The 72,089-nt window shown below is 38.5% G+C and overlaps 1 long non-coding RNA gene across 1 annotated transcript; it reads right to left on the reverse strand.

Annotated features, from left to right (window-relative positions):
• Positions 1-30,879: 30,879 nt before the first annotated feature.
• Positions 30,880-32,341, reverse strand: LOC135085763 (uncharacterized). Its single transcript, XR_010260210.1, has 3 exons — positions 31,439-32,341; positions 31,176-31,350; positions 30,880-31,095 (listed from the first exon to the last, which is right to left on the reverse strand). It is a non-coding gene; the product is annotated as an uncharacterized LOC135085763 (long non-coding RNA).
• Positions 32,342-72,089: the final 39,748 nt, after the last annotated feature.

The raw sequence follows: 72,089 nt of genomic DNA on the forward strand, positions 1-72,089 counted from the left end.
CTCGTCAGGAACAGAATGAACGAGATCGTCCATATAAAACTTAGTCTCAGCAATACTAGCTGCGACAGGATATTCTGCGCTCAAGTCAGACGCTAGCTGTCGCACAGTGCGCATAGCTAGGAACGGACTTGATTTAAGTCCAAATGGGACGCGGTTGAATTGAAATGTGCGGATAGGCTCATTGCCATGAAAGCGATACAATATCTTTGAATATTTGCGATGTTCATCAATAACACCAATCTGCAAATACATTTGTTTAATATCAGCCGTAATGGCTATCGGAAAAAGTCTAAAATCGAGTAATAAAAGAAACAGATCGGCCTGTAAATTAGGACCGACGTGAAGAATGTCATTCAAGGACACACCAGTGTGCGTCTTCGCGCTCGCATCTAGTACTATGCGCGGCATGGGTTTGTCAGGTCGCACGACGGCGTGGTGGGGAATATAGTATCCCTCATCAGCGTTATCAGAAGTAACCTCAGACAGGTAATCGTTATCAATATAATCTTGGATCACCTTATTATATTGCTCTTGCAACGAAGGATCCTGTATAAACATCCTCTCCAGGGCCATAAATCGTCGCTGGGCGGGAGTGCGAGAATTGCCTAAGTTACTAGGATCTTTGGAAAAAGGCAAAGATACGCAATATCTACCGGTGTCATCTCGCGAGACAGACGATGCGAATAAATTCTCGCAGATCGTATCTTCCTGGCTCAAATAACCTTTGACCGGTAACTCCTCTAATTGCCAAAACTTATGTACCATTTCATCTAGCGCCAATGCTGAGAATGAAGTTGCCATATTATTAACACCTTGACTACCTCCCATGAGCACGTAACCAAAAGCAGTAGATAAGGCTGGCGGAGCTTGTGAGCCAGAATCCACTCGATTTCCCAGATAAATATACGGAAATAGTTGCGCTCCTAGAACTAGGTCTATATTACCAGGCACATTCCAGGTAAGATCCGCTAACGGCAAATCATTCAAATACTCCATGTTACAATTCTCAATAAAGTGCGAAGGCAGTTGATCAGTTATAGAATCTACCACTAATGCCTGTATTCGGTATTTATTGTTTAAATCAATGCGCGACTGAATCTCCATGTCCACGTATCCACGTATTGGTCTCGATGATAAACCAACACCCTTTACGTATGAATTCGTAAGTGGGATGACAACTAAATTCAGAGATTTGCAACAATCGATTGTAATTAAATTATTCTGAGAGCCATTATCTATCAAACATCGGATAATGCGTTTATAATTGTTAGCATTAGGCTGCATGGCATATACTTGCGCGGTTGAAAGTAAAATTGTAGAATTAGGCTTTATTTTAACGCTAAAAGACAGCGAAGAACCGCCTTGCGGTGGCTTCTCATTCGAAGCTGCGCTCCCCGCAGTATGGGTAAGCTGCACGGGTTCGCGACTCACTGCGCGCAATTCCGGGTTTGAGTCCATTGCGGCGGAATGAACCGGTGCGGACGTGCTCATGTGCACAGCATGCGTATGCGTATTTTTGCGAACATCATCATTCCTAATCTCGAAATGCAAAAGTGTATTACCTATGCTTCCTGCCGCACTGCTTACAAACTGACGTAGATTTGCAATTAGTTAAAGTATGCAACGCGCTTAGACACTTAACACAACTATTTTTGGATTTAATAAAATCAAACCTAGCTTGCGGAGAACTTAAACCTTTGAATTGGTTGCAGTTGTAAATTCAATGGTTGCCATCGTTACAATATAAACAAGAGCTGTTACTATTATTTGCGTTTGATATAAAAGATTTATAAGAAGTCTCAGCTGGTTTGTTCGAGCTGCGTGCGTTCGACTGCGAATTCGAACTATTGAAGTTATTAGAAAGCGTCATAATCTTAGTTTGATCTTGCATGAATTTTATAAAATCATCTGAGGTGGGCAACTCCTTATCTCTTACTGAAAATTCAAAGGCGTGAGCTGTTTGCCCATCAACCTTGCGTAGAGCACAATGGAGCAATATAAAATCAGTCAAATCCTCTATACCCAACTGTTTTAAAGCTGCGACCGAAGAGGCATATCGTTGTATGAAATTATCCAAACTTCCCGCAGATGATGTACAAGTTTTGGAATCTAAGATGTTGTTTAAGTAATGGATGCCTAATCGACGCTTGTCCTGATATTTCTTTTCCAGACTGTCCCAAAGCACGCGATAGGTATCACCAGTCGGAATTATGCCTGCTGTAATTTTCAGGGCATTATGCGTAAGTTTCCCTACCAGATACTGCACACGCTGCGAGTCGGTCAGCTGGGGATTATTATGTATATTAGCCTTGAAGGATTCATAGAAAACCGGCCATTTTTCCATGCTACCATCAAATGATGGAATGTCAATCGGTGGTAATTTGATATGCATATGCGTTTCAACCGGTTTCGATGACGTGGCTGAAGAGGCACTCATCTTGTTCCTCATCCGTTTGATGCGCGTGTATAAATCCTCAAAAGCTATCATTGGGCTATAATCAGGCACAGCCGATGCGTTTTCTAACAGACTAAATTCGTTTATGCTGTCCACAATAGCCTCAAATTTGGAATGTAATGCGTCAATAGATTCGGACTCGATCATGAAGTGTTCGTTTGACCGAGTATCCACAAATGATGTCACTTTTAAAGAAAGCTCGTAAATGCTGTTCACTTTCTGAAAAATCGCGTCTTTTTTTGCGTGAAGAATCTTCAATTTACGTTGAAAATCCTCCATTTTGCGTATTTATTAATTATAAAAGTGCGTAACAAAAAATAAAAATATCAAAATTATTTACGAATATGCGGAAGGAGGCATATGCCTTTGTCCAGCAGTGGACGTCTTTCGGCTGAAACGAACGAACGAACGAACGAATGCGGAATTGCGAATATGCGAAATTGCGAACGTTCGGTCCAAAATTGTACCCAGAATAACCTCAGGTTCCTTAACCGTACCTATTGAAATTATAATGCGTAACAATAATGCAATGATCCCGAAAATTATTTGCGATAAAATAAAATTTTATAATCGTAATTTGAAAATTTTTCCAAAGATGTCAGACAGATGTCAAAATTTGGAATTTTCTAAAAGTTTACCAAAATTACGTGAATTATATGAAAAAATTATGCGAAAATTACTGATGCTATCCGGCTCGAAGGACCACAAAACTATGGTGTGGCGTGTAAATAGCCACACCAGGCGGGATCTTAATCGGAAGTCCAAATTACGTTTCCCAAATGATTTTGCCTGCAGAGGAGAAATAGTTGGTCCCACTAACCTCTGATCCAATCTCGGGTCCCCTTCCGTCAGCTCGACCACTGCTGGTACCGGGACACTCCGGGATGAAGATGGATCGGCTTCACTTCCCCTGCAGGGGTTCGGGTCACGAGCAATTTGAGCTTTGAATGCGTGGATGCGTTTGCTGCGAATGCGTTGTGCGTTATGATGCGATTTGCGGGAGATAAAAGTGCGGTTTTTTCACTCGCGAGACTGCGAAGATATGCGTTGCGTTTTAAGTTCTACGGTGAAGTGTGTCAAAGCTTGACGTTCAGAAACGCCAAGAATGACCACAGAGATGTGGAAACCAAACAGTTTTCTACCTGCAGACAAAACTATTTGGGAATTAAAAATAAAAATAAAACTGCGTACATCTGCGTAACCAGGGACTCTAAATGTATTTTTGTCCTATTATTCTATTCTATTCTATTCATCAACGTGTGTAGTTAAAATAGTCGTTACGTTTTCTGAAATTATTCAACTTTCTACGCAATTTCCTTTTACATATTCCTTCGAAATCTACTATTCAGAAACCTTAAAAAAGATGAATGAATTCGATGAAATCTTTGTTATGGGAAACAAGTTTTTTTTAATAATTATTACTTTAAAATTAAAAGTTTGTTTTTATTCACCTTCTAAATTTTGTAGAGTTGGTTTTTGTTTGTAGGAGTTGAGCATATTTTTAGGCGGAGTTGCACCTACCTTAACTAAAGTCAAAAATCTGTCAAACTCCATACAAAAAGCACCGGTTATTATTATAAGTAATTGGTGCAACCTAGCTTTAGTGTTATAAAACCTTTATTGAAGCTAAAAGTAGTAGTTTCTGGCTGTACAAGAGGTGTGATATTGTAAATGTTCTTCTACGAACCGGTATTCGAACGTAAATTACAATCGAAAGCAGTCACACATCCGCATTGCAGCAGAGCGAATAAACGGTGACACAATGGAACGAAACACAGAATCTTCGACTAAAAAGTTGTGTGATATAATTCATACAATAAAATTAATTAAGTTTTTGTAGGTTGGCTTCTAAAGCATTTTTCAAGTCAAGTTTTTTATATAGTAGGTACTAGGCCCTTTCCAGGGCGCTTATACACGTCCCAAGTATAGCTTGCCCTATCACCACTTCGGGACATGGGCTGGGGTCGAGAAAGTCACAAATTACAGATTAATTATTTGGTTGGTACTCTTGTTAGAGTTGATTCTACTACTCAAATACAACTATGTTCTTACAAGAGTTCACAAAATATTATTATCCAACATGAAATAATTATTCGCTAAAAAATGTGACCCTGAAATCCACTACAGCTAAGAGTAGGCGCACACCGTTGATTTTTAGTTGGCCGATAGTTGTGCCCGATTTTACTTTGTATGAAGAATCGACCAAATCGAATCGGCGTAGTGTGCGCACTCCCATACATGCCCATACTGATCAACTGCCCGACTAAACTATCGGCCGACGAAAAATCAACGGTGTGCGCCTACTCTAAATGAGACGTTCGTAAAATAAATCTAACATGAAAAACCGATTCGCTAAAAATGCGATTGTAAAATTCGCTGCAACAGAATAAATTCATCTAACAAATTCAATAAATGATTTAACATTCAAATTGTGTTATGCTGATGTAGTTTTTTAAGGAAAGGTATTTTTTGACGAAGAACGAATTATTATCCCTTCGTTTTCAACCAAAGTCCACAGCTGGACAAAGGCTGCCCCAAGGATTTCCACAACAACCGGTCCCAGGCACAATAAATACTAAAACACAATATTAATTAATGTATTTATTAAATATTGTTGTAGGAAATTATCCTATTACGATCAAAAACAATATTAAACCAAACACAATATTTGCGCTCCGCAATTATCTTTACCGGCTCAGTTTGTTTAGGAACATAATGCCGGAGTTAAATTGTTTTATCCTACAATAACATGGCTGTTGACCAGACAGTTAATTAAATAATTCCATCATCATCATCATTTTACATTTATCAACCCTACTTTGCCAACATTCTGGTTTCAGCAAGGTTCTGGAGTGGAGGCCGGGTACCGAAAAACGCAGCGTGGGACGTCCACCCACAAGGTGGACCGAAGACATCATAAAGGCAGTAGGAAGGCGCTACCAACGTAGGCCGCTACCAACCGGGCAACATGGAAAGCATTGGGGGAGGCCTATGTTCGGCAGTGGACGACCTATGGCTGAGATGATGATGATGATGATGATGATGATGATAACTTTGCCAACATTCCGCCAACTCGCACTAGCGGGACTATTCCCACCTGTGTTCACACCGCTGCAACTCCTGTGTAGCCAGGATCTACAGCTTGAACGCCAATAACCCAACCAGTGAAGGTCAAGATTGTCCCGGAAAAAGTTAAACTGTCATTGGATCCGCACCAAAATTAATCAAAAGAACATAGGAGGAGTTTGAAGTTAAGATTCGACTTCCTTCCAGTGCAAAGCGCATGACGCAGCTCGCACAGGCGTATTGCTATCTCATTTAAAATGCGTACAGCTAAGGACTTTCTTCTTCTTCTCTGAACTCTCCGGGCCTTTCTAAGGCGAGAGTGAATAGGCACTTACAAGGTATGTAGGTACCATCTAGACTGCATCTCACTTAACAGTGGGCTGAGTGTGAGTTTGTGAGCGCGTCTAAAAAATGTATGAAAATTTTAGACTTTGAACGTTTCCCGCTAGGGGCGCTGTACAATCCATCATACATTTAATGTCCTTTTTTGACGCGCTCACTAGTGATCGCGTTTGATGTAAACTCACACTAGGCCCACGGGTGCCATTGTAGTCAAAAATTACGATAACCATGAAAGCAAAGACTCGAACAGAAGCTAGTAATAAATATAGATTTTTGTTGTTTATTTAGTAAAGTGCTCTCGCAACGGTCAGCGTTAACCTATTAATAGCAAATGGGGTCTATCAGACCCATGTACGATTTTGACACATTTCAGCCGTATTTTTGCGAAAACCTCCAGAGGGTTTGATTGCGGACCTGTTACGTAATAAAAGGTAAATAACAATATTTGCGGTCGTCTGGCTTAGACATGACCGACGACCGTGACATTGAATCCTGTATTTTAGGGTATCTGTATTTAATATAACTTTAGCCCGGGGCTTTGCTCGCTTGAATTGCTGTCTGTCTCAAAAATAATAAAAACTCATTTTATTTTTGCGAGTAGGCTTTTAAAAATTACGTTCCAGTACTAACCCTACCACTCTGCTCCGGGACAGCAAATGGGCCAACGCTGAGAAAAAGCAGCGCAAGAAATTCAGTCACTATTTAATTGTCAGTCACACGTGTCTTTTTTTTTAATCCACAACGAGGAAGCTCTTGGCCTGTATTTCACCTGATGGTAAGTGATGATCAAGCCGAAGGTCTCTTTAAAAATTCGTGAGAATATCTGTCATAATAATTGATCCTTTCCCGAAACTGAAATTATCACTACCTATTTATCTTTCATTTCAGAAGTTTACGGGTTTCGGTTCGGCGGTTTACCGGGATAAAAACTACAATTTACTAAATGTTTTTCCCGGTGTCTCCAATTAATCATCACTGTACCAAATACGATTTATCATCTAAGTCGATTCAGTAAGTCAGTGGTACTTAGGCAAGGTAAGAGACACAGATATCACTTTGCATTTACAGTATTAGAAATTGTGATGAAAATGAGTAGGCAAAGTGTATGAATTGGTTTATTCTTAATGGCCATTTGGGTATCACTGGATTAGAGTTAACCTTAAAAGGGTTAGGATATCACGGACTAGACACTTTTTTGGATAAACTAAATATTTATTTTGCGATCTTTTTTTCCTTTTTGTTGTATTTAAGAGATGTTTGACAAAGATGTAAGTAAGTCATGAGGAACTGTAACATCGCAAACCATTTTTTTTCTTTAAATAATATGTTCTATTATCAAATCATTTTATGCTTTTCATTTAACACTGCTTACTTAATTAAATTAAACAGATTTTTTCAAAAATACATTTTTTTGCACAAAATTCCAAACCAGTAATAGGATTAAATCTTTCACAAATTCAATTTGATTCCACATTGTAACGTCCCCAATTTATGTCGTCACATAAACCTTTCGACTTAGAAGAAACTTTTGACCCAGGGTTTTAGCGGGGGTCTGTGAGACCCCAAATGAAAACGACAAATTTAAATTTAACGTTAATTAGCAAGTTTGAGGGTAATTACTCTTTTTAACAAGGCAAAGCCCTTGAACAAAGACTTCTATATGTATACTATTAGAGAGGGTACCTATTCAACACAAATTATTGCTTACAAATTTCACAAAATCAACAATAAACTGTTGAAAAGCTTCAACAATAGGCTAGTAAAAAAACTTTAAGTCCGTCAATTACATTATCAAAAAATATTGTTAGTACAAAATGATGCATTGAAGTTGACGTCACAAAGTGCCACACTTTTAAGCACGCATTGATTTAAGTTTGAACTTTGGCGCGCTTTATCTATTTGAATTTTACTAATACAACTACCATAAGGTGCTACGGTCTGCATAATGCATATAACACTGAAGCATTAACGTGAAGAAGCGACATCTACAAAGAATTAAAATTAACGGCACTCTCTAACAAGCTGAGGCTTACGTACAGTCACAGTGCTGGTAGAAGAGCCAGTACAATTGGGATGTTTCCTAGATAAAAAGCAAGATAAATTTTATTAGTCTACCGGTTTAAACTTTAAAATAGTCGACACGTATTTTTCTATTCTTAAAACTAATGAAAATTGAAAGATAAAGCTCGCTAAAGTTCAAAAGAAGAGGCCCGTGACGTCAAAGGCGTGCATAGAAGTGTAGCTCTTTTTGACGTCACGCAGAACTTCAACGCATCATAGCTTCGAAACTACTTATCTTGTTTGGATTGACAAATAAAAATATACGTGGCCAATATTTTTGATAATTTAATTGACGGACAAATTTTTATTATTCCTCAAAATCAATATTATATCATCATTTCAGCCACAGGATGTCCACGGCTGAACATAGGCCTTCCCCAATGACTTCCACATCGCCCGGTTGGCATCCAGCGCCTTTCTGCTACCTTTATGAGGACGTCGGTCCTGCGTTTTCGCTACAAGTAGTAGTAAGTACCAAATCAATATACATTAATAGATTAGGATGCTTAGATTTAAAACACAAAATGGTTTGAATTCGTTGAAATTTCCGTTGAAATTTCCTGCTATAGAGTCTAAAAAACAGCAGAAAATACCACATTTTTGCACAGTATGTAGAACTGTCTGTTACCCCTGCCCTGCACAGTGCACCGTGCAAATTTATCGCCGCCCATAAAACTTAGTAAAGACAATTTGCCGCACAGTGGGGCGGTGAGAAATAGTTAACATAATTTCGAGCTTTCGACGTGTTCTATGCGAGCTTACGAGCTTTAAGCTTAACACTAAAGAGGGAGCATTTTGAGTTTTTAGGAAAGAGCTTAGTAGATTTTGAGAGGTTAAAGTTTAGCGTGAATTATGCTTGCTTTGAGTAGTTTTTATAACACTTCTATACACGCCAGAGGTTGCGTATTTGATACCCACACACACAATACACTATGAACATTATCTCTCTTTGTTGTTTTATATACAAAATACGTATAATTTAGGAAAAATATACTTTTTTTTCTCTTACATCTGTAATTTATTATGTCTAACAGCTATAGTTTGGGACTAGATAGTGCTATGTAAAAATCAGCAAGAAAAATGTTTTTTTAATTTTATTTTTATATTATTTCATGATTTGTTTCAAGTCTGCATTTTCTAAATCTAATCCCCCACAGCAGTGGACGTCATTTGGCTGAAACGACGACAACGACGACAAATCCCCCACAGGCGAAAACTACCATCACATACCTCATCGTGCAAACTACCATACAATACTTCTTGCTAATGTGTCTAAAATATTACGTTACCCTTTCATTATCAGATCAAACTAGGAAGTTTCCTGATAGAACTTTGTTGTGTATATTAACAAAGGTTGGCATCATAGACCAATTCATTACTCGTATCTAGAAGCTTCAGGGCACTGTCTACCATGTTATGGCTTTTTGGGCTTCATTCCAATACCCCGTGGATTCAAGGGGCCCCCAGCTAAGTCAAGTCAATGTCAAAAGTAGACGATGATGCGAAAGAGTAGTAGGTGGACCCCTAAGTAGTATTCGCGTAGGGCCCTCTAAAATCACGGTCCGGTCCTGAGAAGCTTGATTCAAGGGTATAAAACCAAGGAGTTCGGGTGGTTTAGTCCCGCAGGGTAACCCCAAAAAACGTTATCAGAATATTATAAAGTCGCCATTCTTTTCGCGCAAAGCGAAAAGCCAGCATGCACGACGGTGAAAGATATTACCGAAACTTAGTAAACAGCATTTTGGATAGCCCTACATGAACTAATTGATCCAAGGTCAATGCTCAAAAAATGCTTTTCATTCTTCAATGTCAGTTCAACTTTCCCCGGGGACAAACTTGACCTTCACTGGTTAGGTTGGTTGGATTACAAGCTGTAGATCCTGGCTACACAGGAGTTGCAGCGGTGGGAACGAGAGGTGGGAATAGTCCCGTGTTTCCCTCTGCTGTAACAACGCGGTCGTTTCTTTTCACGAGGCGTCTTTAAGCTAAGTTGTCTAAAGTTTGTATTAGCAAAGGTTACCGTAAATCGGTTTCGCGCTAAGTTCAGACTATCTCGGATACAAAGTTAAGATTGGTTTGGGATTACATTGCGGTGATGGGCATCAAATTATTAACCTATTAGCCGCCAACCCATATCAAAAGCGGTGCCTCTCAGGCACCAAGCCATAGCGCCTTTTTTATGCAGAAAGAAGCAGGTATGTGACCGCAATTGCACCTGATGTTAAGTAGAATGCAATCTAGGATGGCACATAATTATCTGCCCTGTAAGCCTATTCACTCTCGCCTTGGAAAGGTCCGGATTATAGTATTCGTGCCTGGAAAATAATTATCTGTTTTGAATAAACAAAGGCTCCTACTAAAATATAAATGCATGTTGAGGGTTTTAGGCAATAGTAAAAATACGCACACAATAAAGAAAGAATTTGTTGATCCGGAGTCTAGTGCTCATCGTCTTCGTACAGAAACTTACTATTAGTCAAGCCTCTGATTGACTGCATTAGTGCCAATACTGGACAGCTGAAGCGAAAGCGCTCTAAAGTGGCCCCGAGACGATCAATGTAGTTTTATTAAAGAAATGTTGTGATCAGATATTGTCTTCTATAGAAGACGTGGCGTGGAAGTAACGGAAACGTTTGTTTATCTATACTAATATTATAAATGCGATAGTAACTCTGTCTGTCTGTCTGTCCGTCTGTCTGTCACGCTTTCACGCCTAAACCACTGAAGCAATTTTGATGAAATTTGGCATAGAGATAGTTTGAGTACCGCGAAAGGACATAGGATAGATTTTATCCCGGTTTTTAAACAGGGACGCGCGCGATAAGGTTTTTCTGTGACAGACAAAATTCCACGCGGGTGAAGCCGCGGGCAAAAGCTAGTATTTCATAAAAGCCCGTGGCGCTGAAAAGGTTAATAAGACTTGTTTTACGTAGATCTTAAATAACAATCCTCTTATAAAATAAGACGAAAACCTAAACATCTTGCTATTCCATGTAAATAATATAAAAACGCAAGAAATACTAAAGTGAGGTAAGTGATTGAAAATAGCTTATTGAAAGATTTCAAAGCTCTAAAAATAAGCATCATTTTTCATCACTTTGAAAGATTCTGAAGGAACGAAAATTGTGTGCGAATGAAAAGTAGTCCTTTGAACGAAAGGAATTGCTGGACAGCTGCTAGTGATGGGAATTAGTCGATAAGCCGTTTTCTTTATGATATCGGGTTTTTCACCAACCTATTTTTTTTATGTGTTTTTGTTAAAAATTTACGTGACGTACTACATTTATGTTAAAAGGCAATAAGTTTCGTTCTTCATTCTTTATTATTCCACTTTTTAATTATCATTTTGTTCCTGTTAAATAGTAGATAATATAACTATGTTACGAACGGCCTCTTTTGATAGTTTATGGTTTATACTTTTATATTTTGCTATCTTGTCTGTCTCTTCTATATCCTGTAACAATCCTGTATCTTTCTTTAATCCTTCAATTATATCGCTTTCCTTTCCCTGAGCCTGGGTATCAATTATATTCCTTTTCTATCCCAATTCCTAACAAACTACATAATTAAGAAGGATATTACTATACTACTGTTGTTAAGTCGTCATTTGTTAATTCAATTAATTAAACAATTTTACACTAGTTAATTTGTAATTCAACTACTAGTAAGCGAAGCTAGAGAATTACCATAACGACTAAAATGATTTTATTCCCAACCGATTAAAGCAAACTAACCAATAACACATCGATGTTTAACGATTATTACCACATCCCTAGCATCTATTATTTTTATTCCTTGTCCCATACGAAATAGAGTTCAAAACAGCGTGCACTTCATAAAATATGGCGGTACGAGTTAATATCGCTTGGTCATTTCTTCTAATGTTATAGCTACAGTTTATTTTCTTTGTAAGAAGTTGTGAGCAAATAACTGCCATATCTATTTGTACAAAGACTTTTCCTTTTTTATTCGCGTAAAGATGTTTACTTTCAGAGTTTTTGTACAGGTTGCTTTTTACACTTCTTTTAGTTATGCCATAATATTTTTGGTCCTTCAAGCCGGATATTTTTATGTAATTAAGAACTATGCGATTTAAAGATGGTGGCACGTTCACGTAAACACAGTGGCATCTTATTTTAAATAATAATAATAAATAATATTATCCTTGGACATTTTACATTACGCTCAAACTAAGCAAAGCTTGTACTATGGGTACTAGACAACGGATGATATAAACTTACTTAAATACTTTTAAAATTTAATTCAATTAACGTTGTAAAAGGTGCAACAAACTGATAATTAATATTGATAATTGAAAGTAAAAATATTTAGCAATTTTGAAGTACTTGATTAATGTCAAAGCTATAGTCTAGCGCATCTGAGTCAGTGCCTGGGGTATGGGAGCGGCACAGTGGGTCTAGACAAAGTGCAAATTATAATCGCAAACCAGTCGAAAAGTGGTCGAAAAGCCCCTTTTTTGTATGAAGTTTTGACGGATTAAGCGCTAGATCTATAGTACAGAAACAATTTATGATTAACTAGCTTTCCGCCCGCGGCTTCGCCCGCGTGGAATTTTGTCTGTCACAGAAAAACTTAATCACGTGCGTCCCTGTTTCAAAAATCGGGATAAAAAGCTATCCTATGTTCTTTCCCGGGACTCAAGCTATCTCTATGCCAAATTTTATCAAAATCGGTTCGGTGGTTTAGGCGTGAAAGCAAGACAGACAGACAGTTACTTTCAAATTTATAATATTAGTATAGAAGTATAGATAAGTAATTTCTTTATTAAAGTTAATTTTAATACAAAATATAAACATCTCCCATTTTTATGATGTTGTATTCCCAAAACCATTTTTAATAAAGCCTCCAGACACAGTTCTAAGACAATTTGCATTCATAAACTTGCTGCAGAGCCTTTGACATGTAAATCGCGTAGATTAACTGTGGAAGGATTATGTAAGAGTTAATAGAAGCTTACAATCTGGTAGGGTTAAGTATACATTATACGATAATATTATAAAGGTAAATTGTTTGTTTGCTTGAACGCGCTGATCTCAGGAACTACACTGGTCCGATTTGAAAAAAAAATGTGTTGGATAGCCCATTTATTAAGAAAGGCTTTAGGCTATTTATCATCACCCTACAACTAATAGGGGCGGAGCAGTAAAGAAAAAATTTGCAAAAACGGCAAATACTTAGTATTAATCACACTATTTTCACGCGTACGAAGTCGCGGACACATCTAACATAAAATCCATGCTTCACAAATATTTTGAATGCTAGTAATATTTTAACCGCTTCTGTAGTCTCGTACCACGTACCTACTAGTTTATTCATGATAGGACTAATGTGTGTACTCTGTGTCACTAATACACCACACAAACCTGTCAATTAAAGGAATTGAACACACATTTTAGGCGGTCTTATTGCTATCAAACGATTTCATCCAAACAACCCAAGGAGATAATATAATCGATAATCTTGATAAGGCACTTAGCAATTTTCAGTACATAGAGGTAGTTAGTCACGTCAATTAATTGCTACGTATCGCCTTTGAGATGCAAATGAAGTTGCTTGTGAGTTACAACTAAGTTAATACCAGTGGAGTGTTACAATTTAGTTAAACTCACGAGCTAGAGTTAGAGTCGAGAGTGAATTGGTTGAATTGGGTCTAAGTGTGTCTTAATTGTGTAACATGTTATAAAAATTTTGTTATAACATGTTACACATTGTCACATACACGTTGTCCATATTTATAAATGGATTTGTTAGATGCATTTTCCGATATTTTTATTTTCTTGTATAAAAAAATCCGATCGACTTTTTTCACTGTAGACAAATTTCCTGGTATAAATGGTTAATGCCAACGATTAAAATACAAAATTTTACCAATTCTTTATTTTTAATGTTCGTTGAAATACAAGGATGGTTTTTACGGCGACAAAAATTCGAATAATTTCCGGGAAAACCCTTAAAATAGCCCTTTTTTCACGCGGGCGAAGCCGCGTGTGGAAAGCTAGAACCGCGTCAGTCTGAACGCTACCTTGTTTAAACTAAAATCAAACAAGGTGAAAATATTGCTGTCTCAAATAAACTCGGGCACTTTTCAGCCTCTTTAATAAGAGGCACATATAAATGCGGTCTTGGCAGGGAAATTCCATTACTCAGTACAGTACACTTGACATTTAAAATTAATACTTACTTTAAAGTAACATAGCAGTGGTATTTTGAATATTTTTCTTATTTATAATGTAGATATTGTTAAGTTTAGGATTGTAGAATAAGGGTGTGTAGATTTAGAAGCTTAGCTCAACATGAGATCCGAAACTTTTTGACAATGCGAATGCGCTCTTATCTAAGCAACATTTTACACGAAAATATTTTCGGTAGGATCCTCTTTTGTTATTTAAAAATAATTGTGCTTTCTAAAGAAGCCCTCCGTCTTCAAAAAAGCTTCCATAAAAGCTTAATAACCTTATCTTTACGTCAGAACAGATACTTTGACATTAAGCTTGTCCGATGACGTGTCATCGCGACCTTTGTCAACCCATGTCATGTCACGACTCAGGGGAATTTAAATAATGTTTTTACAATGGCGGCCAGTCCACGGGGAGTTCACTTTGCGTGTACCTTTGTGGGGGTGTATTTTGGAAAGTCGTGCACGAAAGTTCGGGAAGGTTCTTTGAGGTTATCAACTTAAAAAATATTTTTTCGTCCTGCGCTGCCCGCATCCAGGTTTCTTCCGCGACCTTTACGAGATAGTCGATCCACCAAGTAGGAGGCCTGTCCACGCTACGTCTTCCAGCCCGTGGTTGCCACTCGAGAACTTTTCTGCCCCAACGGCAAATGTCTCTAAGAGCTATGTGCCCTGCACACTGTCAACTGAATGACCTCCTCCTTTTTTGAAGTCGGTTAACAAAATTAGTGTAACCATGTAACAAAAGCGTTATGTAACATAACAATACAGCTAAAATATTTCGTATGCGAATGTCGTAACATAACAAAAAGATTTGAAAGTCGAGTCCTGGCTGAAATTTTATTTTATTTCACGGATGTGATATCCGATTGGTTTTCAAATTTCCAGCGATCCGATTTGTAATTCCGATGCGTGTAAAGTTTATTTGGTTTGAAAGGAATAAACAATAAAAGCAAAATCGTAAATTCTTTTATCTACCTACATTCATATCGTAAAATCCTGTTTATGAATTCAAAAAAGCGTTATTTATGACTTGCTAGCTTTTGTCATATGCTTCACCCGCCTGTAAATGGGCTTTAGTTGTAATTCAGCCCATTAACAGGTTATTAAGTTTTAAGTTATTGATTAAGATCTAATAGTAAAACACTGTGCAATAAAGAGTTTGAATTTTAATATTGTCATTAATCACAGTCTAATGTAATGCATAAAAGGATAATTCACCTTTGTCTGAGTAGTGTAGTGTCGAAGTAAAGTCATGTCGATATTCAGAAGTGTCGGAGTAACGTAACGTCGAAGTAAAGTTTGTCTGAGTTCAATTTTTGAGCCTTCATCATCATCATCATTTCAGCCATAGGACGTTCAATGCTGAACGTAGGCCTCCCCCAATGATTTCCATATCGCCCGGTTGGTAACGGCCTGCATCCAGGTTCTTCCAGCGACCTTCACTAGATCGTCGGTTCACCTAGTAGGAGGCCTGCCCACGCTACGTCTTCCGGCCCGTCGTTGCCACGAGGGGCTATCGGGAATTTATTTATTTATTTATTTATTTAGGTACAGCAACAGAATACAAATTAGTTTTTACAAATAATTTAGACAATAAAAAGGTACATCAAATAAATTTGCACTCCAGTTATAGCTATACACGACATTTGCTTAGTACATGACACGACTGTTTAGCTTAATCTTATACAAAAATAGTTCCAAAACAAAAACTTCACAGATAAATGGCTCTATTATAACTTACACTTGCATATCTTTAAGTAAGATGAATAAGACTGCGAAAATAGGTCCACTTCCTTACTCAAGCCATTGTAGGCTCTGCACATTCGATAGACGGGGTCGTTGTACGTTACATTATTACTGCACGTTGGATGAGAAAAAAGCTTTCGTGCTCTTGTACTTCCCCCCGTTTTAAATGAAAAATGGCTTAACAAATCCCCTGTGTCCCACTCAGAGTTTATGATTTTGTAAAGTGTCGACAAACTAGCCACATCGCGTCTTGACTGAAGGGTGCTCACATTAAAATGCTCAAGTCTAGCCTCGTATGTTTTTAGTTTACGCCTCAGACCGAACTTGGCACTTAAATACCGAAGAAAACGTCTTTGAATGGCTTCTATTCTGTTTATATGGACACAGTAGAAAGGTGACCATATAATCGAGCAATATTCCAGTAAACTTCTAACCAGAGTAAAAAAGAGCGTCAATATGCTTAAAGGCTTACGAAAAGGTTTTATCGTTCGGAGTAGGAATCCCATCATTTTATTTGCTTTAGAGGCTATATAGTTATAATGATGAGCAAATGATAATTTACTGTCGATCATTACTCCAAGATCCTTTACCACCTCTTTCCGCGTTAGTGATACTCCGTTAATAGTGTAGACGCTATGTGTTGGCTGCTTGTTTTTAGTAAATGTTATGAGAAAGCATTTTGAGATATTTAATGACATATTATTCTTTAAACACCATTGGTACAATCTATTAATGTCGGTCTGTAACTTTGCGCAATCATCTATAGATTTTATTTCGGTGAAAATCTTTAAGTCGTCGGCGTAGGCGAGACAATCGCATGAGATCGAGTCAATCAAATCGTTAATGAACAAAGTGAACAGAAGGGGGCCCAAATTAGAGCCCTGTGGCACACCAGAATGAGGAACAAATGGTGCAGACTCGTATCCATATACTTTTACAATTTGTGTTCTGTTAGACAGGTAAGAAGTTAGCCAACGCAAAAGTGAGCCGTGAATGCCGACGTGATATGCTTTATCGATTAAGATGTTGTGATCGACTTTATCGAACGCCTTGGCAAAGTCTGTGTACAGGGAATCTACTTGTACACGCTTGTTGAGAGCGATATTCAGGTAGTGGACGTAGCATAATAAATTGGAAGAAGTGGAACGGCCTTTGACAAAACCATGTTGTCTGGGGCTTATTATGTGTTTTAGATGGAAGTTCATGTGCTTACATATGAGGCTTTCGAAAACTTTTGAAAAACAACATAATATGCTGATTGGCCTGTAATTTGTGACATCAGATTTTTTGCCCGACTTGTGAATTGGAACCACGACGGCCTTCCTCCATAGTATTGGAAAGTAGCCGGTGCTGAGGCTTTTGTTAAATAATATATGCAGTGGTTCAATCAAAACATCAGCGCATTTCCTCACAAATGCGGGAGGAATACCGCCCGGGCCAGGACCTTTAGACACATCTAATGATTTAAGAGCTAATTCAATTTCTTTATGAGTGATTACAATTGAGGAAATAGAGTGACACGCCTCAGGAAAGTCTGGTGTATACAGGTTTGTAGAAGGCTTACTGTAAACAGAGGCAAAATGATTAGCAAATAAATTGGCTATGTCGTTGCCACTATCGGCGTGATCACTGCCATAAAACATTTGGTAAGGTAGCTCGTTTGTGTTTCTTCTAGACTTCGTATAGTTCCAGAAGACCTTTATGTCACTCTTCAAGCTGTCCTCGACCATGCGAATATAAGATTTAAAATTAATATCATACATAGATTTAGCTCTTGCTCTCAGCATTGAATAGGTGTCGAAATCACGCGGGTTGCCGAATCTTTTGTACTTTCTGTGGTATTTGTCCTTTTCCATCAAAATTTTAATTAAAGAGCGAGAAAACCATCGTGGATAGCTTTTCTTAGTCATCGCTTTAGGAGTATGTTTATCTATGCAATCAGTTAAGTGGCTATAAAAAGTATGCAAAAAATCGTCACAGTTTAAATTTTCGTTTTGGCTCCAGTCAATTTGGGAAAGTTCTGCGATGCAGTTGGGGAAATCAGTTTTATTAAAACAGTATCTCTTAGCATCTTTTACCTTTAGTGTGGGCTTTCTGATTACCTTCATACTTATATCCAAGGGTGGATGATGACTGTCACGCCGACTAAGGCATTGAGACTCAATGACCTCGCAAAATGAGTCTGAGTGGCATAACACGAGATCTAAGATCCTGTTGTTATCGTTTTTGACAGAGCTATGTTGAATGAAATGGGTTCTCGTGAGAAAGTCTTGTAAAGAGGAAATCTTCGCATTTGTTGTGTTAACAGGGGAGGTGGAAGACCAGTCAATACCTGGGATATTGAAGTCGCCCACAATGAGTATTTCGCTGCCGGTAGTTGAAAGGATTATTTGTTCGCAATTGTCAATGAACTCTAGGTAATCATCGTTAGTGAGATATGAAGGTATGTAGACTGTGCAAAGGTTGAGTGTAAAACTTTTAAAGAGTATGCTTACCCATATGTCTTCGGCTGGTGATTGCCATTGAATCTTTTCTAAGCTCGATAAACATTTTTTTACAGCAATGAGCACCCCTCCACCGTGTGATTTTCTATATTTACTCATAAATTTACATGATCTATCCCTACGATAAACAATATATCTTTGGTCAAACAATTCTGATGAGGCCACAGAGTCATCAAGCCAAGTTTCACATAGACATATGATATCATAGTTGTTAACCAAAACACACTTGAGTATATCAAATGTTTTTGTTTTCAGCCCTCTTACATTTTGGAAATAGATAGACAATAAATCCATTAAAAATCATTAATGTACATAAGATTGTTCAACAATAAAAAAAAAAACAACGATTAGAAAGAAAAGGAAGGCCGGATCAGACTAATCCTTGTAAAACTTGTTCATTTCTGACATGAATAAATGGGGAAGTTTCGTTTTTGCGCATAAAGATCCGGCCACCTCTTACCCACACAAATTTGTAAGACAAATCCCTGGCTCTGGCCCTGGTGGCGGCATGGAGAGCCTTATTGGCCGGAGAGAGGTGTTCAGATACGTAGACTGGAGTGTTGTCGCCGGTTATTCCTAGTAGCGAGGAGCAGAGCTTGTTATTGGGATGAGTTTTGTTGTAGCGTGTTACTGCAGAGATGAATTCGTCACGGCAGCGAGTACTTCTTAATTTAGCCACGATGGCTCTTGGTCTCTTGCTATCCTTGTTTATGCTGGCGACTCGCGTGCTGTTCAATATGTCTGTGTCGTTTATTTTTAGGGATACCACCTCTGCTATTCTCTTAACAATCTCTACAACATTTTCTGTTTTATGTTGAGGTGCTCCTTGAATTTCAATATTGTTATCTCGCTGCTGCTGCTCCATGATGTTTAGACGGTCTGATAAAATAGCTACGGTAGATTGGACACTGGCGCATTCAGCCTGCAAGCTCTTGTAGTCGTTGACTAATCTATTGGTGGTGTTTATTATGTCGTCATATTGCTTGCTGACGTAGTCCACGCTATCTTGTAATGCGCTTAGTTGGTTTTTAATAGGTGTTAGTTCAGAACGGATGATTCCCTGGATCAGAAGCCGAAGGCTGCTATCCTCAGTCAACGGTCCAGCTTCGGGGGAGGTAGTCTTCTGCTTGCCGCGCAGCGTTATATTCTCGTGAGACGACTCGCCGGAAGCGGGTGCGTCGCCCTGGGGTGAGATGCCGCGGACGGGTGTCCTTGAGTTATCTCCCTTCGGCAATTTCGTTTGACATCCGGGACAGGTCCAGGCAGTCTTTTCTTTAGATGCTGCGCCATAGAAACTATAAAAACGCTTCTCAGATACTTGTGCACATTCCAAGTCGTACGCGCTGCTACACGTGCGACATTTTAGAAACTCTTTGCTTGAAATTATGGCTCGGCATCCTCCGCAGGTGATTTTTCTTGGTGCCATTATTACAATTTATAACCGTGAACAAAACAAAAATAAACAACAAAAAAAAAAAAAAAAAAAAAATATATTGTCTGTGTGGAATCGAACTCGGGATTTGCAGATACGTTGCGTCCGCTTCAACCGTTGCGCCAAACAGCCATTAACTCACGGAGGCGAATATTACGGTATTGAGTATACGGTGACTGGTGTAGATCCCAAGGTCACGGCCGAAACATGCCTTTCACTTTTGCTATGCGCTGTTGCTTACTGTTTGCGGTCGGGTAGAATGTGATTTCTTGATAACTGAGCACTTTTAACGAAACTGTTTCGAATTGTATTTGCGTTAATAACACCTTAATAATGAAATGTTTTCAATTTTCACTTCGATCACTCTGCACCAATAGTTAATGGGAATGTTTTAAACGTAAATAGAGCCGTGAGTAAACGTTTTGGATACTATTGCGGAATTAAAAACGAAGAGCACGTACAATAGTGATGTTGACCGCTCGGGCGGCGCGCGCAAGTTTTTTTGGAATAATTATTCTTTAAAAAAAATCTGATGTACCTACATAAACCATAATAATTACCTACTACATTTATAAGGTACATTTATACTTATACTAGCGGCCGCCCGCGACTTCGTACTCGTGGATCCCGTTTTACCCCCTTGGGGGTGGAGTTTCGTAAAATCCTTTCTTAGCGGATGCCTACGTTATAACATCTACCTGCATGCCAAATTTCAGCCCGATCCGTCCAGTGGTTTGGGCTGTGCGTTGATAGATCACTATATCAGTCAGTCAGTCAGTCAGATGTGCGAAAATCACAAACAATGTTTCCAGAATATCCCACATTTTGTAACAAAACTTCAACACATTTCATTAATGCATCTCGACAACTTAACTAAGTACCCCCTGACACACTTTAAGAGTTATCGCCAAGCTAACAGCATTTTAGACTTTATTTGTGAAGCACACATTAACCTGTGTGGCGTATGTAGCATAGCTTGACTAAGTCAGCCAGCGAAATCAATTTTCAACTAAATTGCGAAAATGGATGACGTATACGTAATGGATGACATGCGTAATGGATGACATACGTAATAGATGACATACATAACTCCTTCATGTAAAAACTAGTAAGTAATTATTTTTTCGCTGCAAAAAATTATGTGACTGTGTCACATATTTTTTTTGTGACACAGTAAAATTATGTGACTGTGTCACATAATTTTTTTAACAAAATTATTTTATTTCAGCTGTACTTTAGTGTGCTTAGTGTGAGTTTTCATTGAATATCATCGCTAGCGAGTGCGTCAAAAAATCTATGAAGATTTTATTTCTTGAAAGTAACCGCTTGGGGCGCTGTACAATTTCTCAAATTATATTTAATGTAATTTTTTATGCAGTCGCTAGCGAGCACACCTAACGTAAACTCATGGTAAGCACACAGATGCGCTTTAGGCATACTATCTATATCGTGACAGCGGTGTTACATTATTATGTCACACTCCACAACCGCAGGAACTGGCAAAAGCATTACCCATACATTTTATTTATTAATTCATCTCAGCTACTAAAGTAAATCTCTATTAAGTAGTCCAACTAAACTGGCTGTTCTTCCTAAGCTTTAACCTCACATTAAGGTTCCAACAGGGCCGTACTCAGACTAAGTTCGTGCCCCCCATTTCAAGAATGTGACCCACCGTGGGAATGCGTCTATTTTGTCGCGTTAGTTTTGTTAAAGTTTCAAGGCAAGGGACATTTTATTAAAAGGGTTAAGTAAGGGAAAATAAGGTTAAATTAAGATAATTACGTGAGACAAAAGGAAGAGCCTGTTTAAATTAGTTGAATAAATTAATTTTAATGTCCCTGGACATTTAATGCTGCGCCATGTAACAAGTAAAGCAAACAAAGCTTATACTATAGGTACCACAATATTCTTAAATACTTTTATTTATTTATTTATTTAATAACAATCTTAGCTCTAACATTACAGGTACACATTATTTTTCAGGGTGTCCCAGAATGGGTGAATGAAACTGCTAAGGGAAGGGAGGTAGTCTGACCTCATTTTTACGAGGAAAAATGCTTTGAATCACATGTCTACCCTGCGGAAACAGGGTAGGCTATGTGGGCTCACCAAGTCGAAAGGACGAGGTATTATACCCACTAAAAAGGCCCCGGTGCTCCGTTACTCGCCGTAAGTGGGAAGAAACTGTGGGATTACGGAACACAGCCCCTAACCTCTTTAGGGCTAGGTTAGAGGTAGCTTGTCCTCTGACCTAACCATAAAACATGATGATTTAACAGACCAAAGCGTTTTGAAGATAAAATCAAAAATATAAACCAAATGTGTCCCTCAACCCGTCCCTGTCTTCAATTACTTTGTCCCGGTGTCGAATGTACACGTCATTAGTCTCAGACTGACGTCATCAATCATCGGTGTGACAGCCTCCAAAAGTCTTAATAGAGAGAAAGAGAGCCTAAAAGTTATAATAGAAAGCTTTTTCGTAAAATAAAAGCTTCGTTTGTTTCAGCCAAATGACGTCCACTGCTGGACAAAGGCCTCCCCCAAGGCTTTCCATAACGACCGGTCCTGCGCTGCCCGCATCCAGGTTCTTCCAGCGACCTTCACCAGATCGTCGGTCAACCTAGTAGGAGACCTGCCCACGCTACGTCTTCCGGCCCGTGGTTGTCACGAGGGGCTACCGGGAAAATAATTATTGTTGAAAAAAAATCTGATATAAAAAAACATAATAATATTAATGTCAGGATTCATAAAAATCCATTCAGTAGTTTCTATACAGTGTGAGTCACGTTAAAGTGTACATATGAAAATAGATGAAACTAGACCTATTTTTATCGACAAAAAAGAGGTCAAAAAATTTTTGAGATTTTTTTTAAATTTTTTATTGATTTTTTTTTCTTCCAATTACTTATTGTAAAGAAAACGTAATAACTTTTAAACTAAGCGGTATATCCTGATAAAATAAAAACAGTAATAATGCTAAATAATAGGCGATACTAAAAAAATACATTAAATACACAAAAAATGCCAACAAATAATAAAAAATGATACTTTTTGAAAAAAATCTGCTTTTAAATTCGTGTTTTTTTGGTTATTTGATAAATTTCTCGAAAAAATGCCCTTATAACAGGTGGTTTTTATTGCTTTGTATTATTCTCTATCGTATTATCTTTGTAAAACCAAAAATTGTATGTCTCTATCCCTATCACAACATTTGCTATGATCGTTTGAACAAAGGCCTGCCACAACATTATTCTCCGCTACAGGTAGAGACAATTTTAATTTTTAACTAAAATGCTTATTTTAGTTCGAAATCTTTTGTTTTTATTTGAAATCTAACTTGTCTTTATCAAAATTACAAATCTAGAGCCATTTTCAGTTTCGTTGTTAACGAAGCGTTGAATGACGCGCCCGGAGAGGCTTAGTTCAAACGATCATTGCAAACGTTGTGATTGGGATAGAGACATGCGATTTTTGGTTTTACGAAGGTAATACGATAGAGAATAATACAAAGTAATAAAAACCACCAGTTATAGGGGCATTTTTTGGAGAAATTTATCAAATAAGCAAAAAAACACGAATTTAAAAGCAATTTTTTTTTCAAAAAGTATCATTTTTTATTATTTGTTGGCCTTTTTTGTGTATTTTATGTATTTTTTTAGTATCGCCTGTTATTTAGCATTATTACTGTTTTTATTTTATTAGGATATACCGTTTAGTTTAAAAGTTATTACGTTTTCTTTACAATAAGAAATTGGAAGAAAAAAAATTCTATAAAAAATTAAAAAAAAATCTCAAAAAATTTTCGACCTCTTTTTTGTCGATAAAAATAGGTCTAGTTTCATCTATTTTCATATGTACACTTTAACGTGACTCACACTGTATAAGGAATTTAAGTACAAACATCCGTTATCACAAACTTTCGCATATAAAATAGTAGGAAGTAGGAATTGTAGGACGGAGTTAAAATCTACTTCAACTAATATGTACTTTTACGCGTCATTAGGCTTAGACTGACGTCATCAATCATAACTCCGACAGCCTCCAAAAGTCTTAATAGAGAGAAAGAGAGCCTAAAAGTTATATAGAAAGGTTTTTCGGTCTGAATTGAAAAGTTCTTATTAATGGTACAATACAGGTAAAAGTGTACGAAATTTAGTTCAAAGAAGGGTGACTGAACTGAACACACTGAACATAGTATCGTAGAGCGGATTGTTATTCTGTTTATAAAGGACGTCGCAAATTATTTTTATCAACCCAGAAGGGATCGTAACCGTATCAACTCGAGGCGGTCAGTATTCTTTGTATGAAACTCCATTCTGCAACGCACACTTAACCGCACCGTAACGTAAACGCCTCGCAATTGACAGCTCGCGAAAGGCGATACGGTGTTGATCCCTTTTCGAGTTGAAAAGTCTGCTATGAGCTCAAAAGTAAATGCTCTAGGCCTACACTCACCTTAAGACCAGAGATGTTATGGATATCCGTAACCGTAACCGAAACTTTCGGATATCCGAAATAAAAAATATCCGAAACCGTTACCGTAACCGATTCAAAAGTTTCGGATAATTTCGGATGTAGGCAGTTTAAATTGTTTTTTGTATCGTCGTTTCAGCCAAATGACGTCCACTGCTGGACAAAGGCCTCCCCCAAGGTTTTCCACAATGAACGGTCCTGCGCTGCCCGCATCCAGGCTCTTCCCGCGACCTTTACCAGATCGTCGGTCCACCTAGTAGTAGGCCTGCCTGTTTTTTGTATAGCATATAATATGTAAAGGCATAACAGCCTGATTTACCTTTATAATGCGTATCTAATCTTAGTATTAATTTTTATTTTTTTATTATTTTTTATTCGATGTAAAGTGTGCGGCCATGTATGAACCGTGTTGACAACTATTGCAAATTGCATTCTAAAGCACAGATATATCCGTAACCGTAACCGAAACTTTCGGATATCCGAAATAAAAAATTATCCGTAACCGTAACCGAAACCGGTATAATATTATTCCTACATCCCTACTTAAGACTTGAGTCATCAATCATAATTCCCACAGCCTCCAAAAGTTTTAAGTCGAGAGTAAGAAAGCCTAGAAATTAAATAGAAAGCCTTTTTCGGTAGTTCTTAATTTCCATTAAGTACACGCCTTTTAAAAAGAAACTTTAACAATTTTTATTGTAGACACTAGTATTCAGCTAAGTTATTACTACGATAAGTAAAATATATAAAAGACTAGCTTTCCGCCCGCGGCTTCGCCCGCGTGGAATTTTGTCTGTCACAGAAAAACTTTATCGCGCACGTTCCTGTTTCAAAAACAGGGATAAAAACTATCCTATATCCTTTCTCGGGACTCATACTATTTCTATGCCAAATATCATCAAAATCGCTTCAGCGGTTTAGGCGTGAAAGCGAGACAAACAGACAGACAGACAGACAGAGTTACTTTCGCATTTATAATATTAGTTTAAATAATTAATTTGAACATACAGCACATACCAGAAAAGTAAATGTTTTTAAAATTAAATGAAACTCGCTCCAACTATGTTTTTAAAAGCAGTTAACAGTCAAATACATTTCAATAAAAGTGGATATTGGTTCGTTCCCATTTAAACTCAAATAAACCGACATTTTACAGACCAATAAAACGATAAACTCTACATGGGTCAGAGCTTAATGCACTTTTCTGAATGAAAACGGGACTATTCCCAACTTTCCTTCCCACCGTTGCAACTCCTGTGTAGCCAGGATCTACAGCTTGACCGCCAATAACCCAACCAGTGAAGGTCAAGTTTTTCCCGGGGGGAAGTTAAACTGTCATTGGACCAGCAACGAAATTAATCAGAAGAACACAGGAGTTCGAAGTTACTGAGTGAAAATACCATTTACCAGCATATTCAAGATGCACATCTTTCATCATCATCATCATCATTAATTCAGCCAAAGGACGCCCACTGCTGAACATAGGCCTCTCCCAATGATTTCCATAATGACCGGTTGGCAGCGGCTTGCATCCAGCGCCACATTATAGTTGGACATCCACTGCGCTTTCCGGTACGTGACCTCCACTCCAGAACCTTGCTGCCCCACCGGCCGTCAGTTCTGCGTACTATATGCCCTGCCCATTGCCACTTCAGCTTGCTAATCCGTCGGGCTATGTCTGACTTTAGTTCGTTTACGGATCACTTCAAATTCGTTCGAATATTGTCGTTGTAATAGTGACTGAGTTTCTTGCGCTGCTTCTTTTCAGCACTGGCCCATTTATTGTCCTGAAGCAGCGGTAGGGTTAATACTGGGACGTGTAAAAGTGCTTTTTAAAACTACTCGCACAAATAAATGAGTTTTGTGAGTTTTTAGTTTTTATGAGTTGCATCTATTGAGTAGTTGTCTATGAAACACACTGACCCATAGTAAAGTCCTGGGTTTAAGCCCGGTGCTAATATTTTCATGTTTTAATCCGTCTTCCTCCATTTTGTTCACGCACGCTCCGTTTAAATTCAAATATGAACGTTGGATTTATCTGTCGTTTTAGGAAATAGTAAATTTACCCGACTGCGAGAAGGAGGGTCATGTCTTTCGAGTGTATGTATGTTTTTTAAAACATATGGGGGAGGCTATTATTTTAGTTGTTATTCTCTCACGCTTATTCACACACTATTCTGGGTTATAAACAGTATTAAAATTTCATCAAAACCCGTTCTGTAGTTGTACCACAGAATAATAATAAGTACTACGTACAGAAGTTTTACTTCGCGAAGGTATTTAAAAAAATGTATGCTCAATGTCATTAACAATATGGTGTAATTTAGCTTGTCTCAAGAGTCAAGCAAGTTTGTCAGAAGTTTTGTTGACAAACGTCAGTGATCGGTACTGCGCCGAAGCTATAGGGCTGACTTCGGTAAAATGATGTGACGTGAGGTGCCAATCTGCAGAAAATGGCGGAGGAAATACATGATTTAGCATGAATTATCATGAATAATATTAACTACTTATTTACCTCTCAGTGTCTTCAGGCAACTTAAAAAAGTACATTCTGTGTTTTTATTATTATTTAGGCAGTTAAATACTGCACAGTATTTAGTACACTATTTTCTTTATTTTTTTCCATCATACACAAGAATACGCGTGCGTGAGTCAATGTTCGCTCGTATGTGAGGCCTTGTCGAATAGTACTCTTGTAGGGGGCAATCGTGCGTGTTTTGTTTTCGATGTAAACTCGCGGAGATGAACAGGCCTGGTTGTACTCAGTTGTAGTGAGAGAAATGAGAAAATATTTTTTGAAAAACAGAAATTCTCCAGAGAATGGAAGAGGGGGAAACTTGATAGGAAAATAATGGATTGAGATATTATTATAACCGACCTTTTACAACTTACTGATAAGTTCCTGATAAGTTATCAGAAACTTATCTGTCAGAAAATATACGTACATGTTTTGGATTCGCCTACATTTTCTAAATAAAGTCTCTGATAGGTTATCAGTAACTTATCTGTCAGATAAATTAACCGCCCGTGTGAAGCCGCGGGTGGAAAGCTAGTACCTATTTGTAATATAAATAGAAAATATCAGTCATTTATAGTGAGACGAAACGAGAAAATAATTATTGGAAAACGGGAATTCTCCAGAGAATGGAAGAGGGGGAAAGTTGATTGGAAAATAATAGACAGGGATTTATAGCGCCTTTCACAACCTAATGACAAGTCCCCGATAAGTTATAAGGAACTTGTCTGTCAGAATAATTACAACTTTTGGATTCATCTGCATTTTCTACAAAGTCCCTGATAGGTTAACAATAAGTTACCTGTTAGACAAATTAATTAACATATCAAGCCTAGGAACGCATTTAACGTAGACTTCGTAGCGCATCTAAAGCTTTCGTAGCAAATTCGTAGAGTGGTAGTGGGTTCGTAGTTCTTGTAGCATAATCGTAGCTATCGAGTACCTACTAGAGCGGCCGCCCGTGACTTCGTACGCGTGGACCCCGTTTTACCCTCTTAGGGGTTGAATTTTGCAAAATCCCGTCTTAGTGAGCACCTACGTTCTAAAAGGAACCCCCATGCAAAATTTGAGACTCCTAGCACTTGTGGTTCCTGAGATTTCGTCATGAGTGAGTTATCACCCGTATTCACAAACGATGCTTGCTTAAGTGAAGCAGCAAATCGAACGCACAGTGTTAAATAGAGCTCCGTGATTGGTTCGCGTCTCATCCTGAGCGTCCACGCGCACTGTGAGACCTCATAGTAATGTTTGTGAATACGGGCGAGAGTCCCACCTTCAGTTTCCAAAGAATAGTGCTTCCATCATCAATCAGAAGTACATTGCGGAAGGTTGACACGCGTCACACCCTTGTCACAGTGACAGCTGAGGCCAGACGCCATTGTAAATTTGACAATTATCAATCTGTCATAGTTGCGGCCCATTAAGCTGATAATTTGAAACCACTGTGTTTAGGACACGCAATAAAGCTATAAAAAGACTAGCTGTGCCCGCGACTTCGTACGTGTGAAAATAGTTTGAATAATATTTCCCGTTTGAATAATCCTGTTTGTGCGTTTTCTTTACTGCTCCACCCCTATTGGCTGTAGGGTGATGTTATAGCCTAAAGCCTTCCTCGATAAATGGGCTATCCAACACAAAAAAATCAAATTGGACCTGTAGTTCCTGAGATTAGCGCGTTCAAGCAAACAAACTCTTCAGCTTTATAATTTATCAGCAAAGATATGGCAATTTACAATTTATTGTGCTTCTGTGCACTGCTAGAAAGCTGTCAAAACTGAGACCCAATTAGATTAAATTATAAACCAACTAGCTAGCTTTTGCCCGCGGTTTCACCCGCGTCAAATTCCGTTTGTCACATATCATCATAAATTAATAGCCTATATGTTATTTCGGGTTATAAACAATAATACTGTAAAGTTTCATCAAAATCCGTTTAGTAGTTTTTGCGTGAAAGAGTAAAAACATCCAAACTTTCGCATTTATAATATTAGTAGGATATATTTTACCTACTGATTTTTAAACAATAAATAATCTTTCTATCCCCACTTATTATTTACATAAGTCTTTGATCGAAGCCTTTAGTAGAAAGGAAGTAGGATTAGCAAGATAGTAAGATAAATATGAATTGTAGAGACGTCAAATTATATTACAAACGAAACCCAATAATCTTCCTTTGTCTCGAAAATTCAGCCAATATTTGGGCCTGAATTTCAGAACCTTTCACAAGCTAACAGCCGGAAATTGTCACAGCCACTGCACCATCATTCGATTTCCTCCCGTATTCTGATAGCACTTAGGTAAGAAGCCCTTTAGATATAGTATAATATCAAGATTGAAAGTCGAAAGAGACTTTATTCCTTTTGAAAGTTTCGGATTTTAGTCTAAAAGTTCATTTAAAAAACTCTCAGATAACTCTTTTATAATGCGCACAGCTAGGGACTGGAATTCGCTGCCTGCTGCTGTCTTTCCTGAACACTGTATCCGGGCCTTTTCAAGGCGAGAGTGAATAGGCACACAGGGCAGATATGTACCATCCTAGACTGTACTATCTCAATTAACACCAGGTGCGATTATGGTCAAATACTTCCCTTGTTATGTAAAAAAAAAACTTGACGTATTCAACGCCTTACAGTACTGCCAGATAATGGGAACCTACCTGATATACCCTCTATGTTTAACAATCCTGATCTTATTAATGCACATTTTCAAAAAGTGCCAGGTGAGGATAAAGTATCCATTTCTCAACTGACCTACTTTGAGTTTCATAGGCATAACAATGCAGCTACTTTTACTCTGCACACAGTCAGTGAGGAGATGGTTCTTAAGACCATCAGAGGAATGAAGTCGAATGCCCGGGGGCATGATGGCCTATCTTTGGACATGCTCCGGCTAACCTTACCCTACTCCCTTAAAGCCATAACTGCGATGGTCAACCAGTCTATACTAGATAGCACATTCCCTGAGAGTTGGAAAATATCGATTGTGAGACCTATTCCTAAAACAAGCCACCCTAACTCAGTAGAGGAACTACGGCCTATCAGCATCCTGCCATGTCTTTCTAAAATCCTTGAGAGGATAGTGTGCGACCAAGTCACTCGATACCTTGAGGATTGTGATATTCTTCCACACTGTCAGTCTGGGTTTCGGAAGGGTTATGGAACGGCCACTGCACTGGCAGACGTGGTTGACAACATACTGGCTGGACAGGATCGTGGCATGGTAACAATTGTGACATTGCTTGATTTCTCTCGGGCATTCGACTCAATCAATACATCTCTTCTCTCATCCAAACTAAAATACTATGGTTTTGATAGCAGATCCGTTAAATGGTTTCATAGTTATTTGACTCAGCGTAGTCAATATGTTGAGCTGAAACAGACGGATGGCACTCTGTTGCGTTCACAGCTGAGTGCAGTCTCTCGTGGTGTGCCCCAAGGTTCGATTTTGGGCCCAATTCTGTACATTTTGTACAGCGCTGACATTGTAAACAGCATAAAGAATTGTCAATATCACTTATATGCTGATGACTTGCAACTGTATCTACCGTTTGCCCCGGCCGACCAAGTGATTGCTGTCAATAAAATTAACCAAGACCTAAATAACATAAATACATGGTGCTTACTGAATTGTCTTACTCTTAATCCTAAAAAATCACAATTTATTGTAATGGGTACCCCCAAGAACATAGCCAGATTTAATGATAATACTTTAAATATTGTAGGTCAGCCTATTGTTAGGGTTGATAAAGTTAAAAATCTGGGATTGGCCATGGATTGCCATTTGAAATTTGAAAATCACATCATTGATTGTGCTAGAAGTAGTTTTTACCGTTTGAAACTTCTATACAAACTAAGACCATATTTAAGTGAGAAGATTCGAATTGCTCTTTGCGAATCACTGGTTCTCAGCAAGTTTAACTATTGCGATACTGTTTATGGTCCATGTATTTTCACAAAATCAGCTAAACTTATCCAAAGAGTGCAAAATGCCTGCGCTCGGTTTTGTTTCACAATTCCACCTCGTACACATGTTACGCCATTCCTCAATGCTGCAGCCATGTTAAAGATGGATGCGCGTAGGAAGCTTCATCTTGCTACTATGATGTTTGGTGTTCTGAGTAAAGCCAAGCCAAAGTACCTTTTCTTGAAGCTGGAGTGGGCACGTGAGCTCAGCCGATATCCCAGAAGAGAATGCACCCATATCTTTAACACCCCTAAACATCGTACTGCAGCTTTTAGAGGCTCCTTCAGGTTTGCTGCTTCTAAATGTTGGAATGACCTGCCACCGCCTCTGCGTGCCCTACAAGTAAAAAAACACTTTTAAAAAAATACTTAAAAACCACCTCATTATTTCACAACAGGTCAAGGAAAAAATCCTACCTTAAATGTATGCACGACACGCCTGGGAGCAGGTCCACTTCCAGCTCCAGCTTCACCTAACTTTCTCCAGCACCTTGTGTGCAGTCCTCATCCACTTGGCTCCGTTTAGTTTCCTGACATGGGTTTATTTTATTTATTTATTTTTTGCTGTTGGTACTCAGTGTATTCTTCTGTCCTGGAATTGTAAATTTATGTTTTATCGTTGCTCAGTGTTAAATGTTAATGATATTGATAGTAATTTTTTTTTTTTACTAATTTCTTACCAATTTTCTTTAATTTATTTGTATAATAGTATTGCATTGCATTATTGTATGTTAGTAATCCGTAGTTGTTGCACGAAATTGGTTACAATGCTGGATGTTATTCACCTTCCCTTTCGTGTGATTGTAGTGCTGCGGATTGCTCTTAATTTGGTTTTATTATTTGGCACTGCTTTCTTGAAATATCCTTTAAATGTACCACATTTCATCAATTTACGTGGCAATTATTCTCACATCTCGTGCACATGTCGGTCGTTGACAGTAAGTGACAGTTCTTTCTTTTTTTTAATCTCTTTTTTTTTTTTTCTTTCCTCAATCACTTTTCTACCATTGATTTTAAATAACTTGAGGCCTTATGGTTATGGCCACATATCAATGGCAATAGATAAGTAAAGAATGGTGTTTTTTGATAATTTATTTGTATTTTTAATCTATTATTTTTTTTTTTAATGTGTTTTAATTATGTAATTAATAATTAAAATCTAAATTTATTGTAATTTATTATAATTTTAATTTATTATTATTGTAATTTATAATTAATGTGAAATGAATTTATTTTTATTAATTAATTTTTATGGTGCTTTCTTGTTTCTTTCTTTTTGTTTGTTTTCTCTTTTTCTTTTGCGCCCCCCTGCTGCGTTCTCCCTGCTGCCGGACTTGTGGACTCCTTTCTCCTCTTGCATCTCCGTCAGCAGGGGTACGCCGTGACAACAGAGGGCCCCCGCTGAAAATCAGTTTCAAGACAAGCCCTGGCGGTCTTGATGTACGCTGAGCGGGTGCCTTTTTGTCAGAGGGGCACAAGCAGTTAATTGTCCACTTGTTTATTTCTCTCTGTTTTAATCTATGTCTTACCTGCTTGTATACCTTTCTTGCAAATAAAAAGTTTTCTATTCTATTCTATTCTATTCTATTCCTTAGAAGTGAAACCTCGTAAGCGCTCCTGCACACGACGCCGCCGCCGCGCCTTTCCACTGTTTATACGCGCCGCGTGAACACCGCTGCCGCGCCGCCGCTGGCGAAATTATGCTTTGACAGCGCGGTGGCGGCGCGGCGGCGGCCCGGCGGCGGTTTTACTCGGCGCGTATGAACAGTGTAGGGGCGCGGCGACGACGCGGCGGCCGCGCGGTGGCGGCGTCGTGTGCAGGAGCGCTTAGTGTAATGGAAGTATTTTTAGGAGGAAGATCCAGAACTATACTATATTCTGTAAGATAAATAGAATTATGAGAAAAAAATGCATGGGACGATATTAGAGATGTCATTAAGAAGAGAAATAAATTATGACAATCTTTAAAGAAAGATACAAAATTATTTCATATATGACAATATTTAAAGAAAGATACAAAATTATTAGTATTTGTGTTTTGTGTTAAGTTACTATGTAAAGTACTGACATAAACGCCCGTATTCACAAACGATGCTTGCTTAAGTGGAGCAGCAAATCGAACGCACAGCGTTGAATAGAGTTCTGTGATTGATTCGTGTGAGATCTCATAGTAATGTTGTGAATACGGGTGAAAAACTATTTGCCCCTTTTAAACTTTGAAGACTAGACAGACCTTGAGACAATGAAGATACTTTTTCGCAAAAAAACAAATGTAAAAAAAATTTACTTCGAAAAAAACAATTGAAACGAACTTCAACTTTAGTTGGTCAAAGAAAAATACCTATTTACATTAAAGCACATTATTATTATGAATAAAACTTTACATAGGCTTAAGACTCATTTCAAATTTTATTACCTACTTACATTACTTATAACAAAAATACCATAATATTGTTCCATTCAAATTCGAAAGTAATAATACAGTGTTGTAACAAATCGCCCATTTCACTCTGAAATTATTGACGGCCATGTGGAGAAAGGAAAGCATAGAAGGAGACTGCTGGATCTAGACTTAAAAAAAAGAGAAAAATAGGCTGAGGGGCCAAGTAGTTGCTGAGAAGAAGTGGAAGAAGAAACTTAGTCACGTTAGTTCGCCTTTTAAATTACAGTTTAATAGAGGAAATAAAATATCATTTTTTAACTAATGCTGACAAGTGAGCTATCAAGATCATTAAGTTTGTCCCTTATCGTACTTATCTTACATTCCTAAAAATTGCCCAACTAACAATAAGAATAATTGCTATAAATGAGCTTATGTATAAGAGAGCTTAAAGACACTAAAGAAAGAAAGAAAGAAAGAAAGAAAGAAAGAAAAATTATATTTGACAACTAATAAAAAAGTGAAAACTAACAATTGGTGTTGTAGGGTGCTATAACTCTCTTATAAACCGAAAAAAGGTGATAAAACGGGACTACGAGTGATAATACAGAGATACATTAGTGGTATAGTGAGGTGCTATTGGAGAAATTATTTCCATTTTGAATGTTTAGTGGGCGATAAAAGGTTACCGCAAGCTAGAGTGGTACCTACGTTGTGAAAATCACTGTACCTATGGTATTATCTCGAAAACGAATATTGCTTATTTTCTTCTTTGCCTTTTCCGTGCACCTTCGTCCAAAGAATACCGCCCCAACTCCTAAGTAGACCCAAAAGTTTCCCTTGTTCTTTGCGCTGAGATATGCAAAAGGAATATTAATAACTTAGAATCTGGCTTGGTAATTCGTATAAATCATGTTTGATAATTTGAACATTTGAACTCTATTACACAAAATTAAATAGTCTATATCTATAAAAGCGAAAGGTCACTGACTGACTCATTCACTCATCACGAAATCTCAGAAACTACAAGTGTTAGGAGTCTTAAATTTTTAGAACGTAGGTGCTCACTAAGGACGGATTTTATGAAACCAGATCATCGGTTCCCCTAGTGGGGGGCCTGCCCACACTACGTCTTCCGGCTCGTGGTCGCCACTCGAGAACTTTTCTGCCCCAGCGGCCATCAGCTCTGCGAGCTATATGCCCCGCCCACTGCCACTTGATTTAGCAATTCTGCGGGCTATGTCGGTCACTTTGGTTTTGATGCGAATCTTCTCATTTGTTATTATTTTTTCTACCAGATTTCTCAGTTACTAGAAGAAAACATGTGTTACAAACAAACATAGTGTGGCAAATTAATACCACAAACATAGCTCCAAATAATTCACTTATGTCTACCCATTGTTCTGAATATTGTCATAGCAAACATTTTCTCTTACTCATGTGTTAGTAGTTACACTTTATGTGAAGGGAATACGTGCGATATTAGAATGAGCGGCGTTGTAAATGTTGTTACGCAGATTCTAGGGTAGTGAGGAGAAGGTTTAGTATCGATATAGTGTCGATATAAGTCCTAAAAATATGACCTGTCTTAGTCTTTTCAAGGCAATAGCAAACTTCAATTTTCCTTAAGTAAATTGAAAGAAGCGTCTCATTATTTCATTGTGACTAGATGTCTCGACAGATTCTGTCCAAATATGACAGTCTCAGGCCGTTCAGATTTACAAAATTTGAAAATTTTCCAAAAAAAACGTTTCTTTATTTTTTGTACCTACAAAGCTTATCTTGATAATTCAGAGCTTCAAAATTGTTATTATTATGACCTTGTTTTTCTGCGTGGGATGCTCGGTAAAGCCTTTATCCCCGATTTCCCCTGTTGTCACAACAGGGCAATGTATCAATAAAATTAAACATAATCACAGTCGGCGTGGATTTTTTTCTGCGTAAAGTTTAATCTGAAAGTTTTCTTCAAAAAAGTTATTATTACGACCTTGTTTTGCATAATATGCTCGATAGAGCCTTTTTTTGTAACAAACAGGGTTTCACCCTGTACGTAGGTACATGAACAATATATCGATAAAATAAATGTAATCAAAATCATAGCCGACATGAGAATATAGTCTTTTTGTCACTGTGAGGGTGAAAACGGAAAGAAATAATATCGATAAATGTAATCACAGTAGCCATGTCCCATCACTATTGATCAGAAATCAAAACAGAGCGCATAGAGGACTGAACCAATACTACGTGAGGTGAATGGCGCTCCAGATATAACGAGCTACAGTCGGAGTTTCATTAGCTCAGGGCAATCACAAAAGAAACTTTATTTGAGTTAGGACTATACTACGTACTTAGGCGACTTTTTAGCGATGCAGTAGCGATTCTGACGCGCGTTCGCATCGATACAGTCGCAATGCGGTCGCTAGCTGTGCCCCCTCGCCCACATAAACGCGCTTCTGTTGCGATGCAAACGCGATTCAGACGATTTCCCTCCGTTCTCTCCCCAATGTCGTCCGACACGGTCGCGCGTTTGCATCGATACAGTCGCGCTGCTGTAGCGCGTTAGTAGCGCGTTGGTTACTACGTGAGGTGAATGGCGCTCCAGATATAACGAGCTACAGTCGGAGTTTCATTAGCTCAGGGCAATCACAAAAGAAACTTTATTTAAGTTACGACTAAATTGTCTATAGATTTCCCTGTATAATTTTAGTTAGCTTAGCAACAGGAATCTGCAATATCACTTTACTATTATCGAAACAATTTACTTTTAACTAACCTTTGTTTTGTCATCTGTCATCCGCTTTGTTCTAGAGGGAAGTAGGGTTCCCAACTTCGAACTCCTCCTATGTTCTTCTGATTAATTTCGTTGAGGGTCCAATGACAGTTTAACTTTCCCCCGGGACAAACTTGACCTTCACTGGTTGGGTTATTGGCGGTCAAGCTGTAGATCCTGGCTACACAGGAGTTGCAGCTGTGGGAACGAGAGGTGGGAATAGTCCCGTGTTTAATTCAGGGCTAAGGTATCACGCGTGTTTTTACTTCTAAGTATTACCAAAATGTTTGGTAGCAACTACACAATCTATCTACGAGTAGGTATATCTATAAATCTCAGAAACTACAAGTGCTAGGAGTCTCAAATTTTGCATGGGGGTTCCTTTTAGAACATAGGTGCTCACTAAGTCGGGATTTTGAAAAATTCAACCCCTAATGGGGTAAAACATGAGCCACGCGTACGAAGTCGCGGGCGGCCGCTACTTATTTATAACTCCTTCTTCATCCCTAATGTCTGTTTTATTCGAAAATGTATGCCTCATTCCTGAACAAACCCAATTTCAGGAATTAGCCTAAATCGAACCCAAAATCGGTTCGCCCAGTCATAACAAGGGACTCTCCCTACCCTCAATGTTGGCAATACTGGTGATAATAGCCACTAAAGTTTATAGCGCCAAGCTGTGAAATAGCCCATTATCGGCGCTTACGAATTGCCCTGGCTTCGGTCCTTTCGCCTAGGTTGAGCGCACGGTAAAAGGCAGGCCAAGTTATGAATTTCGTGAAAGTTTGGACGAACGACGACTTATAACGATTTAGTTTGTTATTATTTTTATGTTCTTTCGTTCGTTATCTTTAGGTTTATGTGTACGATCTTAGATACAATTTAAATCTTATTTCTCGCCCTCTTTCATGACACACCAATACCATATTATGAACCATTAGTATCTAAAAATGTGTTTACCTAAACACTAGAATAGAATAAAATAAGAATAAAAATAGCCGCGTAATATTTTCTTTTGAAGAACGAAGGTAATTAAATATAAAATAAAAGCTTATTGTATACCATAATGAATGCACAACAAAGTACGCAATTATCGCAGAACTTGGCTTATTTTCATCGTTTTTCCATTTGCTAGGTTCTTATCTTAGACCTATTTAGGTCAAGTGGCACTGCGGGTAGTCTGAATTAACTCCAGGCGACTTCTTAATCGATGGCTTATGCGAGAATAATAATTTGCTTTCCGATAGTGCTGTGGAGAATCTAGAAATTCCGATAGTTATTAACTTTCCCAATATTAAAAAAAGTTATTTTTCACAATAATTATAAAGAAGAAAGTTTGTGAGTGTGTATGTTTGTTATTTCTTCACATATAAACGGCTGGAGTGATTTTAATAAAATTTGGTATGGAGTTAGCTGACATCCTGAACTAACGCATAGGCTACGTTTTACCGCGGGACACAGCTAGTAATATCATAAATGAGAAAGTTTATGGGGATGGTTAGATGTTTGCTACTCTTTCGCGCATAAACTACTGAACGGATATTGATAAAAATAAAATAAAAAAAATAACATTATGAATGCCGTCTGGGACCCAAGCGGTTAAAGAACGTCAAACAAATAATTAAAATAGATAGTCCTTTAGTTTATACTTTAGCATGACAGTTTATTTATAACGATATTGAGTTATTTGGTCAAATTATTTTATTTTTTATGAACGAACTTGGCTTATTCACTCCCTTAATATTTTAATTAAGTTATTGAAGTACTTAGTTGAGAACTCAAGAGAAAACCCTTTAGAAGTATTCGTACCTATCATTGAAAAGTTTTTGCAGCATTCAATTAAAATAATGAAAATTTATTGTTAATAAGTACACACGACAGCACATCGGGTTACCCATTTTTGTTGAAAACTCGCCCCTATTGCAACTACACAAGAACCCACAGTGGTTACGTTGACGTGCCGTCGTCCGTACATTATAATACCTACTATTATGAGGAAAGCTTGGTTGTTTGTTTGTATTGAATAGACTCCGGAACTACTGGACCGATTTGAAAAATTATTTCACCATTAGAATCCCACACTATTTCTGATGAACATAGGTATATCAATATCTAATATCTTTCCTTAAAGGTTAATTTACATTTGTTTTGTCACCTGTCATCCGCTTTGCACTGCAGGGAAATCGAACCTTAACTTCAAACTACTCCTATGTTCTTCTGAATAATTTCGTTGCGGGTCCAATGACAGTTTAACTTTCCCCCGGAACGAACTTGACCTTCATTGGCGGTCAAGATGTAGATCCTGGTTACACAGGAGTTGCAGCAGTGGGAACGAGAGGTGGGATTAGTCCCGAATCTAATAGTCCATGTACTCTTCTGAAGTACCCTGATGTAGGTACCTATAAGCTAGATACTAGTCCAGTATTTTTTGCGAACTAAGAGGATTTAAACCCTCTGGCCTCTAATAGATAAATCTCAGTCCATGAAATATTATTTGGTCATTTTCTTTGTATACCTATTGATGTTATTGTAAGAAATTATCTTTGATCACTTTGTGCCCTGAATAACCGATTAACTATATTGATATTGTATACAATATCTTTATAGTAGTAGACTCACATTACTTCCCATTAAATATCATATTTTTATACCTGGAACAAGCATTTGACCGCAATCGCACCTGATGTTAAGTGAGATGCAGTATAGGATGGTACATATCTGCCCTGTAAGTCACTATTCACTCTCGCCTTGAAAAGGCCCGGACTGAAAGACAGCAGGAGACAACGAATTCCAGCCCCTAGCTGTTCGCATTATAAAATAATTATCGTAACGCTTAGTGCGAGCTGGTGGAATGTCCACAATGTAGGGCTGGTGCGCTACCCTGCATCTGGTTCCCAGACGGCCCCTGCCATCGCCAGGCAACCAGACCACCTTCTGATGGAATTATATTGTGTAATTTCTTCCCACATTTCTGAAGAAAACCGATAGAGATGCTACTTTATGACGATGGTCAAGTTCTTGGTGCGAAGCTTCAACAAGGGTGGAAGCAAGCATCATCCGAAATTTATTTATTAGTGAGGCTTCTACCCACCCTCTGATTGTGCTCATCCAACAGTATAAGCAATCCTAATGGGATCGCATTGATGTGTAGATAGGGTTGCCAGGTGTCCGGTTTAGCCGGACATGTTAGGCTTTTTAGGGACTTTTCCGGCCAAAAAATGTCTTGTCCGGCCTGTCTGGCTTTTGTTAGGCTTTTTATGTGGCTGCCGCGCCAGTCGAAAGCACACATGCGCGTATCAGGACGAAGATGATAGTAGAACTCACTCATGAGCTATGATACTAATTGCGTGGCATGGTAAAAAAATGCGTGTCCGGCTTTTAGGGTAAAATGTCCGGCCAAATTAAGCACCGAGTCCGGCTTTTGTGTTTTTGGACCTGGCAACCCTATGTGTGGACCATTGTGCGTAGAGATTAAGGAAAACTATTACACGCTATGAATCGGCGTCGTTATTGATTGGGATCATTTCTATGGTATTCAATTGAAATTGGCTTACAAACAAACCCAAGGATGAATGAAATTATGATTAATCTCTAATATTGTTGACTTCACAGATCACAGAAACTAAAGGGAGATGTGAGAAGGGGGTGGGGCCGGTGTTGCAGCAATATGCCTAAAAACAGGACACATTGCTCGTGACAGCAATGATGACAGCAGCGACGTCATAATGTAAACAGTTTACATTGCTTGCGTAGTACCTACTAAAGATAATATCCGAACGTTAAATACTGCTACCGATACCGCAGTGGATAATGAGCGCATATTTTGATTCCTTTGTGTGTGTGAATTTCTAATGCGACACTTGAGTTTCGAACTCAGCGCATAATTGAAATTTGTTAAATTGTATAGAGGTGAAAACTATAGGCTTTGACCAACTACACTGTATCTATGCAATTTATATGTATATTTGTAAGCTGTTTGTTTTCTGAATAAAACAAAATAAATAAATAAATAATAAATAAATTAGTTGGCATCTCTCTATATCTCTATGGTTGACTTCGAACTCCTCCTATTTTCTTCTGATTAATTTCGTTGCGTGTCCAATGACAGTTTAACTTTCCCCCGGGAAAAACTAACAAACTACAAGTAGTAAGCGGAAGAAAAAGCTCACTGCCACTTTAGCTTTCCATTTGTGTGATGTGATGTGATGTGATGGCAGTCAATTCACCTTTTGTTTCTGGAGCTTAAAGCTCTCAAGATGTAAGCTTATAAGTTCGCACGTACAAAGCTTAAGGAAAACTGAAAGTACCCGCCTCAAAGTAGTTCATTAATCACCAGAAAGTGAGTCTAAGAAAGATATATGAGCGAGTTCAATGTGCGTGTAAGATTTATTTTATACCGCTTGTTTGTATTTTATTTTCACGGTAACAACGTTGTTAGTTGAAGGTAGAATAGGCTTGGATTATTTTTGTTTCTGTTTCTTACCTGTGCATAATATTGAACAAGGCTAGTTTCCTAAAAAAATTTTTTTAGTCCGTCAATTTTAGTACAAAACAATATTGGACACGTATATTTTTAATTGTCAATCGAACAAATAATTACAAAGTTATAGTGCATTGAAGTTCCGCGCGACGTCACAAAGTGCTGCACTTTTACGCACTCACTGACGTCACGGGCCTTTTCTTTAGAACTTTGGCACGCTTTATCTCTTTACATTTTCATTAGTTTTAAAAAGTGAAGAATACGTGTCGAGTAGTTTTTGATAAGCTAACTGACGGACTAATTAAAACTCTTGCTTTTTTACCCAGGAAACATCCTTTAGAAGTGCGAATAATTCTAATGCTCGCTTCCGCAGCTTCGGCTTGCTGGTCGCCTTCGGCGACCAGCCTCAGCCGCTCCAGCTCGCACGGCTGCCGGATATATGTTACGCCAGAGCGGAAGGACCGCACTTCCCGCAGCGCCGGAGATAAGGCAATCCTAATGCTTCCTTGCATGCTTGCTTGCTTGCATGCTTGCTTGCTTGCATGCATGCTTCCTTGCTGCTTGCTTGCATGCTTGCTTGCTGCTTTCTTGCATGCTTGCGTGCTTGCTGCTTGATTGCATGCTTGCTGCTTGCTTGCATGCTTGCTTGCTGCTTGCTTGCTGCTTGCTTGCTGCTTGCTTGCTGCTTGCTTGCAGGCTTGCTTGTTTGCATCCTTGCTTGCATGCATGCTTACATGCTTCCTTGCAGCTTGCTTGCATGCTTGCTGTTTGATTGCATGCTTGCTGCTTGCTTACATACTTGTTTGCATGCTTGCTTGTCTATTTATATTTGTTAACTTATAACATTTTTATATTTCATATTTGTTAAAATTATGGTATTTTGTATATTATGAATGATAATATTTATGGCATTGGTTTAGATGCCAATAAATGTTATGCCTAGAAATCGTTATTAAAAAAACAAGTATACAGAAAAAATATATACTAAAATATTATTATAATAAAAGTGGTTATGGCAAAAAAAATATGCCTTATGAATTATTCTGTATGAACGTTATGCGAAATGATGAGTATGCCAAAAAACTTTATGCACTCTTAAATTATGACAATATTTTTTATGCAACCGAATATGGACCCCTTCTCAGCACTGGCCCATTTAGTGTCCCTAAGCAATGGTAAGGACGTGTAAAAGTTATTTTTAAAAGCCTACTTGTAAACATAAAATGAGTTTTTGACTTCGCATGTTTGTCCCGTATTCACAAAATTAAATGATGCTTGCTTAATTGAAGCAACAAATCGATCGCACAGCGTTGAATAGAGCTCTGTGATTGGTTCGTGTGTCACCCTGTGAGACCTCATAGTAATGCCTGTGAATAAGGGCGTTAGTCGTCTTTTAGACATCTATGGGAAGAATGTTTGAGTCTTATCAAGACTGCCGCAACCACACGACTATTAATAAACATATCAACAAATTCAAACGGTTATTATTGCAATAAACTAAAGTGTAATTGCTATGACTGCTAGATAGTGCCATTAGTTGCCAAGCAACGCGCCAGATGGGAACCACCATGTGGGTTGACATGGATGCAGTAATAGAAATGGATATGGTGTTGGAATAAGAAATCCCATTGAGCTACACTATTCAACAGGGCAACCAACTACTTTAAAAATATTTAGAGCAAAAAAAAAAGTTTCAATAAAAGGTATACTGTTAATAACTACCTAAAGAAATGTTTAGAGATAAGCAAAAAAGTTTCAATAAAAGGTATACTTTTACACAATCGTTCATGGCCGTTGTGGAAAAAATCCTTGGGGAGAGGCCATTCATTGTCCAGCAGTGGACGTCTTTTTGCTGAAACAAAAGACCTGGCCGTATGTTAGTCCCATTGAAAAAAAGCATTTGAGAAGAATTTATTTACGATTTTCATTTGTTTTTTTATATCTTTATCCCTACTTCCATACTAATATTAAAGTACGTACAAATTCGAAAGTACCTCAGTCAGTCTGTGTGGCTTTCACGCCTAAACCACGGAACCGATTTCAATGAAATTTGGAACAGACATAGTTTGAGTCCCGGGAAAGGACATAGGATAGTTTTTATTCCGGTTTTGAAACAGGGACGCACGCGATAAAGATTTTATGTAACGGTCAAAAGTTCACGCGGGCGGAAAGCTAGTTTTAAATAAGATAACATTCAGAATCCATAATGTTTACATAATAGTATAACTACTTATACTTTTCCTTGTAAAATAAACCATGTTTTCAAACAGGGTTTAATCCCGTCTAATGTCCAGTTTAAACTTCCAACAAAACTCTTAATATCTGCTAAGTCCACATTTCTAAGCTCCAAGTAAAATATCACATGCTGAGCGCAAAATTTAGTTCGTCTATTGGAGAGAACATTTATGTGACATTCGCACAATTTCTCCAATATCGCGAGTCATACATCAAGTCAGAATACACTAGCTTTTGCCCGTGACTTCACCCACATATGTTTGGTCTATTACATAAAGAAATGAAAGCGCGCGTGTCTCTTTTTGAAAACAATGATAAGAACTACTCTATGTTTTTACTAAAAATAAATAATAAATAAAATGAATAATAGAGCTAAGTTTTCAAATAGCTATACATAATATGCTATACTGACGACCTCATAAAGGTAGCAGGAAGGCGCTGGATGCAGGCCGCTACCAACCGGCCGTTATGGAAATCATTGGGGGAGGCTTATGTTCAGCAGTGGACGTCCTATGGCGGATGATGACGATGATACTATCCTATACTTATACCTCTACTATCTTTGTTTATCCACAATGCAGAAGCTTGGCCTGCATCTCCCTGATGGAAAGTGATAAGAAAAGTCGAACCTTAACTTCGAACTCCTCCTATGTTCTTCTGATTAATTTCGTTGCGGGTCCAATGACAGTTTAACTTTCCCCCGGGACAAACTTGACCTTCATTGGTTGGGTTTTTATTGGCGGTCAAGCTGTAGATCCTGGCTACACAGGAGTTGCAGTGGTGGGTAAGAGAGGTGGGAATAGTCCTGTTATGGCGACAGACTTAAGTAAGATGGTGGTAGCTAGTCAGGCTGACTTAAAACAAGCCAATCAAGTAGAAAAAGGAATTTGGTACCACTGGGAACCTAACCCCAGACCTCTGAGTAAGCATGACTGGTTTTATCCTGATTTTCAAACTAATCTCTATACCAAACCTTAATCTGTCCAATGTTTTGACTGTAAAAAGGTTACAAACAGACAGAATTCCTTTCGCATTTAAGTATGTATGTATGTATATTTATTTATAATAATAAAGTATGGATTCGTAGTCTTCACCAATATTCCCATTCATACATCAAGCTATATTATGTGATATATCACGCTCCTAGAGCCGAACGAAGGTAAAAATAATGTGACTCTCAAATTGTGAGTAGCAATATTGATATTAGATCGCAAATGTGAGTGGTTTGGTGAGTTTGACTGTTCAACCTAGGTCGTGGGTTTGGTTTTCAGGTAAGACACGTAAATTGAAAATGGTTATCGTTCGTTTCAGTCGAATGATGCCCACTGCTGAACATAGGCCTCCCCTAATGACTTCCACATCGTCCGGTTGGTAGCGGCCTGCGTCCAGCGCCTTCCTGCTACCTTTATGAGGTCAAAGGTCATTACGGGACAAACTTGCCCTTCACTGGTTGGGTTTTTATTGACGGTCAAGCTGTAGATCCTGGCTACACAGGAGTTGCAGTGGTGGGAAAGAGAGATGGGAATAGTCCCGTGGTTCTGTTTATGAGGTCGCCAGTCCACGTTGTGGGTGGATGGCCCACACTGCGTATTCCGGTACGTGGCCTCCACTCCAGAACCTTGCTGCCCCATCGGCCGTCAGTTCTGCGTACTATGTGCCCTGCCCATTGCCACTTCAGCTTGCTAATCCGTCGGGCTATGTCAGTGACGTTAGTTCGTTTACGGATCTCCTCATTTCTGATTGCTCGTACCACAGATCACAGAAACTAAAGGGAGATGTGACAAGGGGGTGGGGTCGGTGTCGCAGCAATATGCCCAAAAACAGAACACATTCATAATGTAAACAGTTTACATTGCTTGCGTAGTACTATTATTTTTCGAACGTTGAGTACTGATACTGCAGTGGATAATGAGCATATATTTTTATTGCTTTGTTTGTGTCAATTTCTAATGCGACATTGAGTTTTGAACTCAGCGCATTAGTTGGCATCTCTCTATATCTCTATGGCTCGTATATTTAAATGTTACTGTTTATTTTTGCGTAAAACTGGAGTGGACATTTTCATGTTCATCCCACAGCCTCATTTTCCGCATATCTGTACAGCCTCACCCTAAAAATACATTTTAAATTAAGCACAGGACACCTTTGAGGTGCTTACACACTAGAGTAATATTATACTGTCATTTTAAGTCCATATTTTTTAACACTGTGATCGTCGCGTCCTATAAAACTACATATTTACTAAATGGTGTTGTTGATCAAGCCAATGCATGCAATATCTATAAAACTATAACTTTTTTAATTATTTATATGGGTTTTACATACATAGGTATTTTAAACCTTTCAAACAAAAATGACTCACTCCTGTATTTGAGGACTCACAGTACGCGTGGTTCATTGGTTCATGTGTCACCCTGTGCGTCCCACAGGGTGACACATGAACCAATCACATAGCTCTATTCAACGCTGTGCGTTCGATTTTCTGCTTCACTTAAGCAAGCATCCTTTGTGACCAAAATTCATTTGGGAACTACAAAAACACGTCATTATACATACGCAAAGCTTATAGAGTTTTGAAATCTCAAATCTCTCTCTAATTGACAGCAAACACTAAGCTCTACCGAATACCAGAAAATAAGCTCCAAAGAATATGTATAACTTCTAATCATTCTCATGTACCTTCATAATGTTACACGCGAATGTTCATAGTGTCCGAACACCTTTACTTACGAAGATGGTATCAAAGAAACAGAATTATAGTCCCATTCCTTTAAATTAACTATATCCTCTCCATTTCCAATTACGGGGCTTTAATGTTTTATTATTTTATTCCTACCGTCTTCTTGTAAATGGACATTTCAATTTGAAGCACTTATCTTAATGCTTACATAAGATTTCTGAGGGCAAAGACTTTTACAAGACGCATAGTCAGCCTCAAATAGTTCGTACTATGCGTTCGCTTTAAGTTTGCCGCTGGCGATAGACGTCACTCGAACATAATTAACATTATTAAATGGGCATAAGTGTTGGATCCAAGAAAACTGGACTGCCGTGGGAATAAGGAACAAGTCAACAATAAAGAGGAAAGATTTGATTTTTTGTTTGTTTGAATTGAATAGGCTTCAAAACTACTGAACCGATTTGAAAAATTCTTTCACCAATAGAATCCTACATTATTTTTGATGAACACAGGCGGTACGAGATTCGCCGGGTCAGCTATTTATTTATACAAGGACTCTTTAATAAATTTTATGATGACATCAAGCCCATGAGCGTAATTCTAACTTCTGTAGCACGTTCGTAGACTTCGTAACGCGTCTAAAGCTTTCGTAGCTAATTCGTAGTCGTCGTAACGGATTCGTAGTTCTCGTAGCATATTCGTAGCTTCAAATTATAGCATTCTACATAAAATTGTAAACTCCGTTAATTTATAAATAACGCGTGAGATAATAAACAGTGGGATAGGATTGGTTAGATTAGAATCCAACTACGTCATAATATAATCTGACAGAATTGATAATCTTAAGGGAACACACTCATATTTGTTTTACGTTTTAAGGATGTAGCACACTTATCATCCCGAAAAGGGATCGTATACGTATCAACTCGAGGCGGTCAGTGTTCTTTGTATTTTTTATGTGAAAGGAGGCAAACGAGCAGACGGATCACCTGATGGTAAGTGATTACCGTCGCCCATAGACACCCGCAGACCCAGGGGCGTTACAGGTGCGTTGTCGGCCTTTAAGGTGAAGATACGCTCTCCTCTTGAAAGCTTGCAGGTCGTATCCGTCCGGAAACACCGACGACAGTTCATTCCACAGTTTGGTTGTACGGGGCAGAAAGTTTCTAAAGCCCGGTCTGTGAGCACGTAGAATTTTGTCCAATGACCCCAAGCTACCCATCCTTATCGCTCGCGCGTAATTATATTGCTGTCGCGACTGTGCGACGGGCGCCCGCAGTGAGTGTGCGAGCGCGACAGCAACATAATTACGCGCGAGCGATAAGGATGGGTAGCTTGGGGTCATTGGACAAAATTCTACGTGCTCACGGACCAGGCTTTAGAGAAACGTACTGTTGTGGACTGCCAACCGTCTATGAAACTCCATACTGCAACGCACACTTATCTGCACCGTAAAGTAAATACCTGGCCTAGCGGTTGACAGCGCGCGAAAGGCGATACGGTATTGATACCTTTCCGAATTGATAATTCTGCTATGACCTGTGTGTTCGTCATTACTAATAATAATAGCGCAATGATAGAACATAAAAAATTAAAAATGCTTATGAAATTCAATAGAAAGAATAAAAGTTCTTTGTCCTTTTCATAGTTTACTTGACTTGTAGATAGAAAGATAAGATAAAATACTTCATTATAATGAAAGAAAACAATACACAAAAGAGTCGGCACAATTCAAACGACATATTGTATTTGAAAGAAATATTTTGACTATAACTTTATTTCATTTCATTTTCATGTCGATTTTACCGTCGATAAAATGTCAACAAGCCTTCCTATAAAGAAATAATAAACATTGACTTATAACCTGTCAACAGCCCAAAGATTATAATCTCTACTTCATTACTTTGTTAAACCAAAGCTTAGATATTATCAGGTGATTTTCGTGTATAATTTAGTGGTCGTTTGGTAAATTTGGTACACAAAATAAAGGTCTAATGTGTGTGAATTACGCTCTTAATTTAAGGCTGGGTTGCACCATCTTACTTTAACTTTGACGTCAAAAATCTGTCAAACTCCATACAAAAAGCACCGGTTATCGTCATAGTTACAGTTAAAGTTAGATGGTGCAACTCGGCCTAAGTCTGTAACTCCTGTTAGAGGCCGGTAGATCTATTCTCATAAATAAAACACTGGATACTTAACTTTCACATTATATTGCCTTAATTTAAAATACCACCCACAAAGGTAGCTGGAAAGCGCTGGACGCAGGCCGCTACCAACCGGGTAATATGGAAAGCATTGGGGGAGGTCTATGTTCAGCAGTGGACGTCCTATGGCTGAGATGATGATGATGAAAATAAAATTCATCACTCAGCACAAAAGCGCGCGGAGTCGTCCGCGCGTCCCTATATTCTGACGTTTCTAGACATTGACATTACGTCAATGTCACTACGACAGCAGCTCATTGGCTATAATGATACCGTTATTTTAACGTTTTAGATTTTTCACAATGAGGGTTTTCGCGATTGAAAAATCCGCCAGATGGCAATACGTAGACGCGAGGTCCAAATGCTGCTTGATTGGTTATTATTGACAGATATATCAAAATCCACCAATCACGCAGCATTTGGACATCCCGTCTACGTATTGCCATCTGGCGGATTTTTCAATCGCGAAAACCCTCATTAACACTACATTATTTTGTAAGGTAAAAAGGTTCTATAAACAAACTATCCAGTGCCATCCTGCTACCTTTATGAGGTCGTCGGTTCACCTTGTGGACGTCCTACGCTACGTTTGCCGTGGCCTCCACTCCATAAATCCATGTAAAGCAATAAAATATTTTATGTATCCAAATACAAAAACATTTAATACTAGCGGCCGCCCGTGACTTCGTACGCGTGGATCCCGTTTTACCCCCTTAGGGGTTCTTAGCGGCATCCCTACGTCATAACATCTACCTGCAAACCAAATTTCAGCCCGATCCGTCCAGTGGTTTGGGCTGTGCGTTGATAGATGACTATGTCAGATGTTAGTCAGTCAGTCAGTCACCTTAGAGTTATATACATATATTTCGAGATAAAATCGTTTTCCAAATACAAATCATTGAATATTCCGTACTAAACGATACTAATTTGTTTTCCCCATCTAAATATCTCTATCTTCACTGGAATCATAATTTATACCGGTTCATTTATTAAAATTAAACTCAGATAAACAAGGCTCGGAACTACGTAATATTTCACCCTAACAAAACGATTAATGAGATAATAATATAACTTCTGGGAATTGATTGCTGTGTTTATGGAACAAAGAAATTTTAATATCTAATGTTTTCGCTAATACAAACTGGCAATATTTAGCTCAAAATAAAGCCAAATTTTATGACAATAACTAGCGGCCGCCCGCGACTTCGTACGCGTGGATACCGTTTTACCCCCTTTGGGGTGGAGTTTCGTAAAATCCTTTGTTAGCGGATGCCTACGTCATAACATCTACCTGCATGCCAAATGGCAATGCCAGATTTTGTATGGAAAGTGGCGTCTTTTTTTTTTCGCGCGGCCATCGACCAAACTTTGTTTTTTGATTACAAAATAGTGTAATAAACCAAACTTACTATGGCATGTATACCTCTAAACTCAGTCTGAACTGAGTTACGAGCATTAGAAGTTTGATTATTTTCATACTAGATTTGCTTTTTGTGCGCAAGTTTTGTAAGAAATTGCAACAAAATATTGCGCTATTTTTTTATTGCGCAGATTCTGCTCCATCCTGATGTCTGGAGCCTTTAATGGATGATATTGTTTGTTTACACATACAATCTCACTATTTTGTTGCAATTTCTTACAAAACTTTGCGCGCAAAAAGCAAATCTAGTATGAAAATCATCAAACTTCTAATGCTCGTAACTCAGTTCAGACTGAGTTTAGAGGTATACATGTCATAGTAAGTTTGGTTTATTACACTATTTTGTAATCAAAAAACAAAGTTTGGTCAATGGCCGCGCGAAAAAAAAAAGACGCCAATTTCCGGCATTGTCTTTTCAGCCCGATTCGTCCAGTGGTTTGGGCTGTGCGCTGATAGATCACTATGTCAGTCAGTCAGTCAGTTACCTTTGAGTTATATTATAATATATTATTATTATATTTAAATGTACTAACTCCTTAGGCCCTGGAAAAGACCGCTTCCTAGCGTTAAAAGCACCAAAATGTGCCTTTTCGATTTCTTTCTTTCATGTGCCTATTTAATATTGTTTCTTTCAAACTTTTTTACTCGTTTATCTAAACCCTATATCCAGTATCCCACAAAACTGGACTGACGGATCGGGACACTGCAAACGGGACGTTCATGAGAACGTTAATTAATACACGTATTACTAAACCGAGTACACGTCTACTAAACGGAGTCCTGCAAAAAACATTTCCCGCAAAAAAACGGGATCTCTCCGTCTTAAACAAGCCCCTACTCATAGTGGTTAACTTTAAAAGAACAAAAACAAACCTACATTGGGATAAAAGAAACATACAGTCGAACATAGACCTTCTCCTTTTTTTAAGTCGGTTAACAAAATCACTATTAAGTTCATAGCAGACTTATCAACTCGGAAAGAGATCAACACCGTATCGCCTTTCGCGAGCTGTCATCGTCTTTCGCGCGCTGTCAATCACGCGGCGTTTACGTTAAGATGCGGATAAGTGTGCGTTGCAGTATGGAGTTTCATACAAAGAATACTGACCGCCTCGAGTTGATACGGTTACGATCCCTTTGGTTGATATGTGCTACGTTCTTTTCAGTCAAGGACCTTCCAACTAATCAATAAACAAACAAAAGCCAAATACATTTACGAGGGTCGTTATGTCAGTACAATAACTTATTTACTTTATAGCATATTAACTTTACATCAAGAACGATTCCGTTATGGATTTAACCCTATGTAATGGCCTATTTTACATATTGTGCCATGCCATCAAGCCTTGTCATAGCTAAAACAAAACGGTTTCTAAATAAATTATCTATAAATAACTCAAAGGTGACTCTCACTGATTGACTGACTGACTGACTGACATAGTCATCTATCAACGCACAGCCCAAACCACTGCAACTGGACGGATCGGGCTGAAATTTGGCATGCAGGTAGATGTTATGACGTAGGATTTTACGAAACTCCACCCCTAAGGGGGTAAAACGGGATCCAGGCGTACGAAGTCGCGTGCGGTCGCTAGTTATCTATAAAAGCGAAAGGTCACTGACTAACTCACTCACTCATCACGAAATCTCAGAAACTACAAGTGCTAGGCGTCTCACATTTTGCATTGGGGTTCCTCTTAGAACGTAGTTGCTCACTAAGACGGAATTTTGCCAATTCAACCCCTAAGGGGGTAAAACGGGATCCTCGCGTACAAAGTTGCGGGCGGCCGCTAGTAATTAATAGTCCCACTAAATAAGCTCTATTTAGTCTCCACAGCAGCAGCACGACCCTCTAATTGATCAGAGGCAAATGGAGGATTTGGCCTACACTCCACGCTGGCCAGACGGGTTGGGGAGGCCTGATGTTCGCAGTTTGTCCCTTAGTCGCTTCTTACGACGTCCATGGGAAGAGTGGAGAGTCCTATATTCTACTACTCTGGCGGCACGGGAATCGCAAGGTACAAGATAGAGAAATAATAATACTGGCCTCCCCAACTCGTTTGGTTAGCGGGGGGAATGTCGGGACTATTCCCACCTCTTGTTCCCACCGCTTCAACTCCTGTGTAGCCAGGATACAGCTTGACCGCCAATGAAAAATTAAAACCCAATCAGTAAATGTCAAGTTTGTCCCGGGGGAAAGTGGGAAGTAAAGTAAAGGCCAAATCCTTCATGTCTCTGGCAAATTAGAGAGGGTCGTGCTCCTATAGTGGAGATTAAATGACCTGACGATTAAATTTGAACTGGCTGAATTTTCTTGGCTATGGACTGATGACTGTAACTGATCATTACAGAGTTATAGCCGTGTTATAATAAAACGACCATTATAAACCTTTCAGAAGTAAACTCACTTGTTTTATTGCCTGCTATTAAGAACGTTTGTAGATTAATAAAAAATAAGTTTGTTAGGAAACAAAGTAGAGACACCAGACGTCTCTCAATAGAGAGACACCACTAGTCAAATGGTATACTTTTTATGAACCCTCAAAACAACTACTAACTGCTGACAATAGTGACTCACGCCAGCATTCTCAAACATTACTATGAGGTCTCACAATGCGCGTGGACCCACAGGGTCACACACGAACCAATCATCATCATCTCAGCTATAGGACGTCCACTGCTGAATATAGGCCTCCCCCAATGCCTTCCATGCTACCCGGTTGGTAGCGGCCTGCGTTCAGCGCTTTCCTGCTACCTTTATGAACCAATCACAGTGCTCTATTCAACGCTGTGCGTTCGATTTGCTGCTTCACTTAAGCAAACATCATTTGTGAATACGGGTGTGAGTTTCTTGCGCAGCTTCTTCTCAGCACTGGCTTTTTATTTGTCCCGAAGCAGTGGTAGGGTTAATACTGGGACGTGTGAAAATGCTTTATAAAAGCCTATTTGCAAAAATAAATGTGTTTTTTGTGAATTTTTTATCATTAATATTGTAAGGCAAAGGGGATTTATCAAGTCACCCTAGAAAATTTACGCACAAACGTGACAGCTGTAATTCAGGTATCGCTACTCGGGTGAAGCCGCGCGCAAAAGCTAGTACTGAATAAAGCTCATAGCAGACTTATCAACTCGAAAACAGATCAACATAGTACCGCCTTTCGCGAGCTGTCATCCCCTTTCGCGCGCTGTCAACCGCGAGGCGAGGCGTTTACGTTACGGTGCGGATCTGTGCGTTGCAGTGCGATCCCTTTGCGGGTTGATAAATGTGCGACGTGCTTAAATCTTCTTTCTTTCATTCATAAAATGTATTTATTCAATACCCCGCTTTACAACTTGTATGTTTTCATTATACTTGCTTGATTAAGCGAATTCATAATTGCTTAACATTTCTACGCAAACTAAACAGTTCTAAACAAACAACTATTGCGCAAAACACTTACACAAACAGTGCTAGTACACAGCTGCGAACAATAACGTCATAGTGAAATGGAAGTGGTAATACAAGTTTGTCTTAAGAGCCAAAGCACACGATGCATTGAAGAGGCGGACAGACACAGAGTAAAAATATGTTCTATGGGCGACGGTAATCACTTACCATCAGGTGATCCGTCTGCTCGTTTGCCTCCTGTCACATAAAAAAAAAGCGCCATCTATTGCAAATTACTTTTTAATCGTACCAATAATTATGTCGTTAGTGGTATCTAAAATCCGAATATCGAGTAAAGTTTTGGCCAAACCAACGCGATAACACGCGATCAGCCGGCGTGCAACGATGGCGACCAGACTTAAATGCATTGATCGCCAACGCTGCACGCCGGCTGATCGCGTGTGATCACGTTGGTTTGGCCAAACCTTAAGGAAATCAATTCATGAAAAACCGCTGAGCTGCAACGTTACAGCCGGAGCGGTGTAGCTGCGTCACCATACATAGAAATATCTGTGGCGGGCACACGAGTGGTGCGGCGCCGCAACGCATCGTGTGTTTTGGCTCTAACTCGGAGTAAACACGTCATCTAAAAAGTTTAAAAAACATATTCATCATCATCATTTCAGCCATAGGACGTTCACTGTTGAACATAGGCCTCGCCCAATGCTTTCCATGTTGATCGATTGGTAGCGGCATAACATATTATGAAACATATGAAAAACATATTCGTTTGTTCGTTCGTTCGTTTCAGCCAAATGACGTCCACTGCTGGACAAAGGCCTTCTCCAAGGTTTTCCACATTAATATGTGGAAAACCTTGGATGATTGAATTCTTGGAGCAGAAACTTTCAAAGACAAATTCATTCTTAGGTAGGCCCTTTTTAAGGGCTCTTAAATATACGTCCCAAATATAGCTTGCCCTACCACCATTTCGGGACAATATATTGGTACTGCGAAAAAGTGGTGGAAGAAATCTTCATCACCTTTCCCAGCCTTATATTTATTTTATTCCGTCCATTCAAATCCATCCACACTAAATATTACGCGAAAGAAAATTTATATGTTTCTGCTACCTTTTCACGAGTAACCAATTTGGATACAGTTTGGTATAAAAACATTATGAGACCTTGGAAGCAACAGGATTTTTGAACGGGAAATCAAAGAAGTGAAAAACTTCCAAAATGACTGTATTGCAATCAAAATAATATTCCCCAGTCGATGAAGCACCTGATGTCGTGCCCTAAGTGCCGGAGCAACTGCACTCAGGAGGATTAGATAAGTGCTGCTGACAAGGTTCGAGACTATATTGATGACAAGGATGCGTGGTCAGTTCAGTCTGCACATATTTGATGTACTTAAATTTGACTATTCTTACCGTTAGATAATTCCTGGCAATAAGTGGTGACTGAGTTTGTTCCGGCGTTTCTTCTCAGCACTTGCCATATGTTTGTCTCGAAGCGCTGGTAGGGCCCAAAAGATAAGGAGACATGTAAAGTGCCCCATAAGGGCTACCTTTTCTTTTTTTATTATTTTCTATTGACGTTCATAAGTGCCACTTGTGGTCTAAACTGAATAAATATTTTTGATTTTGATTTTTTTTTGATTTTGACAACGCCACTCTTGTGGCGGAGTTTTGGACTGACACTGTGTAGGTTTGTTGTCGACACGAAAAGAAGAAGAAAATGATATTAAGGAAATATATTACTATTCTATTTTACCTACTATGGTAACTCTCAGTTGCGGATGATGATTACGTAAACTAAACCGTACAATCGTACCACGTGTAAAAGACAATCTCGGTAAATGATTATATTGTAAAAACAAGATAAGACCAGGAAGCTGTGTCGACTTTACAAAATATATTATTAAAAGCGAAAGGTCACTAACTGATTGACTGACTCACTCACTCACTCACTCATCACGAAATCTCAGAAAGTACAAGTGCTAGGAGTCTCAAATGTTGCATGGAGATTCCTTTTAAAACGTAGGTGCTCACTAAAACGGGATTTTGCAAAATTCAACCCCTAAGGAGGTAAAACGGGGTCCACGCGTACAAAATCGCGGGCGGCCGCTAATTCTTTAAATGTATAACATTAATTAAGATATAACTGACCCACTTTCGCCTTCAAATTAGCAGTTAATGTGGTTAACATCTCAGTCAAATATAATTACAAAGGGCCAGGCTGTAATTACATAAAATTAGTCTATATTTAGCAAGAGAAAGAACAACACCAGTTCACTTGAGTGTGATTAATCAAATCAGTAGGGTTCCCCAAGAGGATAAAAGATGGCGCTGCTCGTATATTAGATTACAATAGTGGGTGGTGTCTTTTATTTTAAGAGTTAACAATTTATCAAAAGTAATCAATGTTTTTCTGTTGAAACTCTGAATTTAATATGGGGGCTCGATTTTCACAAGCAGACAGAGTAATGTTTTTTTTGTGTTTGTTTTATTCTAAGTTAAACTTTGTGAGGCAGATGTTTATTTTTATGATTTTAATTAAATTAGATGATGAACGAAAATAGTAGAGATCCGTTTCACATTTTTATTGTTATTTTGTATGTTAAAATTATTATTGAATCCCCTTAATTCTATGGCTTATTAATATGCTTCATTAAAACGGTATTTGGCAACACATTATAAACACTTTTAAAAAGGTAAAAAGATATTTTTCATTTTCCGACGTTTCAATGTGCTGTTTGTAATAATCTACAGGTAATATTTAACAAAATGTAGACGAATTGTGTCTAAAAACACGCCAAAATGTTTTGTTCACGCAGAACTAGTTAATAAAATGCATTCTTGAGTTTGAGAATTTATTGTACTTTGGACAATATTACATTGAAATAAATTGCGAGTTAACGTGCCGGCCGGCACGTCAAGCCGGTTCGGTGGCTGATAGGCGAGAGAGATGTATTACTTTGTGTTAGCGCCATCTATGGGCGCAAGAAAACAACTCATGACGTCAAAGGCGCGGAACCAGAGTGAAGATCGCAGCTAACTTCGCGCCGCGCCGCCCTCCTGTCAACTTAAAATCGAACGTTTCTAACACTCGACAATTTGATCTCGTTGCATACAGTCTGTAAACCTGTCACTTTAAATAAACGTTAAAACCGTAATTTCAATAATAATTAGTCATTGAAGAGACCCTTATTCCTTCATATATTCGAAAGTCTGAGCTCGAAACATGTTCCTTCGCGCCGGATGACATGTTCCATCGCACCAGCTGACGGGATTCAAGATACCACAGAAGTCGATACCTGTTGCGTGTCAAGAGAGAAACCCTGTGAAAGAAGCAGCTCTGGAATAACGGTCAGGTTAAACCACTCCTTTCCCTTCCTATTTTAATCGATTTGTGCTAATATTGTGTCGTGTTTGCGGATTTCAGTCGATATTTCAACCGTTACAACTACCTACCTACATTGTCGCGTTGGTGGGTGCCGGGTCTGCCTATTGCAACGAGCGTCGGGGTGATCTATACGATTGTAAGTACCTTTTGTTTCCTAAATTCTTCTCAAAATGAGCGAGGATAGCGATAGATCAAAGCTGAATGTACCAAAGTCAAGAGAGGGTAGTCATTCGCCTTCTAGAGAACTTAAATTAACCGTTTCAGACCTCAAAAAACAAAGAGGAATTCTGAAAGGTCGTGTAACTTCTTTTGAAAGCTATATTTTAAAATTTCAGAATTTGGTTATTACAAAATGTCAAGCAGTTGAACTAAATTTAAGAATTTCGAAGTTGGAATCAGTTATTGATGAGTTTTACAAAATTCAAGATAAAATCGAACAGTTTTGTGATGATAATGATCTTTCAATAAATATTGAGTACCGCGAAAGCTTCGAAGAACAATATTTTCGAAGTGTTTCTGTCGCTAAAGTAATTATAGAAGACCAAAGTAATAACCAAAATTCGGTAAATACGCAGGTTTCAAGTGACAAAAATGCATCGTTACAAATTAAATTACCTGACATCAAATTACCCTCTTTTAGTGGTTCGTATGATGACTGGCTCGAATTCAAAAATTCGTATTTAACGATGATACACGGACGGGCAGATTTAAATGCGATTCATAAATTTCACTACTTGCGGTCATCACTTAGCGGTGGTGCTTTACAGGTTATAAGTGCGTTAGAGTTCACAGCAGAAAATTATACCCACGCATGGGAATTGTTACACAATAGATTTCAAAATGATCGACTTTTGGTGCACAACCATGTCAAAGCCTTATTTTCTATACCTAATATAAATAAGGAATCTCCTTTGCTCATTAGAAAACTCATAGATTCTATTTTGCGAAATTTACGTTCATTGAAATCGTTGGGCGAGCCCACAGAATCATGGGATACACTAATTATATACTTAATTGTCTGCAAACTTGATTCTTCGACCGAACGCGAATGGGAAACTTATAAGGGAACACTTATTTCTGGTTTTCAAGGCCAAGAAATTAAACGTAAATTAATATTAAACGATTTGTTAACATTCCTGAGAAATAGAGCTGATTTGTTAGAAATGGTGAACGTCAGTAGTAACGCAAATGGTGCTCATAGTTTTCACAAGCCCCCTAATTCTCATTACAATAAATATCACAGTAAACAATTTCATGATTCGAAACCGCAGGTAGCACAAACACACACTCAGAGTTATGTAGCTACAAATAACGGGAAAACGACCAAACGTAACCGTTGTTGTGAGATGTGTCGCGGAAATCATGCTTTATATATGTGTAGTATGTTTTTGAATTTATCAATCGAGGATAGGTACAAATTAGTAAATGAAAAGAAACTTTGCCATAATTGTCTGCGCGGTGGCCATTCTATAACTAACTGTTATTTCGGGCCGTGCCAACAGTGTAAATGTAAACACAATAGCTTGTTACATAAAGAATTAAAAGAAAATACAATTGGCAATGTTAACTCTGAGTCAAGCACATCTCAAATAAAGTCGACCGTAATGCATTCAACGTTAGGTTCGCATTGTCACGATAATTTAAACACCGCTCAGCTGACTACACAAACAAAACAAGTTTTGTTACCTACCGCGCTAGTTGAAATGATCGACTTTTGGTGCACAACCATGTCAAAGCCTTATTTTCGATACCTAATATAAATAAGGAATCTCCTTTGCTCATTAGAAAACTCATAGATTCTATTTTGCGAAATTTACGTTCATTGAAATCGTTGGGCGAGCCCACAGAATCATGGGATACACTAATTATATACTTAATTGTCTGCAAACTTGATTCTTCGACCGAACGCGAATGGGAAACTTATAAGGGAACACTTATTTCTGGTTTTCAAGGCCAAGAAATTAAACGTAAATTAATATTAAACGACTTGTTAACATTCCTGAGAAATAGAGCTGATTTGTTAGAAATGGTGAACGTTAGTAGTAACGTAAATAGTGCTCATAGTTTTCACAAGCCCCCTCATTCTCATTACAATAAATATCTCAGTAAACAATTTCATGATTCGAAACCGCAGGTAGCACAAACACACACTCACAGTTATGTGGCTACAAATAACGGGAAAACGACCAAACGTAACCGTTGTTGTGAGATGTGTCGCGGAAATCATGCTTTATATATGTGTAGTATGTTTTTGAATTTATCAATCGAGGATAGGTACAAATTAGTAAATGAAAAGAAACTTTGCCATAATTGTCTGCGCGGTGGCCATTCAATCACTAACTGTTATTTCGGGCCGTGCCAACAGTGTAAATGTAAACACAATAGCTTGTTACATAAAGAATTAAAAGAAAATACAATTGGCAATGTTAACTCTGAGTCAAGCACATCTCAAATAAAGTCGACCGTAATGCATTCATCTTTAGGTTCGCATTGTCACGATAATTTAAACACCGCTCAGCTGACTACACAAACAAAACAAGTTTTGTTACCTACCGCGCTAGTTGAAGTGATCGACGAAAACAATATGCGACACACAGCCCGCGCGCTTTTAGATAGCGGTAGTCAGCATTGTTTTGTATCAGAAGCGTTTTGTAAACGAATAAATTACACGAATTATATACAGTCCATTGTTCAAATTTCTGGAGTGGGACAGTCGGTCACACAATCCAATAAATTATGCGATTTAAATATACGATCAAAATTAAACGATTTTTATACGCTTATTCGGTGTTATGTTTTGCCATGTAATATAACATCATTCTTGCCAACAATGAATATTAACGTAGAATCAATACGAATACCTGAAAATATTCAACTTGCAGATCCTACTTACAATATACCCTCTGAAGTTGATTTATTGATTGGAGTGGATGTTTTTTGGGATCTTTTAAACGAAAATAAAATACGATTAGCATCGGGATTATATTTACAAGATTCAAAATTAGGTTGGGTCATTTCAGGACCTATTTATACGAATAAATTGCAATCGAAAAATAATACCGTCCGATGTAACTTTATTCAAAATGTCGGCATAGATTTACAATTAAAAAAGTTTTGGGAATTAGAAGAGTTATCAAAAAAACACACTCTTACTAATTCCGAACGTGAATGCGAAGAGATATTTATAAATACAACTAAACGTGAATTAGACGGCAGATTTTCAGTACGTATTCCACTGAAAGATTCAGCCGATTCTTTAGGTGACTCCTATACGACAGCTTATAAACGATTTATTGCATTAGAACGAAAATTAAAAACAAAGTTGTGGCTGTGTAAACTCGATTGGGACGATCCCGTTCCAAACGATGTCTCAATTAAGTTCACAAATTTTGTTGATTCAATTAAAAAATACTTATACGAAATAAAAATTCCACGATTCATAAGGAGTATTCATACTAAACGTTTAGAATTACATATTTTCTCAGACGCGTCACAGGAAGCTTATGGCGCTTGTGCTTATGTACGATTAATACTGAATGATAACACTACACGAATGAATTTACTATGTGCAAAAAGTAAAGTAGCACCGCTTAAAACTATCAGCATTCCTAAATTGGAGTTGTGTGGTTCGTTGATAGGTGCACGCTTATATAAAAATATTATCGATTCTCTAAGCTTAACATTCGATTCTGTTTATTTCTGGACAGATTCGACCATCGTCATTGGTTGGTTAAGTATGTCACAGCATTTACTTAAAACATTTGTCCAAAATCGAGTCACAGAAATTAATGAATTAACAAATGACACATTGTGGTTTCATGTTGAAAGCCAAAATAACCCAGCTGACTTAGTGTCAAGGGGTTTAAACGCTGCCGAACTAAAAAATAATAATTTATGGTGGCATGGTCCCAGTTACTTGCATTGTTCTGAGTGGTCACCTAGCAAACAACCAATTACATATTGTAGTAAAGACTTACCTGAAACAAAAACTACAAGCGTAAGTACTTTATGCATCAATTCAGAAAACATATTCGATTTTGATAGATTCTCATCTTTCAACAGATTAAAACGTACGGGGGCCTACTTACTTAGATTTATTTATAACGCGCGTAATAAACAGCTGAGGCGAACCGGTTCCTTATCTGCCGCTGAGTTGAGCGAGTCGCAGCAAATGTTGTGTCGATTCGCACAGATGCAATCGTTTCCCTCGCTTTATAACAACTTACTCAAAGAATTGCCTTTAGAAAAATGCAAGGAATCTAATAAAGTTATCGGTTTAAATGTATTTTTAGACAGTTCTAAAGTAATTCGTGTTGGCGGGCGACTTTGTAATGCGACCAACTTTGAGTTTGATAAACAACATCCGATGTTGTTGTGTAGCAAAAGTCGATTTACAATACTTTTGTTTGAATATCAACATAAAACGTTACTTCATGCGGGACCTCAACTCATGTTGAGCACTATCCGTGAAAGTTGGTGGCCGCTAGCAGGTAGAAATCTTGCCAGAAAGGTAGTACATCAGTGTGTAACGTGCGTTCGTATGAAGGGCAATGTTTTCAAACCTATAATGGGAAATTTACCCGTGGAACGATTAGAGTCAGGTTTTCCTTTTTTACGTACTGGCGTAGATTATGCCGGGCCAGTCTTTATACTCAATCGCAAAGGGCGAGGTGCAAAATTAATTAAAGGTTATATCTGCCTATTTATTTGTTTTGTAACACGATGCATTCACTTGGAACTCGTAAGTAGCTTATCAACAGCTGATTATATTTTAGCTTTAAAACGTTTTATGTCTAGACGAGGGAAACCTCAAGAAATATTTTCCGATAATGGAAAAAACTTTGTCGGTGCAGAAAAAGAATTTCCGCTTTATTCTAATATTAATTGTAATAAAATAATCGATATAGCTGCAAATGATGGTATTACATTTAAATTTATTCCTCCCTATTCTGCTCATTTTGGGGGACTTTGGGAAGCAGGGGTCAAATCGTGTAAGCATCACCTGAGACGCATACTAGGCAATGCTAATTTAACCTACGAGGAGTTTAGCACGGTATTAGCACAAATCGAAGCCGTCCTGAATTCCCGTCCTTTGTCATGTTTATCCACAGATCCCACCGACTACCTTCCCTTAACTCCATCCCATTTCCTCATTGGCCGCCCCCTGACCGCTCCAGCCGCTGTTGACATCACCGAGGCACAGACTAGACGCCTGACACGCTACGACAGGATCGAACAGCTTCGCCAACACTTCTGGAAGCGCTGGGCCACTGAATACGTCACTGAGCTTCAAATTCGAACCAAGTGGAAGACAAACACAAATGAAATAAAACTGGATAGTCTAGTTTTAATCAAGGATGATCAACAACCACCACTCAAGTGGAGATTGGGAAGAATTGCTGAAATTTTTCCCGGCAAAGATGGAGTTGCACGCGTCGCAAACATTCGAACATCGACTGGAATAGTGAAGCGGGCGTTTTCAAAACTTTGTCCTCTTCCGCTTCCTACAACAAATGAAAATGAAGATTGCATCGCTTTAATCAACAATCAATGAAACTAAACGAAGATCGAAGAACCTACAATACAAGTTACTCTATGCCTACAACCGGACTACATTTTGAAAGTCAATCATGAGCTTTCAAGGCTGGCGGTATGTTAGCGCCATCTATGGGCGCAAGAAAACAACTCATGACGTCAAAGGCGCGGAACCAGAGTGAAGATCGCAGCTAACTTCGCGCCGCGCCGCCCTCCTGTCAACTTAAAATCGAACGTTTCTAACACTCGACAATTTGATCTCGTTGCATACAGTCTGTAAACCTGTCACTTTAAATAAACGTTAAAACCGTAATTTCAATAATAATTAGTCATTGAAGAGACCCTTATTCCTTCATATATTCGAAAGTCTGAGCTCGAAACACTTTGCTCTGTGCGAGAGAGGGATACAGTGAATGGAAGAGTGAACGCGCGCGCGGACCGAATGAGATTAAACGATAGGGATGTGAAGCTGTCTGTCATAGACATCCTCCGGGGCTTGAAAGCTAGGTAGCTTTCAGGAGTTCTTCGGTGTCTTCATTCGGCGACGGCAGTAAACATAGGCGGTTCATGGCCCTTCGAACGATGCCTTGGGATGTAGAGACGTCTGCGACTCGCGGCACTCCATCAGAGCCGGGGAAGAGTCTGGATATTCGTCCAAGGCGCCAGCATAGCGGCGGTGCGCTCTCGTCCTTAATCAGGACTAGGTCATCAACCTTGAGGTCTCTGCATCGCACCCTCCATTTCGTGCGCTGCTGCAGCTCGGCCACGTACTCCATTGACCACCTCTTCCAGAAGTCTTGACGGGCTTGCTCCAGTCGCTGAAACCGGTCAAGACGATTTGTGCTATAGTCAAGCAGGTACGGCGATGGCAATGAGGTTAGCGGCCTACCAATTAAAAAGTGGCCCGGGGTAAGAGGAGATAGGTCTTGGGGTGAAGGACTTATTGGACATAGGGGTCGGCTATTTAGGATGGCCTCAATCTGAACAAATAATGAGCTCAGCTCCTCAAAGGTCAAGTGTACATTTTTTATGACTCTATGTAAATGAAACTTCGCCGACTTGACCCCACTTTCCCAATAACCACCAAAGTGAGGAGCGTACGCAGGTGAGAAACGAAATTCGATGCCTTCACGAGAAGCGTGATCAATGATAGAATCGCTATTATTATTTAAAAATGAATTTATCTCTTTATTTGCTGCAACAAAGTTTCTACCATTATCACAGTAAATGATCTTTGGCTTGCCTCTACGGGCTATAAATCTTTTTAAAGTCAAAATGAATGCATCCATTGACAGCTGACTGACTAACTCTAGGTGGATGCATTTATATCGGAAACAAATGAAAATGCAAAGATAACATTTACTAATCTTACATCCACGGCCCTTGCGGTCTGTTATCAAAAATGGACCCGCGAAGTCGGTGCCTACTGTGGAGAAAGGAAAATCAGGTTGTACGCGATCTACAGGTAAGTTTCTTTGAATTCTAACCACTTAAAATATGTTCCATCAAAATTTGGAATTTTAATCACCGGCAAGCTAAAACCTAACGGGTTACAATTGTGTTCATTTTGATGACAAGAAACCAAAGACGATTTACCTTGAGAATTATTATTATTGCAATTTTCAGCTGTACTATTTTTTTTAATTAGCTCTTGAGCTAATGCAAGACAATGGTAAAAATCTTGTTCTATGAGGTCCCTTGTAATTAACTCACTATCTAGATTTTCAGAGCTATTAACTTCAATGAGATTCTGAACCTCGTCAAATTCAACGAATAACGCTTCACATTTTGTCAGTTTCATCGAAAGTTTACTCACTTCTAAGTCTGAAATTTGTTCTAAAGATGTTAAAATATCAAGGTTAATTTTAAATTTAGTAACACGCCCTTTAATGGAGCCGCGTTTTGCAATTAATTCTTTTAACTTCATAGCTTCGGCCATTTTAAGGTAAACTTGCAATGAACTAACAAACTGCTATTGAAAAGTAAAACAAATAGTTTGTATTTACGATACGCTCCTCGCTTTGTTGATCAGCTGATGCTCTGCCACGCGTAGGCTGCGTGCAGTGACGTGGGGTGCAAGTGGGGCCGGCCGGCGTCGCAGGCTCGCAGTGTCGCTCGCAGTCAGGAAACCGCGATGCGCAGGCGATGACGCGTGACCGGGATCACTGGAAGGCGTTTATTTCGTATGCCTAAGTAAACTGATACTAGCAAGGTCGTATGTGGGAACTAATAGATTGTAATAAGTGAGATCAAAGTTGTGAGGTTATATTTTTAAGTGTTTTACAGGTTAAAATAGTTGGGATTGCAATTAAATTGTTAGAATAGTGCTTTACTTGAGAAATGTCGACTTTTGACTTGAATTTATGTAAATAATGACAAGTTATTTAAATTTAAAGATAAGTTACTGTGCAAAAATAATAGATGTGTCAGCCAAATGCGATTATAGGTTATTTTGTTAGAGGTATTTGTGCTTGCCTGTCCTATAAAATTAGATAGCGGCACTAGACACAATACACAGAAAATACCTGACTAGCTAGACACTTGACCTTTGAGATACTGAACACACTAAATGCACAGATTGATTGGAGGATAGAAAATAGGTAGGAATAGAATGGAACGGGCTCACTTTTAGTTAGGCAGGCAGCTGGGCTCCGGGGCTTGACGGTGCAGTAGGCAGCGGCGCGCAAGGTAGGGCTCGGTGCAGATAGGCAGCGGCACGTCGCGTAGGGGCGTGCAGTGCAGGTAGGCAGCCGCGCAATGTAGGGCGCGCAGTGCAGTAGGCAGCCGGCTCCGGGCTTGATATCCAGACTGTCCCCTCGGTAGGCAGGAGCACACGTAGTGTAGGTATAGGAATCCTCGTGTCTGTTCGGAGATGTAGGCTTCGAGTTTCAAGGTAGACGTGCAGGTTAGGTTGGCTCGACGAAGGTTCTCGGCGCAGGTAATCGACACGCAGGGTGATGTTGGCGTTTTTGGTAGATGGAAACTTGTCTGCTCGTGTTCGGGAATGCCTTCTCGTGCCTTCGACTGGACACGCGGTGTGAAATCTCGAAAAATTGCTTCGATCCGAAGACTGTAGGTCCTGTCACGGTCGCCACTTTGTTCACGCAGAACTAGTTAATAAAATGCATTCTTGAGTTTGAGAATTTATTGTACTTTGGACAATATTACATTGAAATAAATTGCGAGTTAACGTGCCGGCCGGCACGTCAAGCCGGTTCGGTGGCTGATAGGCGAGAGAGATGTATTACTTTGCTCTGTGCGAGAGAGGGATACAGTGAATGGAAGAGTGAACGCGCGCGCGGACCGAATGAGATTAAACGATAGGGATGTGAAGCTGTCTGTCATAGACATGTTTGTTAACAATTCTGGATACCAAACGGCGTCTAATTTCATAGGTAGGGGAGACCTAGGAGAGTTGTGACAGAGGTGAGTTGTGACAAGGATGATTTCTCCTTCCTTAATATAGTTAGGAAGCTGGTAAAGACGCTGGTTTGTCGCTTTTAAGACGCTCTTCTTGACTAAGTACCTGCGGGCGGCGCATGAGGCACGGTTACGTAAATATGACGTCTGTGTACAAAAAAATGCGAAAAGTAAGTTTTTCTTCAAAATTTTATTTCAATTTAAATCATGTTGTAGTATATGTGCACTGTTGTGTTATTTTTTCTCAAGTTGCATGGTTATTCAGGTCTCAAAATGTAGCACTGATCTTTTGTGTGCGCATCGTGTTTAGAAAATAAAAATTATTATTCGAACCAAGTCGTCATTTTAAACACCTAGGAGAGTTGTGACAGGCTGTCACAACTCTCCTAGCTTACTGAATTTTTCTGATGGGCCATTTCCACAATGTTTTTAGGTGTTTTTTTTTGTGTGTTAGTAGGTTCATAATTTGTATAATTGCATGCTGCTACTTTTTTGATTCAGAATGCCTAATAACTATACATGAAAGCCATATAGAGGAACTGTTTGCTAAAGTCGAAATCTAGGATCTTATTAATGGCTTATGGACTTATGACTGGCTTATGAAGTGATTAGGTTAAAGGGTTAAAGTTTAAGATATACTGCGACCTCTTACAATCTAAACTTGTCAAGATATATTAAGAAGAAAGAGGCTTATCAATCCAGAAGGCGATGCTCCGTCTATGGATTTTACCACCGCGACTATTTTATTTTTACAGAAGAGGAAGAAAATATATCTATAATATTAGCTAAAAAATATTATTTAAAAAAATCCAGTGTCATGGGAGAAAATTGAAAGCTGGAGAAATGTGGCTCAATCTGTGTAACGACATCCTATAACTATTGGTTTTAATTGGTACTAAAGGATGATTAAAGTAGTTTTTTGGTAAAAAAAATCATATTTCATTGAGTATTATGGTATTTTGTATATCTAATAGATGGAATACAATGCTGTCACAACTCACCTCGGTACCTGTCACAACTTACCTCGGTGCTAGGAGAGTTGTGACAGAGGGAGTGGTCTAAGATTTTGGTGATTTTCTTAGAAACCCCAATACTTTAGTTAACTTTGGTGATTGTTTTGAAAACAGAAGGAACGGTGCTACATAATTTGTATGATTCATAGCTGTGGAATGTTTTTTGAGCGAGATATGGCCCCTAAAGTAAAAATTGTCACAACTCTCCTAGGTCTCCCCTAACACCTATGAATAGACGCCCCTCACAACCCACATGCGTGACGCCCGTATTCACAAACATTACTATGAGGTCTCACAGTGCGCGTGGATGCACAGGGTGACGAGAACCAATCACAGAGCTCTATGCAGCTAGCTATATTGTATGCGTTCGATTTGCTGCTTCTCTTAAGCAAGCATCGTTCGTGAATACGGGCGTAAATCAGAATGTGTAGGACGAAATGTAACAGAGGCAAAAGGGTAGTAACTCAAAACAATCCAAAATTTCCAAGAAAGTTTCAGCCAGTCAAAACATCATCTCCAAATCAGACTCCATTTCTGAGAGCAAACAAACAGATTGAATGTTAATTACATTTCCCATGTAACAAATGTTTAGAATACACAATCTCATGATTTAATTTCATTGGGAATTGGAAAATTGAGAACTGATGGGTATATTTTTTTATACTAAACTAGCAGCCGCCCGCGACTTCGTACGCGTGGATCCCGTTTTACCCCCTTCATCCATCTTACGCGGTTTAGATTTTTTCATACAAATGTTTTTTCCTGCTAACTCCCGTTCCCGTGGGAATTTTGCAATATCCTGTTGTAACTAAGCTTTAAGTTTACTAAGGTACCTGCATGACAAATTTCAAGCGTCTAACTTAAGCGGTTTAGATAGTCTTAGCAACCCTAGGACGCGCGTCCTGTTATTGATCGCGCGTCCTGTCATTGGTCGCGCGTCCTGTCATTGGTCGCGCGTCCTGTCATTGGTCGCGCGTACTTTCATTGGTCGCGCGTCCTGTCAATACAATATATCTCTCGTTGAATTCCTAGGAATTTTCTAGGAAATTTATAAATTTACGGTTCTTGTTATTTTCCGGTGACATATCCACATTGATTCTCACACATCGCCATGTAGAGGATTTATGTAGTATCTTAAAAAAAAATATTTTTCAAAATTGTATTCTACTTTGTTACTAAAACCCTAAAAAGAGTTCCAAAAGGTATTAACACAAGGACTCCGCTATTCTGAAATATCTTTCACGACAATTCTCACCAAATATACAGCTACAATTTCCTGAGTGCCTCTATTGACAATCGCGAAGTACTTAAAATTCTGTCCGGTCACACCCAATTTGTCCGTCGATCCAATGCTGGGATTAATTTGTTTAGTGCCTAGGGTTGGCACAAGAAAAAAATATAAAAAAAATATAGCTTTTTCAAACAAAAAACAAAAAACTTGGGGGATGCCAAGTAATTTCATAAATTTCAACCAACTTTCGTTCTCTTTTGGACAAAGATAAGCGAATATAAAGGCGATAGTTATGCGCATGATAATGTTTTTCTATGACAGTGAAAATCGAAGCAGAAAAATGTAAAGCTATCTTTTTTTTGCAAAATCGTGATAAAATGTTAGGGCCCTTTTCCATGGCAAACCTACATTACTGGATCCAGCAAAACTGGACTGAGGTGTGCGTTTGAAATTCTAATTCCACACTCTAAAAAAACCGGCCAAGTGCGTGTCGGACTCACGCACAAAAGGGTTCCGTACCATTGATTTATGAAATTAAATTTATTTTTTTTAATTTATGTTATTTGTATGAAAGATTACGCGGTAATAAGCGGTTTACGATTTACGAGGTATTAAAAAAAACTAATTACTAGATCTCGTTCAAAACAATTTTCGTTGGTAGTTTTTATAGTAATATACATCATAATAATAATGTTTTTTTTTTTAGATTTTTCATTTAATTATTTTAGAAGTTAGAGGGGGGGGGGAACTTTTTTCCACTTTGGAAGCGTCTGTCACGCAAACTATTCGGTTTAGAAAAAAAGTATTTTAGAAACCTCGATATCATTTTTGAAGACCTATCCATAGATACCCCACACGTACCTATGTGTTTGACGAAAACAAAATTTTGAGTTTCAGTTCTAAGTATTTTTGCATCAAAATCTTAATGCGGTTCACAGAATACATCTACTTACCAAGTTTCAACAGTATAGGTCTAATAGTTTCGGAAAAAAATGGCTGTTACATACGGACGGACAGACAGACATGACGAATCTATAAGGGTTCCGTTTTTTGCCATTTGGCTACGGAACCCTAAAAACTTGTTGCATCAAACAATATTGTGATTATTGCGACCAAGTCTCCTTGTTAGAATTAATAAGAGTGCCTACATGTTTAAATCAATCACAGATGAAAATGTTATTCTAACAATTTAGCTTTGATTGATTTATGTATTATTATAATTGTTTTATTCAATTTATTGTCAACCAAGAGAAAAACGCTCTTATTTGGCCTTAATTTTTTAGAGTGCAATTTTGATTTTTTTGCAGAACACTGCAAACGCGATGTTCGTGTGAATGTGTATTAAAACAAGTATACTTTATAGGTCTGTAAGGGCTTAAACTCAGTCAGTACCTGAGGTATGGGACGTCGACGTATCCATAAAATTTATATGCTCTGTTACGTCATAATGTCACCTCTCCCGTTCCACTCCCCTAACTCAGCTCCTGACTAAGTTAAGCACTAGACTAACAGTAAACGGGATCCTGCAAAAAACAGTTCCTGCAAAAAACGAGATATCTCCGTAGAAAAGAGCCCTTAAAGTGTTTATTATTTATCTATTGAAATAGAAAGAAAGAAAGAATGAAAGAAAAAATATTTATTTGGTACTAATACATAGATTTACCAAGTTCAATAAGTGTTGAGTCATCACTCGGCATTGGCAGCCCTAAACAAAGAGCAGTCCAACAAAATTGACTTTTCAAATTGATGGAACAAGTTTTGGCGTCCTTGGCCGTTAGAGGGCGCTATAGAACATTGTTTTATTGTTCTAGTGTCAATTTATTTAGACAGTGTACCTAATTGAGGCGCCATCTGGCGGAATACACAGTAATTTTAGGGAAAATAATGAAGATATTGTATTTAATTCTAGTTTGTATTTCTCTATGGCTAGCTAGCCGAAATTGTGTATTTCACACCATTCGCCAATAAAAAAGACACTCCATTCTGGTGTTAAAAACTTAATTAATTTATAATTAACTGTAAATTAAGATTTTTAGTCCACTTTACATGTAGGGGAGCTGCCCTAAAAATTTTTTAGGGCAGCTCTCTAATGCCAATAGTTTATAAGCAAAACCTCGGACGGACAGACAGACAGACAGACGGACATAACGAAACTATTAAGGGTTCCTTGACGGACAGACAGACAGACGGACATAACGAAAGTTCCTTGTCAGGACTACGGAACCCTAAAAATTGGCAAGAAACGTGACTCTATTAATTTCAGAACTCAAAATAATCCTAACGCATTCTATAGCCATTAAGCAGCCATTTTCCAAAATGGCAGCCAATAATCACGTTTAAAAAGTGATTTCACAAAGAAAATTGCCGGTCAGCTCGTGACTCAGAAAAACTCTTATATCTTTTGGCACGTATCGACTAATTTCTTTCAACCTTTATTGAAGCTCGCTTAACGAACGTGAACAGACAGAACGACAGACGTGGGGGGGTGAGTTCAACCCCCTAACTGTCACCCCCAACCCCCTATCCCCTATGTATCGGTAATTGAGTCTTTGTCTCCATCCGTAGCTTGCAGTGTGACACCCCCCTACTATAAGTTCGAAATTATTAATAAATCACACTTTGAACATAAACGTTATATTCAACACTAGCTTTCCGCCCGCGTGAAATATTGTTTTCAAAAACCGTGATAAAAATTATCGTATGTCCTTTCCCGGGACTCAAACTATTTCTATGGATAATTTCATCAAAATCGGTTCAGTGGTTTAGGCGTGAAAGCGACACAGACAGACAGATAGAGTTACATTCGCATTTATAATATTAGTAGGGATTTGTAATTTACCTACTTCTAACCACTGAAAAGCATGTAAATTGAAATAATTTTCCAAAAGCTGCAGATGGGTTGCACAAAAATGTAAAAATCTGTCAAACTCCATTACAAAACCGCCGGTTACGGTTAAAGTTAGGTGGTGCAACAGCCTTAAACTCATATTTCGGTGAAATCCGACCAAAGCCCTCCAAACAAGTGGTACGGGCAATCAATTTGCGAACAAACGCGAGCTTTTACCCAAAGCTCTGTTGACACCCGACGAATTGACTGACGAATGGACTAGAAATGTAAGCTCATATTTGTAGCTTTTAAGCTCTGAACAGATTGAGTTTGAAGTGGTTTCGATTCATTAATATTATTCCGGGAACGCTTTTCTCTATCCTATTAAGTTATAATATTGTAAACAAAATTAATATGCTTAGCTTTCTCAGACTATTCCCCAAAATAAGCTTTTTAGTTGATTATGTATTCGTACTCGTGGATCCCCTTTTTACCCCCTTAGGGGTTGAATTTTGCAAAATCCCGTCTTAGTGAGCACCTACGTTCTGACTAAAAAACCTCTATGCAATTGACACTCCTAGCACTTGTAGTTTCTGAGATTTTGTGATGAGTGAGTCAGTCAATCAGTGACCTTTCACTTTTATAAATTTAACTAGAGAATTATCTAATTATGGATTTCCGCAAAGTAACGTCTGATACTATTTATTATATTAAACATAAGTGTCGCTAGTGGTCTAAATTGAATAAAATATTTTTGATTTTGATTTTGAAACAGTAGACTGCAATTATGTGTTAATGATGATGATGGTGATGAACACTCTACTGAATTGACAGTGGGATACTTAGGCTGAGTTGCTCCACCTAACTTTAACCGTAACTATAACGAAAACGGGTGCTTTTTATATGGAGTTTGACAGATTTTTGACGATTGTAAAAGTTAAAGAAAGTTGGTGCAACCCAGCCGTAGCAACTCTTTCCGTCATAAAATAATATTCCCAAACTTGTGTCCACTTTAGAAAACAAATTAAACTTAATAAAATGTCTCTTTGAAACAAAACAATAGATAAAATGAAATAAAGTCCCGAAAGTTTCAATTCCAAATAAATTAGACTTTGAATTGATTCGGAATCGCGTTACTTTTGAAATATTCTTCTAATTGAGTACTTTGATTGTTGAAATTTGGTTTTAAAAGCGAAAGGATAAAGTTGCCATAATTCCCGCCGTAAAATCGGACTTCGCTAGACGGCAATACCACATGCAGTCTGCTACAATTTATAATAGGCTAAACAAATGTCTTAATATATACCCACTAAATATACACAACTGTAAGGAAGTACTTATCGAATGGATCAAACCAAGGACCTACAACGAGATCGAATTGATAATACTGAAATATTTATAAAATACTAGTAATACTAAATCCGTTCAGTGGATTTTGCGTGGAAGAGTAACAAATATAATTATTATATGTTAACATCCAAACACCCATACACACAAACTTTAGTACTTATAACATTAGTAGGTCTAGCTATGCATCACACACACACACACACACACACACACACACACACACACACACACACACACACACACACGAGCGTGGTACTTATAATGGAAATAAATAAATTAACTGTTGCATCAAACGTAGCGCATGTAGCGCATATTATATGGATTTACATTAACTTAGTTTACTAGTTAAGTGAATAATTGTGAAGAGGAGCGGTTCTTCCCAACACAGGCAATGTCTTGCCTAAAGGGAAGTTCCTACCATGATCTGTATATTATTAGACTAAGTTACGAAAATAAATTTATTATTATTATTATTATTATTATTAAATTTCAATTAAGCTTCTTTGACAAAGAAAAAGGATGGTACTTAAAAGTAAAGATTATTTTCTTTTGAAAACAAGGGTTAAATCTTTTATTCTATTGGTTTCGTTCATCTGAGACCATACCACCTTAATTTCGAACACTTTAATTTCGAACACTTTAATTTCGAACACCTTATTTTCGAACTCCTCCTATGTTCTTCTGATTAATTTCGTTGCGGGTCCAATGACAGTTTAACTTTCCCCCGGGACAAACTTGACCTTCATTGGTTGGGTTTTTATGGTGGTCAAGCTGAAGATCCTGGCTACACAGGAGTTGCAGTGGTGGGAACGAGAGGTGGGAATATTCCCGTTTTATCTGAGACCATTTACGTAACTTTTTGTGAACAAACATACATTTATGTTAGGGTCAACGCGGTCGCTATCAACCGCGAGGCGAGGCGTTTACGTTTCGGTGCGGATTAGTGTGCGTTGCAGTATGGAGTTTCATACAAAGAATACTGACAGCCTCGAGTTGATACGGTAAC

This window comes from Ostrinia nubilalis, chromosome 29, assembly GCF_963855985.1.
Source record: "Ostrinia nubilalis chromosome 29, ilOstNubi1.1, whole genome shotgun sequence".
NCBI classification, from domain to species: Eukaryota; Metazoa; Arthropoda; class Insecta; order Lepidoptera; family Crambidae; genus Ostrinia; species Ostrinia nubilalis.